The 72,089-nt window shown below is 34.3% G+C and overlaps 2 protein-coding genes across 3 annotated transcripts; both read left to right on the top strand.

The window, feature by feature from the left end:
- The first annotated feature begins 23,997 nt into the window (after nt 1-23,997).
- Nucleotides 23,998-24,539, top strand: LOC113859500. The gene is made up of 2 exons (XM_027492258.1): nt 23,998-24,046; nt 24,199-24,539. Exons 1-2 carry the CDS (start codon nt 23,998-24,000, stop codon nt 24,537-24,539), a joined length of 390 nt encoding a protein of 129 aa, XP_027348059.1.
- Nucleotides 24,540-55,728: 31,189 nt separating this feature from the next.
- Nucleotides 55,729-59,483, top strand: LOC113858015. 2 transcript variants are annotated; one of them, XM_027490411.1, is made up of 5 exons: nt 55,742-57,161; nt 57,639-58,364; nt 58,688-59,076; nt 59,171-59,256; nt 59,334-59,471. In XM_027490411.1, exons 2-5 carry the CDS (start codon nt 57,702-57,704, stop codon nt 59,444-59,446), a joined length of 1,251 nt encoding a protein of 416 aa, XP_027346212.1. In that variant the 5' UTR covers nt 55,742-57,161; nt 57,639-57,701; the 3' UTR covers nt 59,447-59,471. The 2 variants fall into 2 exon arrangements, with proteins under 2 accessions (XP_027346214.1, XP_027346212.1); XM_027490413.1 differs by having other exon boundaries at nt 55,729-57,161; nt 59,171-59,483.
- The last annotated feature ends 12,606 nt before the right edge of the window (nt 59,484-72,089 follow it).

Genomic DNA, 72,089 nt, shown 5'->3' with positions numbered 1-72,089 from the left:
AGTTACGATCAAAACAGTGAGTGCAGGTCTAAAAATAGAATTTAGACATTAATTGAAATTTAGTTCCTATCATCCAATTAACTAGGAAATGCCATAATTTGTGAAATAAGGGAACATGAAAGGTAGTTTACACACTCTAAAGGATTGAAAATGTGCACAAATAATGCATGCTATCAAGTAGTCACTCCAGAGCATGCAGAATTGCAGACTGGGCGTGATCACTATTGTCAGTGAAAGTGATCACTTCAGAGCTCAAAGAAGAAGTGAAGCCTGGGCATTACCACTTTTATCAGTAAAAGTGATAGTTTTAGAGAGGCAAAATATCAGGAAAGCTCTGCGTAACCACTATTGTCATCAAAAGTGATCGTTCCAGAGAGTCTTCAACTTGGCGAGCTGCGCGTAGTCACTTTTATCAGAAAAAGTGATAACGCGCAACTACCTTGGCTCTGCGTTGTCACTTTTATCATCAAGAGTGATAGTTCCAGAGAGCTCTCAATATCAGGAAAATGCGCGTGGCCACTATTTCTGGGAAAAGTGTTAACGCGCAACCAAAAACTCTCTGCGTAACTAATATTTCTCATAAAAGTGATGATGTGAAAATCTAGGAAATTTTATAAATATCAGAAACGATCCGAAAAAAAGGGATTCTGTTCATTTTCAGTTTTTTTAGTTTGTTTCTGGTTAGAGGAAGTGAGAGAGAGGAGTGGGGATTCAGATCTTGGAGCTTCACGAAGAAGAATTGGAGTGGAGCAAGCTTCCATGGCGTTTCTGAGTTTCTTCTTCTCTTCTTCTCTTTCTTTTTCTTCTTCTACTGCCATGGTTGTGTAATTCGTTCATAGTTAGGGATTGTAGATCTGAAATGAACATGTTGAATTGATTTGGATCTGGATTTCAAGCTTTGGAATAGATTGAGTGATTGATTCTGAACTTCACGTGTGAATTGAATGGAAATTTGATTAACTAAATTCAGAGGAACCTTTGTCAACGGAAATTGAATTTGTTCTTCAGATCTGAACCAATCACCGAGATTTTAGTTTTCTTAGGGATAAGGAACTTTGATCTTGCAATCTTTTGGTCTCTTACACTTAAAGCAACATTGAATTGAATTAGATCTAAGGAATTAGAATGGTTTAATTGAATGTTAGGTTCACTGAGTTAAGGAATTAACCTCTGAATAGTATAATGTGAAACTGATTGTCATTCTTTCCAATTGCTTGTTAATTCAGAACTTTATTGATTAAACATTGGAGTTTTGGTGAAGCAATTCCCTAGCTATGGTTTCTCCTTCTGTTATCACATAATTGTGTGTTCATTGTTTTGTTTTCTGCAAGTTCATTTTACTTTTAATTGTTCCAATTTGCTGTTATTAGATGTTACCACTCTCCTTACAATTTCGAAAAAGCTTAAATGGTTATAATTCTATGAAGTGATACTTGAATCTAAATTCCCTGTGGAGACGATATTTGGATCTTAAATTTGCTCATCACTTGCTGCAATCCTAGTGCACTTGCTAGTGTAGATTGCTAACAACAAGTTTTTGGCGCCGTTGCCGGGGAATTTTGCATTTCAATATCATTAGTAGTAGAAAAGTAACTAGATTGAGCATTTATTCTGTTGCTTTGCTTTCAAATTGTTTTCTACATAATTTTACTGCACCTTGTGTAATATTCTGCATAATATTTCTGTCTGATGCATAGAATTTTTACATCTTTGTTATCTGCATAATTTCAGTTTTCATTGTTCTTCATAGTTGTAATTGTCATTCTGCATATTTGTACATGATTTTACAATTCTGCAACTGCTAGATTTAAGTTTCTATATGCTTTTACTGATAGATTTTGCATAAATTCTGTTATTAGATGTGCAGAAAGGTGAACTTATGCTTAGAGTTCAAGATGAGAAGGTAGTGTTTAATGTGTTTGAAGCTTTAAAATATACAATTGAAGATAGCACATGTATGAAGGTAGATATACTGGATGCTTTCATTACACAACACCATATTAATGAAATTGATGAACTTGCTGTGTTAGAAGAAATAATATCTGCAGGAAGCAACAAATCTGAACTTCTGCATGAAGAATACATTAAGGAAGTGCAGCAGCAACTAGAAGCTCTACCAATTCGAAAATCTGCAGAAAATTCAGTGAAGGAGAAGCTAGAAAAGGATGATAAAGAAGAGGAAAAGCAAAGGCTAGAACTGAAACAACTCCCTTCACACCTGCGGTATGCATTTTTGGATGAGAAACATGAAAATCCAGTCATCATCAATAATGAACTTAAGGAAGAACAAGAGGAAAAATTGCTCAGAATTTTGAGAGAACACAAATATGCAATTGGCTGGAGTATTGCAGATCTGAAAGGTATAAATCCCTCATTTTGTAAGCACAGAATTTTATTTGAAGAGAATTTTAAGCCTGTTGTGCAGCCACAAAGGAGGTTAAACCCAGCCATGAAAGAGGTAGTTAAAAAAGAGGTCATAAAGTTGTTAGATGCAGGAATAATATACCTAATTTTTGACAGCAATTGGGTAAGTCCAGGCCAAGTTGTTCCAAAGAAAGGTGGTATGACAGTTGTACCTAATGAAAAGAATGAACTTGTCCCTACTAGGACTGTGACTGGATGGAGAATGTGCATAGACTATAGGAAATTAAATGATGCAACCAGAAAAGATCATTTCCCACTACCATTTGCAAATCAAATGCTAGAAAGACTTGCTGGACATTCATTTTATTGTTTTCTTGATGGGTATTCAGGATATAATCAAATAGCTGTAGATCCTTTAGATTAAGAGAAAACTGCATTTACATGTCCATTTGGAGTCTTTGCATATAGGAGAATGTCATTTGGTTTGTGTAATGCCCCTGCCACTTTCCAAAGATGCATGCTTTCTATTTTTTCTGATTTGGTAGAAAACATCATAGAAGTGTTCATGGATGATTTCTCTGTTTTTGGTAATTCTTTTGATGATTGTTTAGCTAATCTATCCACTGTTTTGCAGAGATGTCAAGACACTAATCTTGTGTTAAATTGGGAAAAGTGCCATTTCATGGTACAAGAAGGCATTGTCCTTGGTCACAAAATTTCAGAGAAAGGAATGGAGGTGGACCAAGCTAAAATAGAAGTCATTAGTAAATTGCCTCCACCTATCAATGTTAAGGGAGTTAGAAGTTTTTTAGGACATGCTGGTTTTTATAGAAGATTCATAAAAGACTTTTCCAAGATTGCTAAACCCTTGAGTAATTTACTTATAAAGGATGCAGATTTCATATTTGATGATAATTGTTTGCATGCATTTTCTGTTTTAAAAGAGAAACTGATTTCTGCACGTATTCTTGCAAAACCAGATTGGAAACTACCTTTTGAACTTATGTGTGATGCAAGTGATAGTGCAGTGGGTGCTGTTTTAGGACAGGAGAAAGATAGGAAATTACATGCTATCTATTATTCAAGCAAAGTGTTAAATCCTGCACAAGTGAATTACACAACAACAGAAAAAGAACTTTTAGCTGTTGTATATGCTTTTGATAAGTTCAGATCATATTTAATGGGTTCAAAAGTGATTGTATACACTGATCATGCTGCTCTTAAATATCTCTTGACAAAACAGGATGCAAAGCCCAGATTATTAAGATGGATTCTACTCCTCCAAGAATTTGAGCTAGAGATCAAAGACAAGAAGGGGAAAGAGAACAGTGTTGCTGACCACCTATCCAGATCACCTTTGGAGAGTTCAACCACTGAATCATTGGAAATAAATGAAGAATTTCCAGATGAAAAGCTATTCGCAGTAGATAACATGCCTTGGTTTGCTGACATTGCAAATTTTAAAGCCACTCAAGTCATTCCAAAGAGGTTTACTTGGCAGCAAAAGAAGAAGTTCTTACATGACAGCAAATTCTATATGTGGGAAGACCCATACCTGTTCAAAATTGGAGTAGATGAGTTACTTAGAAGATGCATTCCACAAAGTGAGCAAGCTGAGATATTATGGCATTGTCATAATTCAGAATATGGAGGCCACCATGCAAGTTCAAGAACTGCTGCAAAAGTTTTGCAAGCAGGTTTCTTTTGGCCTACACTCTTCAAAGATGCCAAGAGGTATGTAGAAAACTATGACAAATGTCAAAGAACTGGAAATATATCAAGAAGACATGAGCTGCCATTAACCAACATCTTAGAAGTGGAATTATTTGATGTATGGGGGATTGATTTCATGGGACCATTTCCCCCATCATTTTCACATGAATATATTCTAGTGGCGGTGGATTATGTGTCTAAATGGGTAGAAGCAATTCCCACCAGATCAAATGATGCAAAGGTAGTGATTTCTTTTATAAGAAAGAACATTTTTTCAAGATTTGGTGTGCCTAGAGTGCTGATAAGTGATGGAGGTACTCACTTCTGCAACAAGTATCTTGAAGCTGTATTAATGAAATATGGTGTGAAGCATAAGGTTGCTACTCCATACCATCCACAAACAAGTGGACAAGTGGAGGTCTCAAATAGAGAAATCAAGCAAATTCTAGAGAAAGTAGTGAACAGCTCAAGGAAGGATTGGTCAAAGAGGCTGGATGATTCACTGTGGGCATACAGAACTGCTTTTAAAACTCCAATTGGTATGTCTCCATATCAGTTAGTATTTGGAAAGGCCTGTCACCTACCCCTAGAGCTGGAACATAGAGCATATTGGACTACAAAATGGCTTAATTTCGATCTGTCAAGTGCTGGAAGGAATAGAGTTCTGCAGCTGCATGAATTGGAGGAATTCAGACAGCAAGCATATGAGGATGCAAAATTGTACAAAGAAAGAACCAAGAGAATCCATGACAAGTTCATTTTGCAAAAAGATTTCAGACCTGGCCAGCAAGTGCTGTTATTCAATTCAAGGTTAAAATTGTTCCCAGAGAAATTGAAATCTAGATGGTCTGGACCTTTTTTAATAAAGGAAACCTCTCCTTTTGGAGCAATTCTTATAGAAGATCAGAAAACAGGAAGGGAATTCAAGGTCAATGGCCAAAGATTGAAGATCTATCATGGAGAAGAGTTTGCAAGAAACATATCATGCTTGAAATTGGTTCCTCTTGAGTGAGGAACAACTAATGTCAAGCTAGTGACATTAAAGAAGCGCTTTGTGAGAGGCAACTCACATTTCTAACCCAGTTTAAGCTTTCTATAGTGTTTTTAGAATTTTGCATACTATTGTTCTGTAAATTTATGATATTTTGCAAAAATTCCACACAAATATTGCTGAATCTGAGTTTTTGAGGTGCATTTGTTGCTTAATCTGAGAATTGATGAGGTAAATGTGTAGTTAAGAGTTTAGTATTCTGCATAGTCTGATGTTACCAACTTCTGGAAGTTTATGCATAATGTATGTGAATAGTCCACTGAATCTGATTTTCTGAGGCATAATTGAGATACTTGAACTGAGATTCAATGTGAAGAGTGTGTATTTGATGGATTCAAGAGTGAAAATTGAATTAATTGAGGTTTTAGAGGTATTTAATTAATGAGAGGAGTCACTTTATTGCAGAAAAGAAGCTACGCAGGGAATGCATTTTGAGGTTTTCTGCTGGAACAATCACTTCTATTGATAAAAGTGATCACGCAGAGACAGATGGGAAAATGAGTTCTCTGGAACGCTTCCTTTTTCTGTCAAGGGTGACTACGCACAGGTAAGTAAACTTCTAATATCTCTGTGTTAGTACTTTTATTGAAAAAAGTTATCACTTTGCTGCGCGTTATAACTTTGCTCAGCAATAGTGATAACGCGCGCCTCACTCTGAAAAATTCACTCTCTAGAACATTCACTCTTTTGAATAATAGTGATTATGCTGGGAACAATTAATTTTACAACGTTCATTTCTTTTAAAAAAATTGTCACGTGCCCAGCGTAACCATATATAATCCCTAACCTGAGCACGCACACACACTTTTCATGCTTGAAACTTCATCTTTGTCTAAGTTTTCTCTTCAAATCTCACTCTCTGTGTGCGTCGACCTAGAATCAACCAGCATTTCTCATTCAATACTACATCTTCCTGCAAGGTACACTTACTTTCATCCCTCTGTAACTGTAGCTAGGGTTTTCTGTGTTTACAAACTTGGAAAAATGTAGAATAGGGTACTGAGGCACTGTAGGAGCAATACACTGAAGAAGTCTTTCCTGTCATTTATGGAGCATTCGAATCTCCATTGTACATAATTGAATAAAAGTTCTGCAAAAATTGGGATGACCTAAAAAGAATTCAGTGAAAAGTTGTTTGAGCTAAGACTGTTGAATGAGATTAATTGCAACCATGCACTGCATGTAATGCAATCGAATGTTAGGAAAATACCAGGACAAGTAATTCTGCACTACTTTGATGGAATAACTTTTTGCTGAGAATGATTGGGTTGCAAATTATGGTTGAAAATTGGTTCAAACTAGAAAATATTGCTCTGCGCTACCCTAATTTTTAATGATAGTGAACACATCTTGAATTTTCAGCTTAGAAATATCTAAATTTCTCTGAATGTGATGAATTAATGTTGAGCATTTATTCTGTGTATATGTATAATACATGTTCTGATAGCAAATTTAATTTCTAATTCTGAGGCTATTTGGTTCAAAATAGAATGGATAATACTTCAGATAGCTGTTCTCTGTCATGTATGTTAGTTTGATGGGATAGTTGAAATTACATTGCATATTATATGAACCACATTTCTGCAGAATCTGAACTGATAGCAACAGAACTTTCTGAAACTGTAGAATTGAAAATTAGAATACATAGCTGTGCTGAAATTGAGTTAGACATTAAATTGGGACTATCTGAAATGCATACTTGATTGCAAAATGAATTCAACTTGGGAATTTTGGCTGTCAGCGCAAAATCATTTTGAAATTTTGGTTAAGACATGTAATTATCTTTCTGCGTTACCCTGATAATTGATAAGAGTGTGCACTCTGAAATTCTACTGTTAGATTTTGCATGTTTTGAATAAGTTGTGCAATTGGGTGTTGGTACTATTAGCAGATTGCATGATGAGAAGTATTAGAAAATTTTAATTTCTGCAAACTGCTTGATTGAATTTTCTGCAGTATAGGATTATTCTTTGATTCTAAAATTTTAAACTGACAATTACTCCTTCCATGCAGAAAATTCCAAAATGGTTAGGACTTCATTCAACACACCTGTAGGTCCTCCTAAGAAGAAGCAAGCTGCATCTTCTACCACTCCTAAGAAGAAACGAGTTGCATATTCCACAACCCCAACAAGAAGATCCAGCCAAAATCTCCAAGCTGCTGCATCAAAGAGGGCCAGAACTGATGGTGTCTCAAGCTCTTCACCTATTTAGATCTCTGAACCCTCACCTTCTCCCTCACCTCAGACAAGATCATCTGCACCTACATCTGAACTTTCACCTTCTCCACCACCTTTAACAAGATCTCCTGCACCTGCACCCTCACCTACACCATCACCCCCACTAAGAACAGCTGTACCCTCAGGATCCTCACCACCAGCCACACATGATTCGAGATTCAGAAGTTTGGCTCATGAAAACTTTTTCAGAGCCAATATTCTAAGAAGAAAAATTGTTCCTGACAGAGCATTCCAAATAGCTGGGAACAACTACCCTGAATTTAAGAAGGAAATCCAGAAAAGAGGCTGGGAATTCTTCTGTGCAACAGCTGGCCTGGGTTGGAGGGAAATAACTCAGGAATTCTATGCCAATGCCATGAGGTTTAAAGGGAAAGGAACCCCTAAGTTCAGCTCCATGGTCAAGGGCATGAGAATTGACTTCTCACCAGCAAATATCAACAGGGTCCTGGAAATTAATTCTGCATAACATGCTGCACAACTGGACTTCAAAACATTTAAGGAAAGTCCAGATATTGATTTTGTGCAAATTCTGGAAAGGATTGGGAAACCAGGCACCACATGGGAGTTCAACCAATCTAAGAAGCCAAAGCATATTGTCACCAAGAATCTTCTGCCCTTTGCCAAAGTATGGAGCATGTTTATTTTAAATTCTTTCATGCCTGTCAAACATAGCTCCACACTAGCTGTGAAGAGGGCTGCTCTGCTTTTTGCCATAGTCTTTGACATCTACATAGATGTGGGAGAGGTAATAAGTGAATGTATCTTGGGAATACTGAAGACAAAAAGGGATTCATTAGCCTTTCCTTCAGTAATTACACTACTTTGTGAAGACACAGGAGTAGAGTTTGGTGATTATCAAGAGAAAATCAGAGCTACACCATCCATTTCTGCAGCTCTGATCAAAGATATTTATGCAACTGTTTCCTGCACCTCTACAGCCCCAATTCCTTCACAATTCAAGAAAGAGAAACCAATGATGAAGAAGGACACTCTGAAGCAGCTAGCTGAAAGGCAGAATCAACTTGCTGAAAGGCAGACTGAGCTGCATAATAGGCTCAAAGCTGGAGTCATGTTAATGGAATGTATTATGCTGAATATTGGTCAGAAATTGGGAATGACCAAAGAAGAAATGTATCATACTCCAGACTTAGCAGAGAATGCCCAGTGCCTTCGTTCTTCTGTTTTCAAGAATATGCCAATATACAGAACCCACTTTCCTCAGCCACCATTTGAAGAGGTAGTGGAAGAAGAAGAAGAAAAAGAAGAAGAAGGTTTTGAAGAGGAAAGCTCAGAGGAAGAAGATGCAGCAGAAGATTAGTCTAGGAATTTAATTTCTGTTATTAGATTTCTGTAAAATTCTGGTAGTTTAAAATTTTTGGGTTGTAATCACTAATTGGTACAATTTAGTTTAATTTTCACTTACCTATTTTGCAATTATATTAGCTTCTTAACTAATCACCTTTCTCTTGCTGCGAGTTAATGGAATTCTGGTGTTTTTGTGCAGAGAATATCACACACACAACACTCACACACATTGGATGGTGACTCTTGCACAAGCTGCCATGAAAGGGGGGGTTTCATTCTCTACCTCTTATTCATGTGTAGCCTCACATTACACTGAATTGTTGTTGAAAAATACCAAAATACTAGAATAGATAATAAACTGCTGGCTGTGAATTCTGTGTGAATTTCTTTTTAAGTTGTTTTTCTCATTCTCAAAATGAGATCACACTTGTATTTTCAAAAATGAGGCAGTTGCCACTAGGTGCATATATTTCTGAAAAGTGCATTGTGTTTTCATTAATCCACATGATCACTTATAAATGCCTAGTGAGACTTGAGCTACCTACTTCTTTCCTTGTGTGATTAATCAGATTTTACTGCATTCTCTAGAGCTTGCCCTTGTTCTTAATTGAATATGCATGTTACAGTTCTCACACACATGATAGAGGCCATGTTTGATATACTTAGTTAGCCTAAAATGCCTTCCCTTATGATTAATTGCCCTAGTTTACCCCTTTTGAGCTTAATATTCCCTTTTCTTGAGAGAACTTCATTACACGCCTTGCTGAAAAACCAATTTTACCATTCAAATTGATCAAAGGCATTGTGAGTTTAATCAAGAATGAGTTTTAAAACTAAGTTTGGGGTAGCATCCAATTAAGTTGCTTGAGGACAAGCAAAATTTTAAGTTTGGGGTAGGGGAGTAGCAAGCTATCTAAGTTTGAGTTCAAAAAGTCAGAACGAAAGAACAAAAGTGCTGCAGAAAATTAAAAATTATGCAGCAAAACTATGGAAGAGTTAAACATGAGTTCAAAAATAGAATCTGAGTTGAAAAGAGCAAAATGGAGATCAAAAAGAAGAAATTAGCAGTAAATTGTTGCAGAGAAAAAGAAAAAGAAATTCAACGAAAAGAAAAGAGTAAATGGAAGTAAGAGAAGAAAAAGGAAAATAAAAATTCTGCTGCACAAAAACGATTAGTCTACTGCATAACTGAGGAATTTAATGTGAATTGATGCTAAACCAGACTAGTTTTAAAGTCATTCACTCAAAATGCTTTTGATCTTTTGAAATTGCAACTTGTTTCTTATTTTGTTCAATATCTACCTTAACCTAAGCCCTGTTATAAACTGTAAAAAGTCCTCTTGATGTGTGATTGGCTGTACTAAGCAGAGGAGATAGAGAAATTGGACAAGCATATGGTAGAATGTAGCTGAATTGATGATTAAAGAGAGAAAACAGTACTTAAACACTGCTGAGAATTGAGGGAAACACTGTCCAGTGAGAAGTGATCATGATTTTAATGTTTCTCACATGAACTTGGCTGATATAGTCACTTAGATAGCAATTCTTGCTTAAAATTTGATGAATGCATTGTGATTGCAATGATGAGTAATTGGATGAATATCTTGATTGAAAATTTTGCAGAAAACACAGAATTACAAATTGGAAAATTCTGATATAGCAATTGTGAAATGGTTTCTGAAAAGTGGAAGAATTACCCTTGGTTTAATTTGATTTGCTTGAGGACAAGCAAAAATTCAAGTTTGGGGTAGTGATGAATCCATATTTTGACTGATATTTTAGCATAATTCTAACACAAATGATAAGAAAAATATATAAAGAAAGCAGAAAAACTTAGAAAAAGAGAAGGAATTGAATTTTGTTTACATATGTAGTTATTTTAGCAATTGTGAAATTTTTGCTTAGGAATTAAGTTTTTAATCTTGTTTTTGTAGGAATAAATTGAGCAAGGATCATATTCATAGAAGTTTGATGACAAGGAAGAGGAAAGAAGCAAGTCTGGACTCCAAAAACTCAAGAATAAGAAATTGCAGACTGGGCGTGATCACTATTGTCAATGAAAGTGATCACTTCAGAGCTCAAAGAAGAAGTGAAGCCTGGGCGTTACCACTTTTATCATTAAAAGTGATAGTTCCAGAGAGGCAAAATATCAGGAAAGCTCTGCGTAACCACTATTGTCATCAAAAGTGATCGTTCCAGAGAGTCTTCAACTTGGCGAACTGCGCGTAGTCACTTTTATTAGCAAAAGTGACAACGCGCAACTACCTTGGCTCTGCGTTGTCACTTTTATCATCAAGAGTGATAGTTCTAGAGAGCTCTCAATATCAGGAAAATGCGTGTGGCCACTATTTCTGGGAAAAGTGTTAACGTGCAACCAAAAACTCTCTGCGTAACTACTATTTCTCATAAAAGTGATGACGTGAAAATCTGGGAAATTTTATAAATACCAGAAACGATTCGGAAAAAAAGGATTATGTTCATTTTCAGTTTTTTTTAGTTAGTTTCTGGTTAGAGGAAGTGATAGAGAGGAGTGGGGATTCAGATCTTGGAGCTTCACGAAGAGGAATTGGAGTGGAGCAAGCTTTCATGGCGTTTCTGAGTTTCTTCTTCTCTTCTTCTCTTTCTTTTTCTTCTTCTGCTGCCATGGCTGTGTAATTCGTTCATAGTTAGGAATTGTAGATCTAAAATGAACATGTTGAATTGATTTGGATCTGAATTTCAAGCTTTGCAATAGATTGAGTGATTGATTCTGAACTTCACGTGGAAATTGAATGGAAATTTGATTAACTAAATTCAGAGGAACCTTTGTCAATGGAAATTGAATTTGTTCTTCAGATCTGAACCAATCACCGAGATTTTAGTTTTCTTAGGGATAAGAAACTTTAATCTTGCAATCTTTTGGTTTCTTACACTTAAAGCAACATTGAATTGAATCAGATCTAAGGAATTAGAATGGTTTAATTGAATGTTAGGTTCATTGAGTTAAGGAATTAACCTCTGAATAGTATAATGTGAAACTGATTGTCATTCTTTCCAATTGCTTGTTAATTCATAACTTTATTGATTAAATATTGGAGTTTTGGTGAAGCAATTCCCTAGCTATGGTTTCTTCCTCTGTTATCACATAATTGTGTGTTCATTATTCTGTTTTCTACAAGTTCATTTTACTTCTAATTGTTCTAGTTTTCTGTTACTACATGTTACCACTCTCCTTACAAATTTGAAAAAGCTTAAATGGTTATAATTCTATGAAGTGATACTTGAATCTAAATTCCCTGTGGAGACGATATTTGGATCTTAAATTTACTCATCACTTGCTGCAATCCTAGTGCACTTGCTAGTGTTAGATTGCGAACAACAGTATTGGAGCTCACCCTTTCTGTTCGTGTTCCATTGTTGTGTGTTTGTGTGTATTGCATGACTGTATGACATATGGACCCTCAGCGAGCAATGATATGGGGAGAGGATTCCGACAAGAAAGCAGTATGGAGATACGACCAGGCAACGCGTCATCTCGTATACCAGGGGATGGTCTCCTTGACCATGGGGCCTCTCACTGAAGGCGACTGGAAGCCTAGCTGGAGTGACACCTTTTTTGCAGACGTCTCCGTACCCCTACCTTCAGAACGGAGTATTATCATCCATTCACCCCTTCATTCTCCATCACAAGAACCCCCAGCCAAACGTCTTAAAATTTTTATTGACAAAGGTAAGACTGTTATCGATCTTGACCCTGAACCTACCCCTCCTCCCAGTCCTACCCCTACTCCCGAGTTAAAGGATGTCGAAGTTATCGAATCTTCCATTAGGCCAGTACCTCGCCACATCCCATAGATTCGAGCACCTCCTCCTGACGAAGCTGGACCCTCTGTCCGACGCCCTTCACCACCACCACCTGCTTCTCGATCGCCCCCACCCACTATCGGCTGGATTGATAGTGACCCGGACGACCTGCCACCCTCTCCTTGCCCTCAGCCAGTAGATGACTCTCGTGACTCTAACGGAATAGAGTCTGAACCCAGCGAGGATTCCTTTCCGCCAGAGTTTTATTTGTAGTTGTTTTATTTGGTCATAGATTAATACTGCTCATAGGACTTGGGTTGTTTTTTTTTTATTATTATTTTGAAATACTGAACTTTGGGGTTATTTGGTTTTGATTTTCGTTTTACTTTGAACACTTTGGTTGGATGGTTTATATATATGCTCTTCTTTTACCAACATACTCTTTATTATATTTCCATAATTTTTATCTTCAACAGTGCCGTCATTTTAGAGTCATCCTGTGAACAATCGAAGTACTTAACATAAGTGACTTGTATGTGGTTGTGATGCGAGATTAATTAAATTATACAATTTATGATGAGTGAATTCAATGCAAATACATTGTTAAATCGTTATTTTTATTTTTATTCGAGGTATTCTGATAAATCAAAGATTTGAGTTGAAATGTGAATACTCTTTAATCGAGTTCTCTTACGCATCTAATTTAGGTGTGCCATATGGTAGAGTCTTAAGTCATATTATGAGTATATAGAGTTATGGTAGAATTTAGGTGTTACACAATGACTCCTCATTTCTCATTCTCTCCTTTTGTAATTTAATTGATTAATAACAGAGGAACTTTTACCAATGGAAATTGGAATTGATTCTCAGATCTGAATTAACTACTGTTACTCTTACAACTGCTGTTGTACTGAAAGTAAACTGACTAGCAAGTGTACTAGTGTTGTTGTAGCAAGTTATAAAAAAATCTTGGAATCAAATTGAGTTCCAAGTATCGTCCTTAGGAAATAAAGTTCTCAATTACCACTTCACAAGATCACAATTAGTTGAGCTTTACAAATTTCAGATCGATTTGGTATGAATGTATCAAAAATGAAATTAGAAAGTAAAACAGAACAGTTAGTACAAAAGTATACAGTAAATAGATGTAGAAAAAGTAGTTAGGAAATTGTTTCACCAAAACTTCAACATTGAATCAATAAAGTTCTGAACTTTCAAGCATTTAGATGGAATGACAATCAGTTTCACGTTATAGTAATCAAAGGACAATCCCTTGCCTCAATGAATCTAACATCTAATCAAATCACTCTAATCCCTTAGATCTAATCCAATCAAATGCTGCATTAAGTTTGAGAAACCGAAAGATTGCAAGATTAAGATATCTTATCCCCAAGAAACCAATAACCTTGGCAATTAATTCAGATCTGAGAAACAAATTCAATTCCTATTGATAAGAGTTTCTCTATGATTAGTTGATCAAATTTCCATTCAATCACTACTTTAACAGCAGAATCAATCACTCAATCCAATCCAAAACTTAAAGTTCAGATCCAAAATCAATTCAACATTTCCATTTCAGATTCACAGTTCCTAACCACAAAGAGCTTAAGCAAACATTACAAAAAGAGAAGAGAAGAGAAGAGGAGAAGAGAATGAACAAAGAAGAAACATCTTCAAGCAAATCTCCAATCTGATCCCTCAAGAAATGAAGCTTGGTGTTCGTCCTTAATCTCCCTCTCTAACTCTCTCAACAACAAAAACAAATGGAAAATAAAAAATGAACAAAAACTCTCTAAATTCCTGAGCTAACTGCCTTTTATAGAATTTCCGCTCTGCTAGCGTGACCACTTTTTCCAGCAATAGTAATCACGCAGAGGCTAATTCTTCATTTCCACTTGCGCGTGTTCACTTTTACTAGTGATAGTAGCCACGCGCACTTCAAAGTGTTCACTTTTGTTGAAAATATTAGCCATGCAGAAGCTTCCCTTAATAATGTCATGCGCATGTTCACTTCTGCTAGAAATAGTGAACACGCAGAGGCTACCTTCTTGCGCGTGTTCACTTTTGTGGATAATAGTGAACACGCGCAACAACTCTTCTTTGAGGACTCTCTGGAACGCTCACTTTTTTCAAAAAAAGTGATTAAGCAGAAGCTCTTCTCATTGCAACCTCTCTGGAATGATCACTTTTGCCAGCAAAAGTGATTACGCAGAAGCTCTTCTTCATTTTATGGTTCTGGAGTGATCACTTTCACCAGCGAAAGTGATCACTTAGAGGCTATTCTTCAATTATCAACTTCTTTCCTCCAAATTTTGCTACTTTTCTTCTATTTTTCCTTTGATCATCCAATCCTCATGAACTTAGCTCAGAATTCCCCACAAAAGCATACTTGAATTGTCACTTTTTACATAGAAAATCAATGAATTTTAAAATAACTATGTTTAAAAGTGACATGCAACATTTTATTATTTTTTTTAAGGGTTTTCTACTATTTCTAGCATGTTTTCTTTATTAATTGCACTAAAAACTATTGTAAAATACTAGTAAAATATGGATTCATCAACTACCAGAATTGGGGATTTCTTAGGGATAAGCAAACTTAATTTTGCAGTCCTATGGTTCTAATTCTTAATGCAACTTGAAATTGAACTTCACCTAAGGGATTAGGGTGGTTTACTTAATTGTTAGGGTCAATGAGTTAAGGGATTAACCTTTGACTATTAATATGTGAAACTGATTGTCAATTAACCTAGTGCTTGAATATTCAAAGGCATAGTTGAATTGGTGTTGATATTCTGGTGAAATAAATTCCTAACTATCATTCATTCATTTCAATCTCAACATCAAATTCGTACTCTGTTTTCACTGCAAGTTTCTTACTTTTTAATTGTTCTTGTTTCTTACTTTCTGTATGTTACAACTCTTCCAACTTCATATGGCTCAACTAGTTATTGTTTTGTGAAGTGATAATTGAATTGCTAATTCCTTGTGGAGACGATATTTTGATCTTAAAATTACTCATTACTTGCTGTAATTCCTAGTGCACTTGCTAGTGTTTAGAAATTGTAACAACACATACTTTGATTAATGGACTCATTTTTCTTGCACACATTACTTACACTTTGGGATCCATTGAAAAATTTTGCTTTTCGTTGATTCCTTCTCTTTTCTTTTGCTTAGGAGTGCAAAAGCTTAAGTATGGGGGTATTTGATGACTCATTTTTTGTTTCCACATTTATAGTCTTATTGCATACTTTAGATGTCTTTTCATTCCCTTATTTCTTCTATTAGTGTGTTTTTGTATTTCTCACATTAATTAGGAACTTTTGTAAATACTCATTGTTTTTCATGTTTTCTATTCTGACCTTTGTTCACTAATTTGGCCATAACTTTTTCTTTAGATATCCTTTTTGGATGATTCTTTTTTTATTCAATTCCTTACTTCTGGGGCTTCAATTTGGATATGGATCATGTTTGAAGTTTGAAGCTATTTGCTATTAATTTTATAAGTTTATACTTTTAGCTTGACTTTTGTATTGATTTTGTATTGCTTTTGTTTTTGCGATTTTGTTGTATTGATTTTCGGCCCAGCCCTATCCCATTCATTTTTATTCATTTATGACTACTATTTAAAGAGGTCAGGGGATGATTTGGAAGCACACTTAGTTCATTTCTTTGTTTTTCAGTTTTGTAGAACTTTCCTGCTTCCAAGAAACCTCTTATTTTTTTTTACCCATTCTCATTCTCTTGCACCTTTTAGAATTCCATTGCATCTTGCTCTGCATTTATGGTTGAAAGACATTTAGAATTCTACTATTTTGAGTTGTTTTCTTCCATATTTCACTCTTAATTGTGTTATCAAGTTTTGGATTGCACTTGCTCGAACAAGAATTGGAAGATCGATTGATTGCTCCGAGTTTGTTTTCTGACCTTACATTTTAAGATTGCATAGGAAGTATAATTCGATTGAGTTATGCTTTCTTTTCTTGATTGTATAACAAACAATTGATTAGTTAATTTGTTGTGCATAAGAGATTTAAGCAAATTCGGTATAATCAATTCACGTTTGTGTTTGTGTTCTGGATCTTGGATTATGTGTTTGTGTTTTTCGGTTTTCATTCTCAATTTCTCATTCTTGATTTTTAATCTCATTTTCAGTTTGATTGTGTAACGCCCCGATTTTCGTAGCCTAATTGTTATCTGATAGAGTCGTGAATTTCTCGCAGTTCTGACCTGCCACTGTCGCAGTTCTGACCTGCCATTGTGTAACGCCCCGATTTTTAGATATTAGACTCGAATCGATCGTCTCAATTCGTAGAGAGCCCTGCATTTTAGAATGACTGCATGCATGATACTCGGTCCCGACATCGTCCAAAAATCCCTAATCTTGTTCCGTTGTGAATTTCAAGAAAGTGCTTCGAAAACTGTGCCAAAAAGTATCTTTACTTTTTACTTTTCTGAAAAGTCACTTTTTGCCTAAAAAGACGTGAGATTCATTAATCATTTCCTAGATTTAGTAATGATTGCTTAGCCGCCGCAATTATTACACATTTTACTTTAATCATTACTTAGCCGTCGCAATTAATGCATTAGACCTCCTCGGATTTAGTGCCGACCAATCAAAATTCATACACCCAATTTTGTTCCCTAAAGCGAGAACATCGTGATTACCCGAATCTTCCAAAATCTAGTTCCGGCCAATTACATTTCATGCAAGTATCCTCGTTTCCCAATTCGAGGACGCCTTGAATTTTGAACCTCCTTTGGTGTTTTTCGAGAAGCCACCATCATAAATTTTATCTTTTCTGAAAATTGTGCCAAGTCTCGTCGCATTTATTACGGTCAATCATATTTCATGCAAACTTACTTCCTATCAAAATTCGTGCATGATTTTTACTATGTTGTACACAAAATCAACACATTTCTCCTTGCTTTTGAATGCTAAGAACCGTGTGAGTAGTTTCAAGGATTTTAAGACCCTAAGTTACTATTTCACTTGAGTTTTTGTGTCACTTTTGGAACAAATCCCTTTCTTTTTCATGCTATTGGAACCGTGCACACCTTTCACCATTTTGTACACAAAATTACTATATTTTTCCTTGCTTTTGGGGTGATAGGAACCGTGTGGATGTTTTCAAAAATTACAAAATCCTAGGTTACTATTTCATTTAAAATTTTGTGCCAACCAACTCTTTTGAATCACTCTCCCTTCACATCACTCATTGTCTTATGGAAAACATACAAAATTTGATAAACACCAAACCAAAATCAGCAAGGTAACTACCTCGGTTGGCCACCCACACACCAAGACACTTACTCACAAAAATCTCCTCTAATTCACTCTCCTTTCTCCCTAACCGAGAAGCACCTCTCCCATCTCACTCTCTTCACTCAACCATTCCATCATCACACACAATCTCATTCTCTCATTCTCTTGTATGCAACCGTGAAGCCTTACCTTTCCAACACTATCTTTTTCTCTCAAATTGCCCAAACAAGACCAAGAGCCCTCAAGTCCCAAAACTCCACCACTTTTCACTCAAATACTCTCATTTTCCCCTTATTTCTTCAAGAAAACTGAGAGCTTGTGAGCTCTCAAGCTCCACTCAAAATCCTCCCACCCTTCCTTTGTTCATTTCAAGCAAACCAAGAGGATCAGCACTTCCGATTTCATCCATTTTTCACTCATTGTCTCAAGGTAGCCGAGAAACTCATAGCCCTTTCTCTCTTTCTTTTTTCGTTCAAACCTTTCGGAGTTTTGTCCAAGTATTCTCCTTCTTATTCCCTTGAGTTTGATGGTTTCAAAGGATATTTTAGTGGAAGATTTTGAAGCTCTTGGAGCAACTCCTTCTCGGATCCAACCTTGCGTTTGGAGAGTTCAAGCTCAAGCTACCTTCCTCTCTTTATTTTCGTGCTACACTTAAGGCAAGGGGGAGTTCTCACTCTTTTCTTGTCTATTTGCTTACCCTTGTCTGTTTTCGTGATTTCTCTATGAAAAATAAATGTTTTGCTCCTTGAAAATCTCTTTGTATTGTGAATGAGTTCCATGCATGTTGATTTCGAGACCTTTCTTGCTTGAAACCTTAAATTCTATTCTTGCATGTGTGTTACTGATAGCATGCATTATTTGTGCACATTTTCAATCCTTTAGAGTGTGTAAATTACCTTTCATGTTCCCTTATTTCAAAAATTATGGCATTTCCTAGTTAATTGGATGATAGGAACTAAATTTCAATTAATGTCTAAATTCTATTTTCAGACCTGCACTCACTGTTTTGATCGTAACTTTTTCCACCGATGTCCGTTCGATCTGATTCTAGTTGCATTGGATTCCTCATTTTCTGGGCTATAAAATTCATGTGCAGATCGTCCAAATTGAAGCTTTTTTCTATTTTCTATGAATTTTTGAAGTTAGGAAAATTGTGCAGGAAATTTTGTATTCGAATTTTGTTCTTGTAATTTCATTTCATTTGTATTAACATTTCATTAGCTTGTAATTTGGGCTGTTTAATCACACTTGTGGGCCCTTCCTTTTAGTGTTGGATCTGATCATAAGTGGTGCCTATTAATATGTTAGAGGCTCCACTTTGTTGTGGTTGTTTTTCTTTTTGGGTTTTTGTTTTAACACACTTTTAAAAATTCGGTTTTGGCTCCTAAAATTCTCTCTCGAATTCTCTCTCTTCTCTTGGTGTGACTTTTCGTTTTCTTCTCTCTTCTTGACTTGGCTGAGCATTGGATTCAATGGAAGGCTAGGCTTCTCGGATTGATACACAAGGAATAGGGAATTGCAAGGAAGATTCAGAGTGGCTCCAAGTTTGAATTCTCTTTTCTCCTCTTCTCTTTCGTTTTTCAAGATATTGATAACGTTTGGAGATAGGAATTGAATTGAATTGCGATTGTAGTTTGATTCATGAAATTGAATTAGATTGATAGATCTATTAGTCAAATTCATAATCTAGTTTGTTAGCAAATTCGATTGAATTAGTTAATGGATTAGATGTTCAAATTAGGGAAACAATGAAGGATGTTGTTTGCATGAACCTATGACTTGTGGATCAATTAATTCTCATTAGATTTCTCTTTTATTCCAGAATTTTATGCATTTGATCAGATTATTCTTAAACTCTCAAAATTCCCCAATCTTTTGTTTCATTTTAACAATTCGGCAAAGAAGAATTAGATACAAACGTGTCCTTTAGAATTCGACCTTGGTTGACATTATTCTACAAATAATTGCGAAAACCTTATGCATTTGATAAGTTTTCGATAAAGCTATATCAGTTACTCCTTCAAAGTTCTCATTTTTAAGCATTACATGTTTATTTTGCCTTATCACTTGCCTTGGTTTTCAATTGTCCCTTGCTGGACTTCTATTTAAATTGTTCCTCTTGTGTTAAAGTGATGGACCGTGAGTGTGTGCACCAAGATTTATCCCTTGCATGTTGTTTATGGTTTTAAAATTTCAATCTTTAACTTTGTATACGTCAACCATCTTAAAAGTTTCCATTTTTAAGCTTGCATGTCAATTTTAACTTGTATGCTGCCTCGGTTTTGTTCAACCCTTTGCTGAAAAATGTATTTAAATTCCTTTTTGCTTGAAATGTTGAGCCGTGAGTGTGTGTACAAAAAAATCCACTCTTGCATGTTGATTTGTTAATCTAAAAGCTTTGATCTTTGGCCTTGCATGCATCGACCTCCTTGAAAGTTCTTATTTTGACCATTGCATGTGAAATTTCCTTGTGTTTGGCCTTAGTTTTTGCTAGTTAAAAGTCCAAAATCTTGTACAAAGGTATTTCTACCTTAACGTGTTGAATGTTTGTGGTTTCTCTAAGAATTTCAACTTGTGTGACCCTTGACACTTGGACGATGTTAGGAAGCGATTGCATGTACATTTTAAGAGGGCGTAAGGGTAGAAAATTAAAGGAAATTGGATGAGTTTAGGGGCTGGACAGTTTGGGACTTTGACATAAAAAGAGTGTTTCCTATGTGAAATTTGATGTGGTGACATTGGGGAAATATTATGTGAGTTTAAGGGAAAGTGTTGCTTGTTGTTTTCAAAAGTACATGTGTTGAGAACTTTGGAAATCATTGAGATAAGGCGCTGGACAGAATTGGAAAAGTGTTCAAGAACAAAGTTTCATAAAAAGAAATGGTAGGAAAAATCGTTTTAAACAAAGAGTATAAGTGTGGTGAAATTCCTTGCTGAAAATTATTTGGACAGCCTTAGTTTTACCTTTAAAAACTTGTTAAAGTAACCCCTAAGGTTTGGTAAAATTGCCTTGATACGCCTTAGTTCAAATTAAGACTTTTTGTTAAAAAGAAAAGGTTTCAATTTATTTTTACCTTAAGAAAAATGGCGCTGGAATGTGTGAATGAATATGTGGAAGTGCTTATAACTCTAAGGGTAGCCCCATGTGAATGTTGGTTATATGCTCATGAGTTTGGCCATGAATAGGTGTGTGTGAAAATGTTGAATTGCCTATGATCTAGGTGCTGAAAAATGTGTGAATGGTGTGTAATGTGTGTCACTACTTGTGTGTGTGATTTTGAATGGACAAACGTGAAGCATGAACACATGAAAGACCCAAAACATGAAAATATATGTGGCTGGAAATTGATCAATGATATGCCCTTGTGATGGATTGGTGATGTGTTTATCAATTTGGAGTGTTCATGCATCATGGTATTCTAATAAGACAAGAATTTGATGAAATAAATATGGTGCAACCTCCGACCCTAGATTTATGATGTTGATAAGTTAAGTTACTCTTGGGATTTTGTAATCCAAAATGAACTTGTGGCTTGGTAAATGGATGGCTTGTGGCAAGTAAGGAACCGAGAGTGTAAGGAGGTAAATGGTGTGAATAACTTGTAAGAAAAGAAAGAAAACCAAGGGAGAATACTAAGAGTGCGTGGTAAGAAGGTTTAGAACGTGTGAAGGATTAGAAGTAACTAAGTTAAGTCCAAACTTCAAAATTAAGATGGGAAGCCGAGAGAATAGGTAGTTTGTATTCATGTGAGGAAACATACTTAAAACAAAAGATTAGGTGGAACCTATCCACAAAGATGTTTGAAACCATGGAATCTATCCATGTCTCTAAGTCGTTTGACTGGAAATTTGCATCGTTATATTCTTTCCATACGATGCTGGGTTGTTGTGCTTAGTTCTTTTGAAATGAGAAAACTATTGAATAAAATTGAGGATATCACTTCATGCATCATGTCATTGTGTGAAATGACTTGAAGGCAATTACAAACGCACAACTTGAAGGTGTGGTAGGTTCGGTCCCATGGTTGACCTACTGGGGGTGGCGAAAAGGGATCTGGAGACTCAAGTGGTAACAGGTAAGAAGCGTGCCTGCAGCCGAGTCATGATCCACCTGCAGACCTTAGCCAAACCCGACAAGGACCGTGCATTCTATGGTCGTCGAGGTCCATTCCTGAAGAGACCCACTGAGGGGCCAAACACCATTGGTGTTCTTTGATGCTGAGCGCATCCGATATATGTATAAATTTTATACTGTTGTGCAGAACGATGTAGGGAATGGAGTCCTCCGATCGCCTTTTCAACTCGAATTGTCTAACTCTATGGTACAACTGGGAGAGTCACCAGTCATAGAGGATGGGATCCCCATGCATTCCATATGCATATGATTGAAACATGAGAGGCAACCTCTGTGAGGCTGAAACTTGCATCATGCATCATTTGCATTACCTTTAGAAAATGAATTGATTGTGCATGATCGTGATTGAGACTCTTCGAAATAAATCTATGTTGTTTCATGCACATCGTATGTGGTCATGTCTTGAATATCCTAGAAATAGTACTTGCTGTGGTGACTGAAATTGATTATGTCTGAGATGCCGCCTTCCTTGGGGTATGGCAACTATATGTTAAATTGTGTTTAGAGAACTCACCCCTTGGCTATATTGTCTCTGTTTTACTTTCCATGCATTATAGATGGCCAGGGACGGGACGAGAGTGCTGGTCCTTCCTTCTGAGGAAGACATGTGGGTGCAGAGCATTTTCCGTGGTCGTGCCTACACCCTTCAGGGACGATATAGTGGAGGTTCATGGATTACTGAGTACATGACTGAAGGTCCTATTGAGATTGTTTTCTCTATTCCTCCTGAAGACACACAGCTACCTTATCCCGCTCTATCCGCCTCACCCTCACCCACTTGTGTTGACCCCCGTAGCCCCGGTGTTAGATCTCCGGCCGCACCTATACCTTTCCCCCCACTGCATTCTGACTCCCCACCTGCACCTGCTGAGGAGGATGTCCATGTGATGGAATCCTCAGTGAAGTGTGGAGCTAGACCATCTTACATGTCACCCACCTACCGATCGCCCTATTCCCCTTTTGTTTCCTCTCACTCGCCTCCTAGCACTGCCGGTTGGATTGAGGACAGTGATGGAGAACCTGCTGCTGCTGTGTCTGCTTCACCTACCTCATCCGAGGAGTCTGATCCTATAGAGGATTATTCCCCTCTCGACTGATTTGGGATAGTTTATCTATTATTGTTAGGGAACTGCTCTTAGGGAGTCGACTATGTTATGTTTTGAAATTTCAAATTCTGCTATTTACTTCCTGCTATGCTTTAAGTTCTATGACTGACTTTGTTGAATCATTTCACTTCTATTTACTGGGGAAGTAGCTTAATGCTAGAGATATGTTGGCATGATTTCTCTTTAACTCAATTACTGTGATCTAAAGTAGCGAACCTCTAATGAGGAAAGAATCTGTTGGTTGAAATGACGTTGTGCACGTTAACTCTCTCACCTTGCAAAAGAACTTTTACTATAAAAAAAAAAAAAATGGTCTCAGATTTTGGTGTTTTCTGTATGTGCGATATCAGAGATATGTTTCTACAATGTGTGGATTTGGGTCGTTACAGATTGTAATTGATTTTACTTGCATCGCAATTTACTTTTTATTGTTAATTCGATTTGCATTTATTGTTCACGATTTAATTCTCTGAAATTTTTGTTTGAATTAATCACAAAACTCCCCTAATCATACAATTTTTTCTGTATAATTGATATTGAAACAATGTGCGTTTACATTCTTGTGAGAAATGACCTAGGTTACTCCCTAAACCGCATATTTGTTTTGAAGAATCTAGCTTAGTTTTGATACCATTACGATGTAGATGTCACCCATCTGCCTAAAACAGTTAAAAATCACGATGCCGTGTAGGTCATAGTTGACAGGTTGACTAAAAGTGCGCATTTCTTGCCAATCAACATGACCTATAGTTTGGAGAAATTGTCAGGTTGCATGGAATACCTTCTAGTATTATCTCTGAAAGAGATCCTTGATTCACTTCTCAGTTTTGGCAGAGTTTTCAGGAAGCTATGGGCACACAGTTGAGGTTGAGTTTTGCATATCATCCGCAGACAGATGGTTAATCTGAGCGTACTATTCAAACCTTAGAAGACTTGTTACGGACTTGTATTATAAAGCAAAGGGGTAATTTGGAGGATTTGTTTCCTTTGGTAGAATTCACTTATAATAATAGTTACCATTCGAGTATAAACATGGCACTATTTGAGGCTCTATATGAAAAAAGGTGTAGAATCCCTATCTGTTAGTTCCAAGAAGGAGTACATTTGATGGTTGCGCTTGAAATGTTGCAGGAAACTAAGGAGAAAGTTGAACTTATCAGAGAAAAACTGAGAGCTACTTAGAGTCGACAAAAGTCTTATGCTAACTGACGTAGAAGACCCTTAGAATTTGAGGTTATGATCATGTATTCCTGAGAGTGTCACACACTATACGTGTGGGGCGAGCATTAAGGGCCAAGAAGTTAACGCCTAAGTTCATAGGATCGTATCAAATATTACATCATAGAGGACCTGTAGATTATGAATTAGCATTATCACCTCAGTTATCAGGACTGCATAATATTTTTCATGTGTCGCAGCTGAGGAAGTATGTTCCTGATCCGTCTCATGTAATCAAGCCTGATGCTGTGGAGATACGAGATGATTTGTTAGTGGAGGTCCCAGCTACTTGTCTTGAGGACACTAAAGTTAAGGAGCTTAGAGGCAAGTTTATTCAATTAGTAAAGGTTGTTTAGGACCCAGTCACTAGTGATGCACATAGGAGTTAGAGGATGAGAGAGTTGTACTCTTATCTTTTCTCTGAGGGATGAAATTTTCGAGGACAAAAATTTATTTTCAGGCGTAGAATTGTCAAGCCTGTAATTTATTATTATGTAATCTTTAATATTTTGTACTTGTTAAATAATTGAAGGATTATTTGGTATTGAAATAGATTTCGATGGAGTTTGAAATTATATTTTTTAGAAAAAGTGAACAGTGTCGGTGAACAGTGTAAAACGCGTGAATAGTACGATGTGAACAGTAATTCTAACATGAATAGTAAGTCGGTGTGAACAGTAACTCCGTCGTGAACAGTACCAAATTTTTTTTCTATAAATAGGGGTCCTTGCAAGAAATTTTCATTTCTTCACACTTCTTAAAGGTTCCAAGGCTATATATCATCATTTTCTCTCATACTAAACCTTCCTAAATTTAGATTTCTCTCCAAAACTGTGATTTTGCGTCTATTCTAAGGGATTTGAAGTAAGTTTCTCTAAGTTTGAAGTTAGATTCACCGTTCATTTCTCTTCTCCTTCTCTTTCTCATAGAAGTTTTTGGTGTTCTTAGGAGAGTCTTCATTCTAAAGCCAAATCTTTAGTGAATCTTGCGTTAAAATAATAATATTCGGTAGATCTGGTGTAAGTCACCGTTTTAAGGCAAGGGGAGCTTACTTTAGCCTATGAACTATGTTTTGATAGTTTGATATGCTATTAAAGAAAGGTTTGAGTTGGTTTTGTTAGATCTTTTGATAAAATTTGAGATATAAAGGATTTAATACTTGAAAGTTATTTTTCTATGATGTAATTGTTGATAACTAATTTAATAACACTGAGATTTGGCTGATTTATTATATAAACTTGACATAACTGAGCAGTTGAAATAAATTTTAGCCATGTTGTATCATGCTGAGATATATGTCTTGCATCATTATAGAGCCGAGTTATACGTTTAGGTGAGTAGACGTATAACAATAGAGCATGCTGAGCTGTGCTGTGCTATGCTGTCTGGATCTAAATACCGGAATAGTTCGCTCCTGGACTGGCTCAGTTCCTTCTGATTACTTAGGCTGTGAAACCAGTTGGAAACCGTTTTCATGTTGTGCATTAGATGGGCTAGGAATGCATGAAGTTGTTGCTGTGAGTAAATATTTTGCTCTATATATATGATTTTATTTTATTTTTGTAATCTCACCCTTGCATTCCTGTCTATGTTATTGTGTACGTGTGTACTGCGATGATTGTACGATGCTACATGAGCAGATGTAGCAAGTGTTACATCTACTTCACAAGCTGAGGGGCCAATGGAGAAATGTTAGAAGCTGGAGTCGAGTAATTTTGCATTAAAGTCCTTTTTCCTTATATTATATTGTTATATTGGATATTTGTTGTAATGAACTTTGTTTTATTTTGAATGAGAAGTTAATTTTATACTTATATTCCTCGTTATTTATCTATATTAAATAAGTAAGTAGTGTAGAAATAATGTTCTTGGTTCCTTACAAAAAGGGGTCGTGATATTTTCTCAACAGTTGCACTAAAAGTGAAATTAACTTGCAAGTGTACTAGTATAGTTGTAGCAAGTTATAAAATCTTGGAATCAAATTTGAGTCCCAAGTATTGTCCTCAGGGAATAGTTTTCTCAAGTATCACTTCACAATTCAACAACTAATTGAGTCTAACACAATTAAATTGGAGTTTGTAACATTCGGAAACAATTTAACAAGTGCAGAATTCAGAAAATATAACAGAACCAGAACTACGAATTTTTGGATTAAAGTAATGTATGAAGTAAAGTTAGGGGTTTACTTCACCAGAACTTCAGTGTTAATTCAATCATGTTCTGAACATTCAAGCATTTGATTAGATTGACAATCAATTTCACAGAGTATTAGTTAAAGGTTAATTCTTTAACCCAATGACCCTAACATTCAACTCAATCACCCTAATTCCTTACGTGAGATTCAATAAGTGTTGCATTAAGAATTAAAAACCACAAGATTGCAAGGTTAAGATGACTTATCCCTAAGAAATCAATAATCTTGGTAATTAAATCATATTTGAGAAACAATTTCAATTTCCATTAATAAAAGCTTCTCATAGTTTAGCAAATTGAATTTTCATCCAATAACTACTTTATTAACAGAATTAACTACTCAATCCAATCCAATATTCAAAGTTAAGATTCAAAATCAAATCAACACTTCCATTTCATATCCATAAATCCCTAACTACAAAGAGCTTAGACAGCCATTTGTTAAGAGATTTAGGCAAGTATACCAAGTTTCGATGTAATATAAAAGATTATTGGTGATGGTCTATTTCGAGGTGTTTAAAAGATTTGTCGTAAATCCTCATCAAAATTTAAACAAATTAATGTAGTACTAGGGTAACCCTAGATTGTCTTCCATGAACATTGGTTATTAATCTTCATTAAACATGTTGAAGGCATTAATTGAACAAGCAATTAAAATAGGGGGTTTTGTGGTTTCAAATCAAAATAAAGAGCAATGAGCAAATGAGTTTAATTAATTCAAACAATAGAAAACAACAATCCTTAGTTCATCCACATAGATTCTATCCTCATTCCACTCAAGATTTAACATTCATCCTTTCTTCCATGAATTAGGTTAATTTAACAAGCGAAAATCAACCTTATGGTCCCAACGAAATTACGCAATTTGTTAGGCTCTAATCTCTCATCCCAAAATTACGCAACCTTAGAATTAAACCTAGGATTAAGCAACCCTTAGTTTAGAATCTCCTTAAAACGAAATTAGGGTTAATTGAGCAATACCCCCCTCATTCACCATTAATTCAATTCAAGAGACAAGGAAGAAGTAATTCATGAAAGAAAGGAATTATATTATCATTAAATTCAAGGAACTCAAGAACCCATGTGAATTCACTAAGGATTACACAAACTTAGCCCTCCATGGAAATGGGGGTCAAAAACGCAATTGGGAAATGCAGAAAACTCATTAACATTAATGTAAAAGCAAGAGAAATGAGAAACCAAACCCTAGGTTGGACCCTTGGCTGTCACCCAAGGTTGCCCTAAGCTCTGGAAAATATTCTAAATTGAGTAAAGAAGAGAAAAAGTTCAAAAAGTGTAAGAAGTCCCTGCCCTAATTTGGTAAAAATCTATTTACACTAAAGCTGGCGCCGCCCAAAGTAATTACTCTCTTTCTTTCATAGTAACCACGCGCAGCATCAGTTGGGTTTTTCCTCTCTGGAGTGATTACTATGAATATTCATAGTAGTTACGCGCAGGTTTGGTTGATTCTGGGCTGCTGTAGTTGTCACTTTAAGCTTTGAAAGTGATCACTTTGGTCCCTTTGCTGGAAGTGGCTTGCTATAGTTGTCACTATCAATATTGAAAGTAGTTACTTTCACCTCAAATTCCTCAAAATCCAATAATTCTTCAAAATAAGCTTGGGGATTCCTGCCATATTATTCAAATGATCAAAATATGTAAAATAAACTATCTAAATTCATGTAAATTAACAAAAAAACTAAGAAAGCTATATTATTTAGCCTAATTGGAATATTCATCTTATTTACACTATCTAAGTCTATTCTTTTCTGTAAAAAGTAATAAATGATTTATAAAAATGTAGTAAAATGTGGACTCATCATAACCCCAAACTTAAACTTTTGCTTGTCCTCAAGCAAACCAAAATTCAAGGACTAAAGTAAAAAAGGTTGGACTTATCCAAAAAAAATTTTCTCAAAATTTTTCTGATCCAATCTTTCAACTCTAATATGCATTTCCTCCATTTCAAAATCATGGAGTCATTCAACAAAGAAAGCATACTCATATCAATCAATTTTATGCAAAGTCCCATACAAGTGAAACAAAAATTCAACAAGGTTCATCATACTTCATACAATGCCAAGAAATTATATGGCTCACAAGGTGGTGTTTCACTCTTCACTCCTCAGTGTTTCAAGATAGGTATTTTTCCTCAATACATGCAAATTTCTCTACCCTACCATATGCTTGCCCATATTCTCAATCTCCTTTGCCTTAATACAATGATTTACCTATCAAAAGGACTTGGTTGGTCACAAATAGGGATAGGTAAGGTTCAATTTGATCAAAGAGGGTCAAAAGCTCAGGTGGGTTTTCAAGATAAGGGAATTCTCTTGAGTGAGTGAATACAACAATTAGAATGAAATGCATCAAATGAGGTAGCCTAAGAGGTTCAAGCATTTTTCACCTTGTTTTTCATCATTTTTTTTATTTTTTATTTTATTATGTGAAGATCTCTTCAATCTCATGGACCTTGCTTCATTTTATTTTCTTTCCTTTTTCATTCTTTCTTTTATGATTTATTGGACTTTGGCAACCACTTTTTTTTTTTTTTTGACATGTATTTTAACATGTATATGTTCACCACCCCAAACTTGAGAGGTTGCTTGTCCTCAAGCAACTACCATCAAATTCAACACCCTAAACTTGGTATTTGCATTCACTCTTGATGTTACTCAAAAGAAATATGTTCTTGATGGAAGAGAAAAAAAAATGTTTTAGCAAACTAAGTTTTGGCAAAAGAAGAGGATGTAATGCAATAAGGTGCAAAGGTGGGCAATGATGAGTGGTTGTGTGTGTGTGTAAAGGAGGCCTCAATCATCTAGATAAAAAATTGCATAATGCATATTAAATTAAGAAGCAGGGCAAGTTCTAGAGAATAGATGCAAAATTACATGAAGCATACACACAGAAAGATAATTAGGGGCTTAATTCTCTACCATGGTAAAAATGGTGATAATTACTTAACATCATGTGAGGATAAATCACCTTGCAAGAAAAGATATTCATCATGGCATAGAGAGAAAATTATTTACAAAAGTAGAGTGTGTTCATGAATTGAATGAAAAATGCAATAAGAGTCTAAGATTGGGATTACAAAATTTGGTTCAATTAAAAGAAAAAGAATAAAAATATATTTTTGTATTTTAATGTATAATTATGCAGGAAAAATGAGGTTAAGAGTATATGAAATAGAGGTAAAGAACTTCACCCCCCTTTCATGAATGATAGTGCCTCAACTTATGGGCAAAAAAATGATGCTCCTCTTGATGGAACTGAGGGCATTCTCTACACAAAGAGATAATAAATTCAGCACCAGCAGAACAAAATAACTCAAACTCAGATAATATATATAAATAGCATGAAAGAGTTAAGTTGTTGTTCAGAGTAGAAGCAGTAAAGGGAAGTTGAAGGCAGGGAAAATAAAAAAGAAAAGTGTACTAATTACAGGGAAATTGGCAGAAAAAATATGTACAATGAAAGATAAGGTTAAATAAATAACAGAAATAAAAGTTTAAGACTATATTGCATCCTCATCAGTGCTGGAAGAGAGGTCATCATCATCAGCTGCATCCGTATCAGTGTCCTCATTATCTTGCCCCTCTGCTGCTGCAACTGGGTCTGGTACTGGCTCACCCTCAGAGCTGTTATCTTCCTCTTCCTCTTCCTCTTCTGCTGTAGGTGTGAAAGGTGGGAGATCATTCTGAACTGCTGCTTGAAGATAAGGGGCTGGGAAGGTGGGGGCATAGTAGATCTGGTCAGCAGTCATTCCCATCTTCTTCCCCATGTTGAGTAACATGGTCTCTACAAGGGTCAGAGCAGCCTTCTGACCAACATGTATAGCATCTTGTCGCAGAGCTATTTCCTTCAGCTGGTCTTTCATTTTAGAAGGAAGGCCTTTCTTCCCTGCAGCTTGGGGAGGTATCTCTGGGGCTGAGCTCTTCTTAGCTTTAAACAGCTCCTTCACCATAGCTGTGGTGATGCAGGGAGCTGCTCTGATTTTCTGCTGATACTCCCCAAAGTCAACTCCAGCATCCTGGCAGAGCATAGTAATGATGGAGAGAAAATCCATGGAGTCCTTCTTCCTAGCTAGGATCTCCATGATGGCATTGCTGATAACATCGCCAACATGGATAGGCATCCCTGTCATGATGGCATAAACTAGCTCTGCCCTCTTCACTGCCAAGGTAGATGAGTGCATGACTGGCATGAAGGAGCTAAGGATGAAGATGCTCCAAACTTTGGCAGGTGGAAGGAGGTGCTTTGTAGTTAGGTTCTTGGGCTGGAGCTTCATGTCAAACTCCCAGTTCTCTCCAGCCTTGCATATTGCTTGAAGGATTGGCTTGTAGTCCTTCTCCTCCAAGTAGCTGAAAATAGTGTAGTCCAGCTGTCCAGGCCTCTTTTCAGGAAGAGGGATGTTGAGGATCCTCTGGATGTTGGCAGGGTTGAAGTCTATCACCTTGCCTCTGACCATGGAATGCCTGTAGGGGAAATCATCTCCCTTAACCCTGAAGGCATTTGCATAGAACTCTTGGGTGATGTCCTTCCACCCATGCCCAGCACATGTGGTGAACAAATTCCACCCCCTTTTCTGGATTTCCTGCTCAAATTGGGGGTAGGTTCCTTTTTGCAGTTCAAAATTCCTGTCCTGCACAATGTGTCGCCTGAGAATATTGGCTTTGAAGAAATTCTCATGGGCCAGGGACCGAAATCTGGGATCATGTGTAGGCTGAGGCCTAGATGAAGAGGCAGCAGCTGTCTTGGCTCTCTTGGCTCTGGGTGCGTTCTTTCTGGGAGTGTTTGACATTAATCTGCACATAGAAAAAGGAATAAATGAGTGATAGTGCATAATTAACCCTGTAGCAAGAATTTCACACCATTTGGAAATGAATGAGAGAAAATGCAGGCAATTTACAGCATTGCTGCAGCAGAAAGTGGCTAATATGATGAATGAAAGTAGTTACTTTGGCAGTGAAGCATGACAGATTAATTTAATTTCACAGCAAATGTGCAGAAATCAGAGAAAATTAAGACAAATCAGAGGGGTTCTGCATGCAAAAGTAACTACTATGCTAGTTGGTAGTAACTACTTTGACAGTGAAACATCAGACAGTTAAACATATGCAGAGTGATCACTATGTGTGAATTATGTCAGTTTTTACAATATTGAAATGATAAAAGTGACCACTATGTGTTACAGGTAGCTACTATGACAGCAATAACAGTTCCAAAATAAAATTCATAATCCATGTGTTTAAAATACAGAACAGCAAATGTCATGTAATGAATTATGGTAATCAAAAGAGGTTCATTTGATGGTCTGGAAAATTTAAACACTGTGCATTTGGATCCAATCAAATGAGTTCTCAACTTCTGAATCAGGCTGTGAAAATGCAGAGAGCATATATAAAATGCAGATGATGAATTCCACTAGATCAGCTAAGGTAAAAAGCATGTGCAGCAAGATGGGTCTAATTTCAAATCAAATTTCCAGAATTCAGAGCAAGTAGTAAGGGAAATTGCAGTTACATGGTAGTGCAACTGAATCAGATCAAGAATGAGTGTATGAAATGATCAGACACAATATATTCACAGAGAGTAGTTACTATGAATATTGATAGTGACTACTCCAGAGCAAAAACACTTCAACTTCAGAAAAGGAAAATGCAATTTGATTTCTAACCATGAGAAGTTGAATTTTAATGCAAAGAAATCATATTCCAGACTAAAACGAACCTAGGGGAAGCAGAATTTCAGCATTACCCACATAGTAATCACTACGAATTATGAAAGTGGCTACCCTAGGGTTCAAACATGGCAATTTGTGCATACTGGATCAAATTAATCACCCTACTAGCTTGAAATCATATAATTATCTTTGCAGAAACTGATTCTAACCAGTAATTTCAACTCAAATTGGTTCTAATTAAAAATCCCCAATTGAAAAATGAAGAACCCTAACTCAGAGAGTGAGGGAGAGGAAATTACCTGGATTGGAGTTCAAATGCAGTGCAAAAGTGTAAGGAGTTGACGTTCAGATGCAAGGAATTTAATTTGAAGGAGTGGGTGCTCAGGAAATTAGGAGAGGAGTGAAAAATTTCTCAGAAATGAAGAGTGAGAGTGAACGTGAAACAGGTCCTATTTATATAAAAATGTTGGGCGTAGTTACTCTCAATAATCATAGTAGCCACACGCAAGGGTTTCAGCAAAAATCGGGTGCGCGTGATTACTATGAATTTTCAAAGTAATCACTCCAGAGGCGCCTTTCTCAGTTATTTTAAAAGAGGTTGCGTGTGGTTACTATGAATATTCATAGTAACTACGCGCATCAAATGTTCAAAAATTAGTTTCTGTAGTGGTTACTATGAATATTCAAAGTAATCACTACAGAGGCGCCCTTCATGTGTATTTTCCCAGGGTGCTGCGCGTGGCTACTATGAATTTTCATAGTAGTTACGTGTAGACCAATGAATTCAAAAACCCTCAAAGTGGTCACTATGAAAATTGAAAGTGAGAACTACAGAGAGCAAAGTCACATACCTTGGTGGAAAGTGACCACTATGGCTTGGGAAAGTGATTACCTTCATGGCTAACTTCAAAATTCTTTCTAGAGTGAATGCTTGGTGCCATGGAAATGATTATTCCTCCCTCTCTACTTGGACTTCCATGAATATATGTACAAATTGAGTCCAACTACAGCAATTTTTCCTCTACAAAAATTATGAACAAATCATCAATCAAATAATGAGTCAAGTGTTAAACAAAATGTTTGTGCAAAATGAACTAAGCAATATGACTAGTAACACAGCTCAAATGAAAGAATGCTTATTGAAATCAAAAGAGAATTAGAAAGTGCTATAAAACTGTGAGTTGCCTCTCACAAAGCGCTTCTTTAACGTCACTAGCTTGACGTTAAATGGAGCTTTCACTCCAAAATAGTTAAAGAATCAAGATCAGCTGGAGGTTGATCTAGGAAAACTTCCTCTACATTGGTCTCAATTGTAGGACTCCCATGGAAAGGCTTTAGGCGATGTCCATTCACTTTAAAAACCTTGTTTGTAGATTCACTTTTTACCTCCACCGCTCCATAGGGAGAAATGGAAGTCACAATGAAAGGTCCGATCCACCTAGATCTGAGTTTTCCAGGCATGAGCTTCAAACGGGAATTGAACAACAAAACTTTTTGACCTAAGAAAAACTCATTTCTTGCTATTTTTCCATCATGAAGGGCCTTCGTCTTCTCCTTATAAATTCTGGAGTTTTCATATGATTCAAGGCGAAGTTCTTCTAATTCTTGCAAGTGCAATTTCCTTTGTTCTCCAGCTTTGTCTATGTCCATGTTACAGGCTCGCACTGCCCAATAAGCACAATGTTCTACTTCTACTGGAAAGTGGCAGGCTTTTCCATAGACAATTCTGTATGGTGACATTCCCAAAGGAGCCTTGTATACTGTTCTATGAGCCAAAAGAGCGTCATCAAGACGCTTGCTCCAGTCTTTCCTATTTGGCTGAACAATCCTTTCTAAAATCTTCTTAATTTCTCTATTGGAGAGCTCAGCCTGCCCATTGGTTTGGGGGTGATAAGGTGTAGATACTTTGTGCAATACTCCATACTTTTTCAGTAGAGTCTCAATGGTTCTATTGTAGAAGTGGGTACCCTGCTCACTAATCAAAGCTTGAGGTACTCCAAACCTACAAAACAAATGAGTACGCACAAAATCTGCAACCACTCTTGAATCATTAGTTCTTGTAGGCTTAGCCTCTACCCAGTTAGAGACATAGTCTACAGCAAGCAAAATATATAAGAAACCAAAGGAAGGAGGAAAAGGACCCATGAAGTCTAAACCCCAAACATCGAATACATCACAGTATAAAATGGATTGTTGAGGCATTTCATGCTTCAAGGTGATTACCCCTCCAGTTCTTTGGCATTTCTCACATGTAGAACACACTTGCCACGAGTCCTTGAAGATTGTAGGCCAATAAAAACCTGCATCCAGTACTTTCCTTGCAGTCTTTTGGGGCCCAAGATGGCCTCCTACAGTGGATGCATGACAGAAATGCAAAATTGATGTAGTTTCTTCCTCAGGAATGCATCTCCTAATCACTTGATCACTACAGAACTTCCACAAATAAGGATCATCCCAAAGGTAATGCTTGGCATCATTCTTGATCTTTTCCCTTTTACTCCTTGGTGCATCTGCTGGAAAAACTCCTGCAACTAAAAAATTTACAACATCAGCAAACCAAGGCAACTTTGAAGTATACAACTCTAATAATTGCTCATCAGGGAAATCATCTTTTAGAGGAGTGAGTTCAGGGACTCCCTCTATCCTGCTTAAATGATCCGCCACCAAATTTTGTGCTCCACTTCTATCCTTTATTTCTACATCAAATTCTTGAAGTAGAAGCATCCACCTTATTAGCCTTGGCTTTGAATCTGTCTTTTTCAAAAGGAACTTAAGAGCAGAATGATCAGTAAACACCACAACTTTTGACCCTAGCAAGTATGATCTAAATTTATCCAAAGCAAATACTATGGCCAATAGTTCCTTTTTAGTTGTGGTATAGTTACACTGTGCAGGATCCAAAGTCCTAGATGCATAATAAATGACATGTGGATCCTTACCAAACCTGTAACATCCTATATTTTGATTTAAATAAAATGAGGTTTGTTAAAGTATAATTGGAATAGATTTGGATAGAATTTATTATTAAAAAAAAAAAAGTGAACAGTAAAACCGCCTATCAACAGTGTCGATGAACAGTAAACCGTGTATGAACAGTGAAACCGCCTTGTACAGTGACGATGATGTCATCAATGACATCAGCATGACGTCATGGCTGACGTACAGTACGCGTACAATCCGTGTACAGTACGTGTGCACAGTGTTTCCTGCGTGAACAGTTACCGCGAATAGTGTTTCCGGCATGAACAGTAAGGCGGTGAACAGTGTTTCCGGCAATGAACAGTAAATTCCGGCGGTGAACAGTAACTTCGAAAATTTTCATTTCTTCACTCCTATCCAAGGTTCTCAAAGGTTCTAAAGTCATATCTCGCCATTTTCTCCCATACTAAACCTCCTAAACTTAGATTTTTCTTCAGATCTGTGATTCTACGTTCGATCTAAAGGATTACAAGTAAGTTTTTCTAAGTTTAAAGTTAGATTTACCGTTCATTTCTCTTCTTCTTCTTCTTCTTCTTATAGATGTTCATGATGTTCTTAGGAAAACCTCCGTTCTAGAGTTAAACCTTCGGTTAAATCCTTGTAAAAGCTCTATTTTGAGGTAAAGGGGGCTTTACTTTATCATTTTGTTATGTTTATTACTTGTATTCTCATAGATCTTGTCATGTATGTGATTATATGTGGAATAATCCTTGCTTTATGAAAAATAATAGGTGAATAGTGAGAATAATTGGCTGTTTATGTGATTTATGATGAATACATGGTGAAAATGTGATATTATGTCCAAATAAGGCATGATAAGGTATATTGAAGATGGTTGATATGATTATATGATTTTGTGATATGAAATATACAAAGAGATGGAAGTTTTATGTTTGAATATATTGTGTTTCATGTAAAAATGATGTGTATTGTTAATATGCCATGGTTTGATGTATATGATGAAAAGTATGTGGAAATATGATGAAAAATATGTGTGAACATGAGAAATGGCATATGTGAACATATGAATATACTCGAAAGAGTATGAGATGGAAAAAGATATGATGTAAATAGTTACAGAGATACACTGGGGAGTGGAAGATGGAGACGATATGGGATATCTTGGGGAAATGCAGGGTAGTGAGTGACATTCGGGATTGTGCACGGAATATTGTGTTCGAATGCACCACATGGCCACACACTCATTTCTCGACTTGACTCCTGACCATTACCTTTGCTAAGGGGCTGTCTATTGCATGCGTTGTATCCGTATTGCATTGGGCCATCCGGCGACTATTTACATGGATGTGTAAGACCTCGGGATAAAGGCATCGGATAACTGTGGCCACAGGGCGCGGTAAGCGCGGATAAAAGTAAAAGAAATTGTGAATCTGTGTAAAGTAATGCGTGTTGAGATGAGAATATTCTTTATATAACCTTGTGATATGTAATGCCATGATGTTTTCTTTAATCGTGATAAGATGTGTTTTGTGAAGAATGTATATGTTATGTATGAGTGGTAGGGTAGAGACTCACCCTTACACAACATTTTTCAGGAAACCAGGTTGAATAGTACCAGGCTCACAGTGCATGGATGGATGAGAACTGCTATAGGACTTAGTTATTTTGAGTTATGTAATGAATATTTTCAGTTCTATAGCGTTCTTTTGAAACAGTTGTAAAACTACTGTTTCTTTTTATTGCTAATGAAAATTCTAGAATCTTTGTTTTTCTAAAAGTACTTATGAATTAATGAAATTTTACTCTATGAACCTTATGTCATTTCCATGTCTGTTTCTATTTAGAGAGTTTTTGAAAGAAAAATTTACTCTACTATTTAACTTTTTATGAAAATTTATTATATATTGAGAAAAGAAATATAAGGCGTTACAAAACCGCTGTGCTAAGACAGCACCCACAGCAAAGTTGGATGCGTCACACATGAGCTCAAATGGAAGTGTCCAGTTTGGTGGCTGAATGATGGGAGTTGTGGTCAAGGCTGTCTTTAGGCAATCAAACGCCTCTTTGCACTTGGCTCCAAACTCGAAATCAATATCTTTCTGCAGTAACTTGGAGAGAGGAAGGGCTATCTTGGAAAAATCCTTGATAAAGCGCCTGTAGAAACCTGCATGGCCAAGAAATGCACGCACCTCTCGCACACAAGAGGGGTAAGAAAGCTGTGAAATGACATTAAGCTTAGCAGGATCTACCTCAATTCCCTTCTCAGATATTATATGACCTAAGACTACCCCCTGCCTAACCATAAAATGACATTTCTCAAAGTTCAGAACAAGGTTAGTCTCTATACATCTTTGTAAAACTCTATCCAAGTTTCCTAAATATGCAGAAAATGATGACCCATATACAATGAAGTCATCCATGAATACTTCAATACAATGCTCAACAAAATCAGAAAATATGCTCAACATGCATCTTTGAAATGTACCGGGAGCATTGCAAAGCCCGAATGGCATTCTCCTATATGCAAATGTACCAAATGGGCATGTAAAAGTGGTCTTCTCCTGATCCTCAGGAGCTATGCATATTTGAAAATAACCTGAGAATCCATCTAGGAAACAGTAGTGAGATTTACCTGCCAGGCGCTCCAGCATCTGATCTATGAAAGGTAGAGGAAAGTGGTCTTTCCTGGTCGCCTGGTTGAGCCTCCGATAATCAATGCAGACTCTCCAGCTGTTCTGCACTCTAGTGGACAGGAGCTCATCCTTCTCAGTCTTCACAACTGTAATCCCTGACTTTTTGGGCACCACCTGCACTGGGCTCACCCATGTGCTATCTGATATCGGGTAGATGATGCCTGCCTGGAGTAGTTTGGTGATCTCCTTCTTCACCACCTCCAATATGATCGGATTTACCCCCCTCTGGGGCTGTCTTACTGGCTTGGATCCTTCTTCCAGCAAAATCCGGTGCATGCACAGGGAAGGGCTGATTCCAGGGATGTCAGCCAAGGTCCAACCAATAGCCTTTCTATGCTTCCGAATCACATCAAGCAACTGCTCCTCTTGGTCCTCATCAAGCTCAGTGGAAATGATCACAGGGAGTTTCTCACCTGTTTCCAAATAAGCATATTTTAAATGCTCAGGCAAGGGTTTAAGCTCCAAGGTGGGAGGCTGCTCAACTAAAGGCAATGATTTAGCACTTTCATTTGAAATGATTTCTGCAACATTTAAACCACAAGGGTTAGATTCAATTAGACTTGTTGTACTCAATGAACCACATTCTAACCCTTTTGATTTTTCAATGTCATTAATGTCAGAAGTTGCAGAATCTAAATCCAGAAAATCAGCAATACAAATATCACACAAAGATGACTTAGTACAATATTCACAAATTTTAGTATCTATGGTATCTATACAATCAGAAAAATCAACGAAAGAGTCTCCTAAAAATTCAGCAAAATTATCATCTATCAAGCTATCAAGAACATCAATGTGAAAAACTGAATGCTCCTCAGGTGAGTGCTTCATAGCATCTAATATGTTGAAGCGAACCACTCTCTCTCCAAACTCCATAGTGAGAGTTCCAGCATGCACATCAATTTTGGTCCTGGCCGTCTTCAAGAATGGCCTCCCCAAGATGATTGGTGCAGCTCCTTTTATTGGCTCTTCTTCTTGCATGTCCAAGATGTAGAAGTCAGCAGGAAAGATCAAGTCATTCACTCTCACCAGAACATCCTCCACAAGGCCGGCTGGATTAGTAGTGCTCATATTTGCTAATTGGATGATGACACCCATGGGCTGCAATGGTCCAAGAGACAAAGATGTGAAGATAGATAAATGCATAACATTAATAGATGCACCTAAATCAAGCATGGCATTATCTATCCTATTGTTTCCTATAATGCAGGGAATAGTAAACGTCCCTGGATCTTTGCATTTCTCAGGCATGGAAGTTTTCTGCCTCTCAAAAAGAGCTGATACATTTCTCCCCATCCTCTTTCATTACCCTTTAGACGCCTTCTATGAGTGCACAAGTCCTTAAGGAATTTGGCGTACTTTGGGATTTGCTTGATAGCATCTAACAAGGGAATATTGACTTCAACTTTTCTGAAAGTATCCAGAATTTCTTTATCAACCTCTTCTTGCTTCTTGTTGGGCTGAACCATTCTTTGAGGGAAGGGAATAGGAATAGACCTCTCCTCCTTGTCTACCACTTTTGGTTGACATGGTGTGGGCATAGGTGCAGGCTGCTCTTGGCTTTCAACTTCTCCTTCTTCACCTTCTGCAGCTAAAATGCAACTGGGATCCTTTTCAGTAGGCATTTCTGGCTCTTGCATCACCTTACCAGATCTCAAGGTAATGGCACTCACATTCTTTGGGTTTGTGACAGTTTATGCAGGGAGATTGCCTGAGCCTTGAGATTGAAGTTGATTAAGGGATGAAGCAAGTTGACCCATTTGATTCTCCAAGGTCTTGATACTTGCTTGAGTCTGTTGCTGGAAGGCTTGACTCTGTTGTTGGAAATTGAGATTACTCATGGTGAGTTGCTTCACAAGGTCTTCCAAAGATGATTCATTCTTTTGAGGTGCAGCGGCTACTGAAGAAGATGCTTGATGGTGCTGTTGAGATGAAGATGATGGATGGTGATGTTGCTGGGCTGAATATGGCTTGCTTTGTCCAGCTTGATGTGGTTGGAAATGGTTGTTAGTTGGTTGGCTAGAGCCTTGATGCTGTGCATTTCCTCCCCACCTTAAGTTAGGATGGTTCCTCTAACCGGGATTATATCTATTGGAAGATAAATCCCAGCTTTGTTGTTGCTACGGCTGCTGAAAAGGAAACTTATTAGCATAAATATTAGCAGCATAAGCTTGAGGATTACCTTCCGAAGATTCAGTTTCCTACAATGTGGGGCAACTATCAGTGAAGTGATCCGTAGATGAACAAATCCCACAAAGCATTGTTGGAATGGATGAAGGTGGAGGTGTATATGCAGTAGAATTCTTTTGAATGGATGCCAACTGTTTTACCATAGTAGCCAACTCATCTAGTTTATGCTCCAGCTTGTGTGAATCTGAAGTTTGAATTTCATTGACACTTCTGGACATAATGGAATTTTGCCTTGTAGCAAACTGTTGAGAGTTAGCTGCCATATTCTCAATGAGGTTTCTAGCGGCTGCGGGAGTCTTGTCAACTAGGGCTCCCCCACTAGCTGCATTGATCATGCTCCTATCCATTGGGTGTAAGCCTTCATAGAAGTATTGGATTAGGAGTTGGTCACTTATCTGATGATGGGGGCAGCTAGCACAAAGTCTCTTGAAACGCTCCCAATATTCATACAAACTTTCCCTCTATACCACATATTTCCTTTCTTATTGAGGCAGCCCTTGAAGCAGGGAAAAATTTTTCCAGGAACAATCTCTTGAGGGTGTCCCAACTTGTAATAGAGCCAGGTGGAAGATAATACAACCAGTCTTTAGCCAAATCCATAAGAAAGAATGGAAATGCCTTCAATTTGACATGCTCCTCAGGCACACCTTGTGGTCTCATTGTAGAGCAAACAATATGAAATTCTTTGAGGTGTTTATGCGGATCTTCACCTGCAAGACCATGAAATTTAGGCAAAAGATGGATTAGGCCAGTTTTAAGAACAAAAGGGGCATCCACATCCGGGTATTGGATACATAAAGTCTGGTAGGTCACGTCCGGTGCGGCAAGCTCCTTAAGTGTCAAGTCATTTTCTGCCATTTCTAAAGGTTCAGAATTTAAAGAATGCAGAGAAGAATATATAGAAGATGGAGAAAATGGTGAAGATGGTTCCTCAATATGTGCAGAATTTTGTCTACTAAGGTTCCTAAGATTTCTATGGAATGTCCTGTCAATTTCAATATCTAGAGGATATAAATCTCTCAAATTTTCTCTGGTCATTCATTAGGAATTGTCTACGGAAATTTGAAAAGAAGTAAACTAATGAAGCAGTAAAAATGCAGGAAAAATTCAGATGACAATTATGCAGAAAAACTAACATCTAAGTGCAGTAAAATAAAGTATTAACACCAAATAGCAAAAACAGAAAGAAATTGCAAACTAGGGAATGAAAATAGGCAACACACAAACACAAATTCTGCAGAATTATGCAGCAGAAACAGGGTAATTGCAGCAAACGAAAATACAGTGTGGTAACTAAAATGCAGAAATCAGAATTCAAACAATATGCAGAAAACAGCAATTGATTCTACCTAAATGCAAGATATCTCTACTTACCTATGAAACTACAACTATATTAAAGTATTCACAATGTAGAAAACGAAAATGAAAACAAAGCAAATAACATGTTTATGAAAAATCAACACCAATGTCCCCGGCAACGGCGCCAATTTGGTGATGGTCTATTTCGAGGTGTTTAAAAGATTTGTCGTAAATCCTCATCAAAATTTAAACAAATTAATGTAGTACTAGGGTAACCCTAGATTGTCTCCCATGAACATTGGTTATTAATCTTCATTAAACATGTTGAAGGCATTAATTGAACAAGCAATTAAAATGGGGGGTTTTGTGGTTTCAAATCAAAATAAAGAACAATGAGCAAATGAGTTTCATTAATTCAAACAACAGAAAACAGCAATCCTTAGTTCATCCACATAGATTCTATCCTCATTCCACTCAAGATTTAACATTCATCCTCTCTTCCATGAATTAGGGTAATTTAACAAGCGAAAATCAACCTTATGGTCCCAACGAAATTATGCAATTTGTTAGGCTCTAATCTCTCATCCCAAAATTATGCAACCTTAGAATTAAACCTAGGATTAAGCAACCCTTAGTTTAGAATCTCCTTAAAACGAAATTAGGGTTAATTGAGCAATACCCCCCTCATTCACCATTAATTCAATTCAAGAGATAAGGAAGAAGTAATTCATGAAAGAAAGGAATTATACTATCATTAAATTCAAGGAACTCAAGAACCCATGTGAATTCACTAAGGATTACACAAACTTAGCCCTCCATGGAAATGAGGGTCAAAAACGCAATTGGGAAATGCAGAAAACTCATTAACATTAATGTAAAAGCAAGAGAAATGAGAAACCAAACCCTAGGTTGGACCCTTGGCTGTCACCCAAGGTTGCCCTAAGCTCTGGAAAATATTCTAAATTGAGTAAAGAAGAGAAAAAGTTCAAAAAGTATAAGAAGTCCCTGCCCTAATTTGGTAAAAATCTATTTATACTAAAGCTGGCGCTGCCCAAAGTAATTACTCTCATTCTTTCATAGTAACCACGCGCAGCATCAGTTGGGTTTTTCCTCTCTAGAGTGATTACTATGAATATTCATAGTAGTTACGCGCAGGTTTGGTTGATTCTGGGTTGCTGTAGTTGTCACTTTAAGCTTTGAAAGTGATCACTTTGGTCCCTTTGCTGGAAGTGGCTTGCTGTAGTTGTCACTATCAATATTGAAAGTAGTTACTTTCACCTCAAATTCCTCAAAATCCAATAATTCTTCAAAATAAGCTTGGGGATTCCTGCCATATTATTCAAATGATCAAAATATGTAAAATAAACTATCTAAATTCATGTAAATTAACAAAAAACTAAGAAAGCTATATTATTTAGCCTAATTGGAATATTCATCTTATTTACACTATCTAAGTCTATTCTTTTCTATAAAAAGTAATAAATGATGTATAAAAATGTAGTAAAATGTGGACTCATCAATTATCGTATCCACGGGGAGTGGTGATACATAAGTAATTTCGGTTATCCCAATTAAAAGTAATAATCCTAAGTATTCACAAATTTACAACTACTATTCATGTGCTTTTGATTAATTGAGTTCATGAAAATTTAGCAAGATAAAAAAATATAAATTTACTACGATAATGAAAAGCAAGGATTAGATTTCATCTATCACTAACTTCGTATTTTAGTAATAATATAATTGTATAATTACCACGGTCTTACAATGCACTCCCCATTATATTCACCCATTGGATTCCTCTCATCTAAGATTCTAAGATATATTTATTAAATGATAATCCCTTATCCAAACAATAAATAATCCAGCATTACTAACAAGAGTTATATAGCATACAACAAATTAAAACCTATTCCTAGAGTTCCAACCTATCATGTGTGTTTACCCTAACTAAGTTCCAAAGTAGTTTCCCAACTCACCCTAGATTCTCGAATCATGAATCATTTCTCGTAGGGTAGAAGCAAGCATTAATATCCAAATAAACACACCCAACACATGGTAAATGAACAACTATATTAATAAACTAAAATACTTAGAAGTTAAGATTACATCCAATTCCCTATGAAGTTCTAGCCACTCATAATGTACCAAACAACAAGAAAATACATGAAAAGAGAATAAAAATTAGTTCTCCAATGGTGTAGTTACTCTTCCACGCTTCTCTTCTTGCCATAGGTTCTCCATAATTCTTCCAAATCATGAATAATCCTTTTTCTTGTGCTTGGGCTCTTTTAATTTGGGGTATTTAATCAATTCTCGCTTGAACAAGGATTTTCTCGCTCAAGCGAGAACTATACTGAAGCGCCCTCCAGTTCTAGTTAACGTCGCCCAGGCGAGATCTTTTGTCGCTCAAGCAAGACTCTCACTCAAGCGATGGTTATCTCGCTTGAGCGAGTGATAAGGACCTTACTAGCTTGGAGAGCTTGAGCCAAGTGGAGGATGATTTGGAGGGACTTTAAGGCCCTATGACTAGGTCAAGTGTTAAAAAGACCAAAGAAGCTTTAGGCAAGCTTACGGCCTAGTAAGTCACCTTGGGCCCAAGCTCATAGAAGGCCATACTTTGAAGACCTATTCCTATTTCTCTTGTATCATTCATGATTTTTAGGTCTCTTAGTGTATTTTGTGACTTTGGACTTTTGCCTTCTTATGTAGTTGGGCCTAGCCCAATGATAGCCATGTCGCAGTGGTATCAAAAACTACTAAATTCCTCACAAAAACATGCAGTTCAGGGAGCAACCTAGGTCATATCTCACAAGGATGCAATTGCACATTGCTCTAATCTCAATTATGCATGAAAGGTTGTATGTTTGGGGGTTTAAATGCAGAAACTGAATTACAAAATTAAAATGCAGAAAATGAAATTATAGAGAATGAAATCGCAAAGAATGAAATCGCAGAGAATTAAATTGCAGAAAACGAAATTGCACAGAATTGGAACCGAAAGTTAAAATCAAAATCCAAAGCACAAAAATCCAAAACTAAGATTGAATGAAAATCGAATTTGTTTAAATCTCTTCTGCACAACAAACAATTAATCAATTGATTGTTATACGATTAAGAACAATGCACAATTCAATCGAACGATGCTTCTATACAATCATAAAAATGTGAGATCGGAAAACAAACTCGGAGCATCAAAAACGTCTTGAACAAATGCGATCTGGACTTTGGCAATGAAATTGAAGGGAGAACATAGCAAAAATCATCTTGATTTTGTAGAATCTTAAACGTCTTTCAGTTGTAATTACAAAGGCATACGAATTCAGAATGGGAAAATGCAAGAAAAGAAGAAGAATGGTAAAAAAAAATGAGAGATTCTATTAGAAGCGGGAAAGGTATTGCAAATAGAAAAATGAAAAAATGAATCAAAAGTCCTTCCCAATCAGCCCCTGATCTCTATAAATACTAATCCTAAAAGAGCAAAAATCGAGTGGGCCAAAGTTGGGCCAAAATTAAATGCAAACGAACTGCAAAACAAAAGCAAAATAAAAACTATACAATAGTCAACTAAAAGTCTAAACTTCTAAAATTCGTAGAAAATAGCTCCGGACTCCAAACAGTACGATCCAGATATCCAAATTAAAGCTCCAGAAGTAAGGAATCCAATGCAAAAAGAATCCGCCAAAAAGAATAACTACAGAAAAAGTTATGGTCAAATTAGTAACCAAAGGTCAGAATAGAAAATATGAACAGAAGTATAGTATTTACGAAAATTCCTAATTATCAAGATAAATGCAAAAACATATTAAATGGAAGAAATAAGGGAATGAAAAGTCATGCAAAGGATGCAATAACACTAAAAATGTGGGAACAAAATATGAGCTATCACCTAATAGCTCGTGTAGCTTGTTGCATATATAAGAGACTTCTCCTTTGTATTATGGTAACTTTGGTTCATTTTTCAGATTTGAAGAAATCTAGTGAGTTTTGAGAAACTCCTTTTTCTCTTAAGTGATCTTGGTAGAGACCTTGAGTTTTGAGAATATAGGCAAGCATATGGTAGGGTGAGGCAAAATGCATGAATTGAGGAAAAACACTTAGCCTGAAACATTGATGAGTGAATAGTGAAACACCATCTTGTGAGCTAGATGATTTCTTTGCACTGTGTAGATTGCATGAAACCTTGCTGAATTTTTGCTTCAGTTTAGACGGACTTTTCTTGAAAATAATTGATTTGGGCATGATTTCTTTGTTGAATGAATCCATGATTTTGGAAACATTGGAAATGTCAATTAGAGTCTGATCTTGGAATGAAAATTTTGAAAGAAAATTTTTGGATAAATCCAACCGTTTTACATGTAACTTTCTTGAGTTTTGATTTGCTTGAGGACAAGCAAAAGTTTAAGTTTAGGGTTGTGATAAATCCATATTTTATTGGATTTTTACTTATCTTTTTAGTGTTCTTTAATAGAAAAAATAGACTTAGGAAGTGTAAATAACATAGAAACACCATTTTGGTCAAATATCATAGTTTCTTAATTTTTGATTAATTTACATTAATTTACATAGATATAATTTACAATTTTGATCATTTGAATAATTGTGCAGGAATTTCTAAACTTATTCCATGGATTTTTAGCATTTGAGAAAGTTTGAGTTGAAAGTGACCACTTTGGATTCCATAATGGACACTACAGCAAGCTAGATCCAGAAGGGCAAACCAAAGTGATCACTCTGATTCCATAGTAGACACTACAAAGATCCCAATTTGAAGAGGTGATGCGTGTAGCTACTTTGGTTCCATAGTAGACACTTCAGGGCAGACCAAAGTAATCACTCTGATTCCAAAGTAAACACTTCAGAGAAGGCCAAAGTCACCCAGTTTTGTGCGTAGCTACTATGAACCCATAATAGACACTCCAGAGAGGGTCAACAACATGGTGACCTACACTTAACCACTATGAAACCATAGTAGCTACTATGGGCAAAAATCTCTGCACTATAAATAGAACTTTAGAAATTAGGGTACGAAGCTTTTACACACTTTGAGCTTCTTTTGCCATTTTAAGGACCACTTGTAGAGCTTAAGTCATCCCCAATCCTAGGGTTTGATTCACAATTACTCTTCACTTTCCTTTAATTTTTACATTGATGTCATTGATTTTCCTTTGTTTTCATCTTAAATTTGTAAGACCTATCCTCATGGAGGGCTAAACTTTCTCGTAATCTTTAGTGAGTTCATGAATTATTGAATTCCTGGGTATGAATGTTAATATAATTCTCTTTCCTTCATAAATTTATATTTCCTAACTCTTTGAATTGAATTAATGGTTGAGTGAGGGGGACATTGCTTAATAAACCCTAATTCGTTTTAATGAAATTCTTAACTTGGTTTGCTTAATCCTAAGTTAATTTCTAAGGTTGCGTAATCTTGGGAAAAGAGTTGGAGTCCATTGAATTTGCTTAAATTCGTATAGAGCTTTAAGGTTAATTCTCGCTTGTTGAGTTAATCTAATTTAGAGGAAGAGGGAAGGTATTGAATCTTGAGAGGAGTAGGGATAGAATCACATGAATGAACTAAGGATTGCTACATTTCATTGATTGAACTCATTAATTTCATCACTTGCCTTTACATTAAAATTGGAATCACACAAAATCCCCCTTTTTAATTGCTTTCATAGTAAAGGTTTATAACATGTTCAATGTATGTTACCAACCAAAGTCATTGGAGACAACCTAGGCTTAAATCCTAGACTACATAAAAATTCTGCATATTTTGATGAGCATTCGCGACAAGTCTTTATGCAAACAAAAATTGTATCATCGGTGACTTAAAGCTACACTTCTTGGAAAGCTTTTGTATTGAATAGCAAAGCCTTATAATACATTAGCTTGGGAATTTTCATTTTGTGCATTTCAAATCTCCTTGTATTTGGAGACTTTTTCTTTTATTTTTGGGGATGGAATTTTCAATTTTTGTAGAACCTTGTAATAGGTTTTGAATTCTTTGTAATTGGACATTGGACATTAGACTTTTGGCTTTATTTGCCTTAGCTATTTAGGGTAATCGCGCATAGGTTGTTAGTTTAAATGTTTGCACATGACTAGTATATGCTAGTTTAGACTTGTGTGATTGATTTAAAGCTTTGCGATTAGGATCGTTGCATAATTCAAGTGTTGGACTCAAATTCCAATCCTTTCGTCCCTCCATTCTTTGCACGTCATGTTAGGATTTCGGGATATGAAGTAAGAGTTCACACATTTCCTTTCCCATTCTAAATTTTCTCTAGTTTTCTTGAGTTTAGTAACGACTAGTTTTGATAGTCTTTCTTTTATTGCCTTCTTACTTTGTTTATTGCTTATAGTTTAGTGTTCCAATCTAGGTTAAAAAAAAATTAGTGGTCCATTTTTAGTGTGTAGCTTGTGCTAAAATCAACCTCTATTAAAATCAAAAAGATTCATGGATATGTATAGTGAGGATAGTCCACTACCAGCCTCTAAAACCGCAAGGTTTATGGTTGAAATTGCTAAAATGAGGGATGAAATGAGAAGAGAAAGGGAAGAAATGAGAGCTAGATTAGAGAGGCAAAACTTAGGAGACACCTCATCAAGTGTTCATAATAGATATGAAAGGCATAGAGAAGAGGGAAATAGAAGACAAGAGACGGATAGGTGGGAAAAGAGGAGTGAGAGAAGTGAAAGACATAGGAGAAGAAACCATAGAGAGGAAAGAAGACCTATAAGAGATAGAGAAGATGAATCTAGGCTTAAGGAAATTAAAATGGAAGTGCCACCTTTCCATGGCAAAAATGATGTAGAAGCCTATCTTGAATGGGAGATGAGGCTTGAACAAGTGTTTAATAACCATAGGATTACTAGGGAAATGAAGGTTAGGATAGCTACCTTATCATTTCAAAACTATGCCTAGTGTGGCAGACCAATTTTTGTAAAGATAGAGATAGGTTAGGCTTATCTCCCATTGATGATTAGGATGAGTTCAAGGCCTTACTTAGGAATAGATATGTCCCTACATATTATAGGAGTGAGTTACTTGCTAAACTCCAAAGACTAAACCAAGGGTTGAAAAGTGTAAAGGACTACCATAAAGATTTAGAAATTTCTCTAATTAAGGCTAATGTACAAGAGGATAATGAAACAACAATGATGAGATTCATGAATGCCCTAAATAGAGACATAAAAAGAAAGGTTGAGTTACTTCCCTATGTAGATTTAGATGAGTTAATGCATTTAGCCATTAGGGTTGAGGCACAACTCCAAGAAAGAGGAAGTAGGAAATATTCCTCTAAAGGGGAATCCTCCACCCAAAGGTGGAAGGACAAAAATAAGAGGGAGGGTATGTCTTACAAGGCTAAGAAAGACCCTACATAAAATCCTCAAGATAAAGAAAAAGAAACAAAAATTTTTGACAAAAACAATTCCCAAACCACTAGAAACACTCCAAAACAAGAAAAGAAAAAGAACAGTTCAATCAAATGCTTTAAGTGTTTGGGACGGGGTCACATTTCATCCCAATTCCCTACAAAGAAAATCATGGTACTCAAGGGAAGGAATTGCTATACTAGTACTAGTGAGGATCCTTCATCCTCTTCCTCCTCCTCAAGTGAAAGTGAACACTCTAGTTCTAGTGAAGACCTTAGGGGTAGTGAGGGTGACTTGCTAGTAGCTAAGAGGCCATTAGGAAGCCCATAGCTGTGAGTTAGATGACTCACAAAGAGAAAATATTTTCCATAGTAGATGCTATGTCTTAGGAAATTTGTGTTTCCTAATAGTTGATGGGGATTCTTGCACCAATTGTGCCTCCCAAAGGTTAGTAAGTAAGCTTAGCCTTGCCACTATTCCTTACCCTAAACCATATAAGCTTCAATGGCTAAACCAAGAGGGTGAACTCTTATTTGATAAGCAAGTTAAGGTAAATTTCTCCATTGGAAAATATAAAGATGAGGTTTTGTGTGATGTAGTCCCATAGAGGTGGGTTATATTCTTTTAGGTAGGCCATGACAATTTGATAGGAAGGTCCATCATGATGGCTTTACCAACATTCTCTCTTTTACTCATAATAGTAAGAACTATCTTCTACATTCATTAACACCTAGGCAAATAATGGAGGATCAATTGAAAATGAAAATAAAGAGAGATAAAGAAAAAGAGACTGAGGGCTTGTCCAAGCACAAAAAGCCCAAGAAAAAAAAAGTTTCAAGAGATGAGGGCAACTATGAGCTTGCCTTAAGTCTCAAGGAGGGATTCCTTGCCAAGATGCAAGATGTGAAAAAAGTCATTTATAGTGGCCAACCATTGTATCTAGAATGCTATATGAGTCCTTTGAATCTTGCCACTAGTCCTTCTTCTCTTTTAGGGAATTTTAAGTTTGTGTTCCCTAAGGAACTACCACCTAATTAGGGGATAACATAAGTAGATTGGACACTAAGTGTCTTTTGCCCCCTTAAAATTTCGGGTATCTCATTCTTTTTACATATAGGACTTGGTAGAATTAGGATTTTCTTATATTCTTTTTACATATAGGTCCTGCAACTCAACGTCCTTGCTCAGGCACCCCATACCTTGCTCAGGTGGCCCAGAGTTTGCCCAAGCGAGATTTGCTAGATATGAGGACTTTGCTTCTCCCTCTTTCCATCTTCATTTCACAAAGCCTTGCCCTTGATTATTTAGCACAATAATAAAGGATCAAATATCTTCATATAATCATAAATTTAAGACAAATAGTTATTAAATTTAAGTGGCTAAACTTCAATTGGCATGGGATATGAATATATTGAATTAAAAGGGAATTCAAGCATAAACAAATTACAAAGGAATCGAATAAGTGCCAAATTATATACCAAAAATTACTACTAATTGGCACTTATCACCATTATAAAGTGAAAAGAGAAAGAAATAGAAGAAATAGATGAGTAAAGAATCATCTTCAATCTAATTCCTCAAGATGTGAAGCTTGGTGTTCGTCCCCAATCTCTCTCTCAAACTCTCTCAAGAGAAGAAAATGAAATGAAAATGAAAAATGAATAAAAGATACAAAAATTATGAGCCAATTCATATTTATAGAATTTACCGCCTTTCTAGCGTGGTTACTTTTATAAAATAAAGTAACTATGCAAAAGCCTTTCTGGTAACCTTCATGATTGAAATAATCAGTTTTGTTTATAATAGTAGCAACACAGAGATATATTGCCTCAAGTAACATGCGCATGTTCACTTTTATACAAAATAGGAGTCACGCGCAGTCTGTTTTGTTGGAAAGCTCTTTGGAATGATCACTATTATTTAAAATAGTGATAATGCACAACTTGTTTTGCCTTTGGATCATGCGCGTGATCACTTTACTGAGAAATAGTGATCACGCGTAGCTTATTGCCTCTATTTATACTTGCACGTGTTTACTTTACTCAAAAATAGTGATTACGCACAACTTGTTTCTCTCATCCTAGCTCTGGAACAATTACTATTATCAGAAATGTGGTAACGCAGAATTTCTCTTCGTGAGCGTGGTTACTATTGTTGGAAAAAATGTTAACGCACAGGTCAATTTCTAAACTTAGGCTTTGGAATGATCACTTTCCTTTAAAATAGTGATCATACCTAATAACTGGCTTTATTTTTCCTTGCTCTTTGTCTCTAAAATTGCTACTTTTCTTCTACCTTTCTCTTGATCTTTCAGCCTTATGATCTCAGCCTTATGATCTCAGCTCAGAGTTTCCTACAAAATATGTTCTAATTAGTAATTTTTACACAAAAAATTCACAAAATCTAAACAACTAAACTATTTAGAAAGGAATTGAACATTCTATTATTTTTATGAGTTTTTTAGCTTTCTCCATTATATTTTCTATATCAAATGTATTAAAAATTCAAATAAAATACTAGTAAAATATGGATTTATCATGTTAATGAGCTATTTGTCGAGGTATCATTATCTAATCTAACTTAATTTCTTCCCCGTTATCTATTTCCTTAACATAAAATATTGAATTTTTTATGCACATAGACTTCAACGTTATTCAGGGTTAGACGATCATTCGGGATTTAGAATCATAGATTTCAGGTAGATACATATTTAAATCTTTAAAAATTTATGATTAAATTAATATTTTTTTTTCAATGGTGTAAAATTATTTTTATAAGTTTATATTATTAAATTGATCCATATTATCTTGTTACATACCCTTTCCGTTTATTTTTATCAATCACTTAAAAGAGTTGAAAAATAAATTAAAGACTAGATTCACTATTTATATTTTTATACAAATTATCATCTAAAATTTGTTATAATTTTTTATCATTTTATTGATTTAAATAATTAATAAATAGTATTTTTATTAAAATTATATTATAAAAAATTACACGAATGGATGCATTTTATGTTTTTATAATATTTTTTATTTTTTCATTAGTGTGTACTTATAAAAAGTATAAACACAATTTAAAATATATTATTTGTTAAATTCTTTTTATATTCTTATTTTTTTATAAAATGTGTTACTAAGAAAATCACTCACTTTTAATACAAGTAGATATATTCAATTATTTAATACTATTTATTTTTATTTATTTCTCAATAAGGGGAAAAAGTTAATTTGTTTCTATGGTGGTATAAAAGTTTAACACTATTCATTATGATTGTTCTACTAATATCCTTCTTTCATTATAAAGTATTTTAAAAAATTATAACCTTAATCTTAAAAGGCATTTGATAGAGGAAATCTTTAAAAGAAATTAGGAATAGTAAGTTGAGAATGTTAATTTTTATGTTTGGTATACATATTTTAAAAATATTTTCAATCAACTAATATTTTGTTAGGAAACATTCTCTTGGAAGTATAAAAATTTAAGATTGTCGGCAAAAACCAAAAAAAAAACCTAGTTTATGTTATCTCTCTTTGTTATCAATTTTTTCAATTTTTTATTATTATTAACTTGCTATTAGAATAAAAAATTATATAAAATTATTAATTGAAATTTTGTAATCACATCATTCATATTAATCAACTTAAATGACAATGTTATCTCATCTGGTAATATATATATATATATATATATATATATATATATAATTTTTAAATTAAAAATATAAATTTATTTTATATTGTAAAAATATTAATTATCATAGAGAGTAGACAAATATTTTGAAAGAAACTTTAATATTTCTATGAAATAATATTTAAATTAAACTTGATATTAAAACAATTTTAAGAATTATTGTTACAAAATTTCTAAAAATATTTAAGACATATCAAACATATTTTTAATATGTTTAGAAGACATAATTCTTAGAAAACATAATTAGCAAGAACGAAAAAAACATTTGTACACTAAACACCCTTTAAGAGCTTATTTTAAGCAATAAAAAGTAGTAAGTTTTTATTTGGTAAGAAATATATTTATTACATTAATAATATAAATATTTAATAAATAATTTTTAATAAAAATTTATTGTTTTTATAATCTTAAAATTTTTCCTTTGAGTTTAACAAAACTAAAGTATTAAGTGGTTCAAAAGTAAAACAAAAAACAAAAAAAAAGGTCACTAATAAAAAATATTTAATAAATAAATAATTAATTTCAATAACATAATTGATTTTTTTATTCTCTTTCCTTTCTTTTTCTTTTGACAGATAAATAAGAATAAAAATAGCACAAACGAATAATTTAATTATTTTAATACTATTACTTATTCCAATATAAAATATGAATTTATAATATATAATTGTTTTTATTAGTCTTAATAAATTAATTGTTTATTTTTTTTATAAGAAAGAGACGGAAGAAGTAATCTATTGCTATTGCATTTAATATTAAACATATAATTGATAAAACATAATTAATGTAATTTTAAAATTAAAAATTAAAAAATATTAAAAAAATGATTTCCCAGAAATGTGATAAATAAAAAGAAGAAAACAGAAAGAGTACACTACAGGTCAAGCTATTTATATGCACTTAAAGTTATTTGTAATTTGTGGGAGGGTCTAAGCTGACATCCAGACAGCTCTGTACAAAACAGTAAAATATTAAAATTAGGGAGAACAGCACAACCATGAATAGAATCATACGGAGGAAACTAAGTTAAAGCTTTCCCCAAAAAAGAAATGTATAAAACGTTGCGTTTAAGGCTTACTTTGTTGGCGAAATCTGTGTATAATTTATAATTATTAATTCTTAAAAGAAAATATTTTTAAAAGTGTTTCTTTAATGAGGGTATTTTTAAAAAATATTCTCAAACAGAAATATTGTTAAGAATTATTTTTTATCATGTTAAATAAAGGTTTGTATAATATTTATTTTTAATTTAATATTAATTTAACTTTTTTATATTTTTAATCATATTTAATATAATAAAATATTTATTATTAATAATTATAATAATTATTTTAAATTTATTAAATTTGTAAATAGTCATATGATATATTTAATTATATATTTAAAAAATATAATTTAATGATATAAAAAATTACTAGTTATTTTAAGCAATATGTCCGAGTAAGAAGTGATCCAAATTGCTTCTTACTTATCAAACCTACCAAACTTAAATTAAAACTCGTTAGTTTTAAAATTAGAATCTTCAAAATTTTAAATTAGAATATTAAAATTTTCAAAAGCCAAAGTTGCGTATGCACAAAAAGAAAATAAAAAAAAGGTAAAGTTGGATATTTCTGAATGAAGGCTGCTTTCGTTTTGCCGGTCCATCATTGTTTCAAAATTCGAAAAAAATAAAAAAGTGATTGAACTAAAAGTTAACATTCAAATAGAGAAAATAAATATGCCTATAAAAAAATAGAGAAAATAAAAATGCATATTCTAATAATGTTATAAAAAAGTTGTTTACTTTGATAAGATGTTACTATGAATAAATATTTCATTTGACATTTTTTAGTCCTTTAAAAACTATATTTAACATTAATTGAATATTCTAAGTATTTATGACATTAAGTTATTCAAACATTAAAATGCGCAAAATTTAGTTTTTACTTTAATTAATAAATTAATATAATGACTTATTTAACATCATGATTTTTATTTCTAAATTAATTTTAAATGTTTTTAAAATATTAAAATGATATTTTTATTTTTCAAACTAATTAATAATAAAAGTTTTATAAAATATAGTTCAAAATAAATAAATATTTAATATTATATTTTAAATAATTAATAATATGAAAATAAAATATTGCCCATTTTATATACACTTTATGGAATTTAGTATAATTTAATTACCGTTAAAATTAACCAGAAAAAAAAACCAGAATAATATAATAAAATGTATTATATTTGTTTTTAAATGACTGACATTTAAGGCTACATTATAATTACAGATACATTAAATCAAATTAATTAAAAATAAAAAGTATATTAATAATTTTCCAAAACAATAGTCAGGAAGATGGAGCTTATTTTTCTTATTCAAAGATATATTAGAAAATAATAAAAGATATTAAATGCATTCATGACCAAAGAACATTGTATGAACTACTGAAAATATATTAACATTTAAAGGAAAACAACTGAAAATATATTTAATTTTCAAGCATACCACTCCACAGCAGGACTACTCAAAAAGATTAAATTGAACATAAACAAGCCAAATGACCCACAAGATTTTCAGAAAACCAAAAGCTACGGAATAAAACGAAAATGGTGGGTCTTCTAAAACGACGGAACAGAAACAGAACGCAACGGGAGCACACAGGACCAAACAAATGAGAGAGCGAGGCACCACAGTTTTGGTATCAAATTTAATTTTTCTTGTCAGGAGGACCATAGATCACTAAGGTAATAATTTAATGCTCATTTTTTTTTATTCATAATAATTTAATGTTCTAACACTCCTTATTAATTATTTAACTTTATTATTTGAATATTTGTAACTTAATATTAAATACAAGACGACTCACAAAATGTCATTATTAAAATGATTTTTTAAACTTGAGTTCGTAGATAAACACACAATATAAATTTATGCACGGTAAACTCTTTTTTAATTATAATATTTTATATTACTAATAACTTAAATTTTATAATATCTTATAATCTATAATAAAAATATAACGTTATTAAAATATACACAAAACAATTTTAATAATTAGTATTAGTCTTGTAGGGGAGAAACCCTTTGTTGGTTTGTGTTAGCTCATATTAATTGCTGAGCAAAGGAGAGAGGAAGCAAGGTCGTAGCAGTTGACCATCGTTAACAGGTAATTACAAAGTTATCAATGCCACTTGTCTCTCTGTGATCTGTAGCCTCTAACTATTAATTAATTAATTAATGATGTTGGTGGTGGTGTTATCATTATTTCTTTCTCAATATCATGTTATTTGTTTAACTTTTTATTTTATTTTTTGAATTAGTTGTCGCTTTAAAAATTTTAGTATTTTTATTTATTAATACTTCACTTAAATATTTCAATGTTTCATAAATATATTTAAATTCTTTTAATGAAAATAATTTGTATAATTAATAATTGCTTTTAAAAAATATATATTACCTTGCATAAATGTATTTTATTATTCGCCTTCTCTCTTGAACACTGACATGCATTACCAACTATACACATTGAGGCAATCTCTTCTCTTTCCTAGCTTTTGTGTTGGTAATTCCATTCTTAACAGTTTCTGCTTTAATTTTGACCATGGAATGTTTCTGTGTTCGTTTCTTTTGTCGCTTAAGGTTGTCTCTCCCTCTATCTCCCTGAATGGTTCACCCGTATGCTATGTGAACTGTGAAATGATGATCCACTTTTAAAGTCTTAACAGCATCTCTGTTCTAATAGCTGGCAATTTTTATTGAGTGCAGTTAAGATTAGTGAGACAAATTGTTTATATATACAAACACTTGGGAAGAAAAATAATTGCTATGTTTTTCTTGTTCATTAGTATTGGATGTGGCTCGTGATATTTCTCTTTCATTTGAGGGTGTTGATTGTGTATATTTAATATCTTGCACCCTTTCTTTTATGGGGGCTAAGGAAGTTTTTCGACCTGCCATAGATTATTATCCGTTTTGCTGGTTCTGTGATTTCCATCATGCGATTGTTGAGGTATATGCTGTGACTGACCTGAGATTTTCTCTGTACTTTTCTGGATATCTAAAGTTGTATGTTATTTGTTTTGAGGGGTAAGATCTAATCAGAGCCAAGGGACAAAATATTGGTAGGGAATTTGACGGGGTCATATCGTGTAGTCCTTTTTGTGAGATGAAAAATCTGAGTTTGAAATTTTGTAGCCGAAAACTTTTTCTTTTGTCCTTTTATACGTCGAGTACTGCCCTTGGATTCTATTATGTTAGTCCAAAATCCAAATCTTTTACTTATAAAAAGAAAAAGGCAACTGGTACTTGCTTTTGCAAATTTAAATATTACCATAAGCTCATAGCGGCAAATCATATTCTTTAATGAAGAAAAGTGATTGGTATAAGCTATGTGGATATCAGGAGCTTAAGTCATAATATGGTCCCCAATTTAATTAAATTTGAGTGTTTAATATAATTGGACCTTTATATTCTTAAAGCTTTGTGGTAAACACTGCATTTTTTAATGCTCTCCAAGTACCTAGTACATCAAGGCGTGAGTCGAATTGGGTTGTGATCAATAATAGAATTGCTGGAAAAGTTCCTATTGTATGTTGGGGGAAAAAGAGTCTTAGTACAAAGATACATTTTCTTTACTACTGAATTCCAAACCAATGTCTGAAATTCTCTTATGAATAGTGAAATGACGCTTTCCTTTTGTCTTCTTTATTTTAATTTGGTTATCTTTTGTGTCACATAATGACTTTACCATTTGTTATTTCATCCATGCTATCCTAGTAGTTTCTGTTTGCAGATTTTCGCAGGGTCCTACAAAATATTGAGTGATCAGGATAGTATCTTTAATGGCAAATACTACTGGAAGTAAAAGAGAAAAATATTTCCATTTATTCGAACCCAACATGAACCTTAAAACTAGGTAACTTAACTGTTTAATTGTTATTTCTCCTTTTGTTACTTTTATTTTCCCCAGCAACTATACATGTATCTTCTCTTTGCTATAATATGGGTCAGGTAAGCCTGCTTAAATGTATTTTATTAAATTAGTTGTTCTTTGATTCATAATTCTTCAATTTTCTGAAGTGTGGTTTGCTTATTGAACCATATTTTGAGCAATGTGGCCCTTCCAAATCCATTATATAGCTATTCTTAATATGGATTCTTATTTTATTTACTGAAAAAAATATGTTGTTAATGGTATTTGTTTTTTAATCTAGTGATTATTATTTTGATATTCGAATCATGCTAATTCATTTTCTACTAGTTGAAGATGTATAATGTTGAACTGGCTTCTTTACATTCAAATATTGGTCTTGGGCGCGAGTCTCAATCTTTTGGGTTCAATAACAGTGATTTTGACTCTACTGGATACAAATCACACAACCACAAAATGCAGGAATATGAAAAACAAGACCACAAAGTGAAGTATAACGGAGATTCAGATGGGTCAACATATGACATGGACTCAGCAGCTCACACAACTACAATGAAAATTGATTTGAAAAATGATTATGAAGCACAGATCAGGGACTTTTTTGATTCAGTATCCCATTCATCCGAGGAAATAGAGTCGTTTAGGATGCTTCAAAATGACTTGCAATCAATTATAAGGGCCTCCAATTCATCAATCTCTGATCCCCCAGAAGAAACAGATTCATTTGAGGATCCAGCAGATATCTATATGGACAAAAGTGTTAGAGAATGTGAACCAGAACTTGCAGTTTGTCACAAAGAGACTAGTTACAACATTATTAAGGATATCATCTGTGTGGATGAAGGATGCACTGCCAAGGATAAATTTTTGTTCGGGAGAAAAGTACAAGAAAATATCTGCAATTTGTTTTCTTCTTGGAGTTGTGAAAATAAAGAAACAGTGAAAGATAACATTGGGATCAATGTGCTAAATCCACTGGCAACAGAGGAAACTGATAAGGTTATTTCTGAATATTATCAGTCCAAGGATTTGACACGGCAAGATGAAGATGCAACTCGAAAACTTGTTGAAAATATCTATAAGGAGATTGTTGTGCCTGGAGATAAGGTTTTGTTCCCAGAGTTAAGAACAGAAATATCCAGGCCATCAGGTGCTGCGGGTGATGAAATTGAACACAACCACGCGGAGGTATTCAATATTTCCCCCCCTTTTCAACTTACATTCTATTCAGTGAACTCTCAATGCAATCAATTTAGGTGCAGTTCCTTAGATACTTTTGGTGCTATTTTATCATCAAAATTAGTGTTTTACCTTGGTAAAAGATCCACATTTAAGGTTATTGATGATTACCAAAGGAAAACTATAATTTTAATTAAAAAATAACACGAACATCACCTAAGAAAATACATCCAAGTTTTGTCCTTATTCAATATAAAATTGTTATTCGCCTTATGTTGATGATGATTTCTTTAGGATGCGTGTTATTGAGTAACGTTCTTTATTTATTTCAGGTAACTGTTAGTGAGTTACACTCCCAGCGTGACAAGTTAAAAAATACGATTGAGGATGCAGCAACTTTAGAGTTAACAGTTGCTGAATCTAACATTGATATCCTTGACAGTGGTAGTAAGTTGCAGCAAGAGAATGGAAGCATCACGAATCAGTTTGATGATTCAGTTTGTGGAACCTGTGAGAAACAGGCACTTTGCAAAGTCGATGGTTGTAATTGTTGTCAAACTCAGAACGCACCTATGAAGTCTAATGGTCAAAATCAAGCTCATCGCAGTTTCTCTTCTATTTCAAGTCGCATAACAAATTCAGGGGCTGTACCTTATTCTGGTAACATCTCATTCCGATCAGATAGCAGCACAGCTAGCACGCGATCCTTTGCCTTTCCCATGTAAAATGCTCCAAACTCGTTGGTTCTAATGTTTCTTCGTTAGTTTCTATGTTGGCAATGCGTTAATAACGAATACACTATCTGGTGCTTGCAGATTGCAATCTGAATGGAATAGCAGTCCAGTGAGAATGGTGAAACCTGAAAAGAGGCACCAGGGTTGGAAGCTGCACCTTTTTTGCTGTAAATTCTGAAAGATTCTTTGTTTTTGTTTCCCATGGGTTTAAATTCAAATATATCATTAATATTTTTTTTAGTAGTTTGCAGTTGGTTTAGAATGCAGAGCCAGTGCCTCCTTCTGTATGCAAGCAGAAGCCTTAGGTTTTCCCCTTGCATTTGTTTGTTCCCTTGTTTCTTTCTTTTTTCCCTTTAGAATCAAAATTTTATTTCTAATGGACATAATTCATGGTGTATTTTATTTTTGTCATGTTATGGCATACATTAATATAACATACATTACGATCTAAAATTAATTTGAAAATATAAAAATTCTTAGGTTGGTTTGACATTAGGATAAAAAGATACCTCCAATCATATTTTATTTTTTATGTTTGTTGAACCAAGCAATATGATAGCTTAATGTAATGAATTATTTTATTATATCCTTATAACTTAAATTTTCATCTAGCAAGAGTTGACACGTTGAGAAACCTCAGGATAAAATAATTTTTTTATAGTATTTGTAACACTCCAAAATTTTTTCATTTCATAAATAATTTTGTAGTATGTTAACCTCATTTAATTAAAAATAAATAGTACAAAAAGACTTGAGAACTAGAATTTTTCCTTAGTAAAATTTATCGAAATAAGTTCGATCGGTAAATAATCGAGTAATATAAAAAGGAAATAAAAAATTTTATTTAACATTTTAGAATATCTAAAATATTTTTATGAATTATAAGAAGTTTAGGAAGATCCAAAAATGGAAAATAAATAAAATTCTAAAATTTAACTAAAATGACCAAAATACCCCTAGAAGTACCTAGAATGGAGGCCCATTTTGAACAAGCAAATGAAGGAGAATAATTATGGAATTTTTATGATAGATGGCCCATGTGTAGAGGTTATGGACGTGCAAGTTTGGAGCCGAAAGAACAAGTATAGAAATTACCCAAAAATCACCCAAAAAGAGGCCTAAAAACCAAGTGTATATGAAAGAAAGTGGGCTAGGAATGGTAGTAAGGAGCCATGTGACCCTTTAGAGCCATGTGAGACTAATCATGATTAAGGGATAAGGTCATTTATAGTTTAATCCTAGCTGGATGAGCATATTCCATAAGAACCAATGAAATTAATCCAAAAAACAAGATAAGTATTCTAGAAGATAAGGCTAATGATGAATAATTTGTGGACTAATCCTCATCCAATGGATCTAATTGAACCATGACCATGTCCATTGGATTTGAACTAAATAGGTTTCAAAAAGTAATTGGAATGGTTGAAATGGAACTAGGAAAGTTAAAATCTAACTAGAATTACAAAAACTATCATGAAAGGGGCAATTTTGGACATTTACAAATGTGCACAGGAGTAGGCTTGTAGAAAAAGCCAAAAAGGAACCAAAATTGAAAATCAAGACTTGTGTGAAAGAGGGTGGAACCGTGAGATGCATGAGAGTGGGCCAACATGAAGAGATTTTCTATATAAAGCCATGCATGAAGGAGAAAAAGACCCTTCATACTAATTCTCATGCAACCAGGAGCTATTTACTTCTTCTTTATCTCAATTCTCTCTATACACATCCAAGTTCAACTCAAACACTTTACTTGCACCCTACAAGTTATATCACCCAATACCCCACCATAAGGATCTTGAATCAAGCCTTTAACCCCACCAAAAACACCAAGATACTCCACAACATCAACCAAGCCCCCAACTTTCTTTTTGTATACTATTTGGCACTTGAGGAGGTAGGAAGCCAAGGAAGGAGATACTCACTTCCAAGAGGTGAAATAAAGAAAAAGGGAAGAGGAGAAGGATCACCCAAAGATCAAGGCAAGATCAACCCAAAAACACCAAGTAAGGGGGGAGGGTACTTTTCATAATCAAGGGGAATACCTTGTTTAAATGGTTTTGAGTCAAGGGGAGCCTTAACCCTTTTGGTTGTGATTGAATTTGTATGTGTTGATGAATCCATGATTAAAATTTTGATTAAGAAAATCACTAAGAACCACAAAGTGTTTAATGATGACTTTGCTTGTTATGTGATTGGTTGTATGAAAATCTTGCATGTTTCATTTTGTGACTTATTTTTATGATGGTATCTAAGTTGTATTCATGATCTTCTTTTGGATTGAAATTGTTTTGGAGTCAAAATAAATTTCTAAAGTATTTTTGAAAAAATTATGAAAGAAACTTCTAAAAGGAAATGGATTAAAAATGGAAAGTGACCATGATGAAGACCCTTGGACTTTTGGACATATTTGGACCTATGGACTACATGAACAAATGATGAGAACAAGCTTTAAAATAATAAATTTGAAAGATTGAACCTAAAAAATAGGAAGATACCATGGACCTGGACCAAAAATACCTTAGATATGCAAGATCCTTGTCCACATGTGTGGTAGGACCAAGAGAATGATTTGAACCATATTTGGACATGAATTAATGACCTTGAACACATGGAAGACATAATGGACAATTTGATGCTTACCAAATTGGAGACAAGGACCTTTTCTCAATTAATATAAAATATAAGGATTAAAGTGTAAATAATGTAAAATATGAGAAAATATTTAAAAGTGTTTTTTTTAGTATTTTATTCATGAAGATAGTAAAATTTATATTATTTTCCTGCTGGGTTTATTTTATTTGGGTTTATATTTAATTAGTTATGATTTTTATAAATTTCTGTTGCATGAAAATGGTATTCTGAAGCAGTATATCTTGACTTATTTTCGTCTCACTGTGTGTTAGGAGTGTTATTTTATTGACATTTTTCTACAAAAAAGGACTTCTCAATGGAAATATAATCACTGGTTTCACTTGATTTGGAATTGAAATAAAATAGTTATGAATTATTGAATATTCGTTTATGTGTAAATGTTTTTTGAGAACTGCGTACTTTAAATCATTTTCTTCTTATAATTCAAGTGTAATTGTATTTTATTTATATTTTTATCTTAAACTATAATTTATGAGGAAAATATGCTCATTGAGTTTGATCAATTTGGAATTAAAATGAATTACTTATGATTTTCTCAAGGTGTTGTTGTATGAGGGTAACATTTTGTGCATGCTATTGAGAAATCTCCTTTCGTTTTAAAATGTATAGGTGGCGTTATTTTATTTTTATTTTTGTGTAAAAATAGAGACTATAATAGAAATATTCTCACTAGTTTGATGAATTTTGGACTTAAAATAAAATAGTTATGACTTTTCTAATTAGCTGATTCTGATAAGTGTGTTAGTGTGAGTAATAGAGAATGTTTAGGGCTTAATTTGGAATCTGGAAGTTATAAATTTTTAATGATATTTTTCCGTGAAACTAGATAACCAAATTAAAAGGATGCCACTAATTTCATGAGTTTTGGTGATGAATTGAATGATTTATGATTTTTCCAATATGCTATTATTGAATTGTGCCATTCTGTGACATGAACTGAGAAACTGAAGCACGAACTAATGTTTGTGAATATTTTGATTTTGAAAGTATTTTTAAATGAAAATATATATGTTAAGGAGAATAAACTCACTTGTTTCATGTATTTTGGATGAAAAAAATTATTACAAATTTTCTAATGTGCTGGTTGTTTAGTAAATTAATCTGAGAATAGCAGAGATGAATTGAGGTTTAATGAATTTTTTAGAAGTGTTTGAATTTTGAATGTAATATTATATTATAGTAGACATTTTAAAGGAAGAAAACATTGGTGATTTCATGATGTTTAAACTTGTATTGAATTACTTATGAATTTTACGAGTTAGTGCATGAAATCTGGAAAATTTTGATTGTTAAACATGTCCATATAATTGATTATTCTCTTGAAATAGAGATGTTATAATGTACCTATTGGACAATTATTGGCTATGATATGCTTTGTGTTTATGATTGTGAAAGAGGTTGAATACGCCACCATACAGGCGAGGAGCAAATAGTGTTGGTCTGACCATAGGGGATAGGAAAGTGCCCAAGACTTACAGGGAACCAAGTCTAGCTAACTTGTGTCGTAGGCAGTGGAAACTTTGCTAGCCTATCCTGACAGACACTAGAGCATACCAAGATTGGTTTGAGTGTGGGATGCTGGTAGTGATCATAAAGTGAAAATTGTGCACTTATGTTCTGTCTTCGGTGAAGGGAGAAGATATACCTATGACACTAACTGGATTGCAGACACAGAACTCCCAATCTCAACCTGAAATTAAAATGTTGGATAATTAATTAATTACTCCATGGAGGACTCGAAAATAAAAGATACTAAATGATTATTGTTTAATGCTTGAATGTTATTTTGTTCATTTAAGCAAACATATTGTTTAATGCTTGGTATTGTTGATGTCTAATTGATGTTTTGTTCGTTTAAACATGAGTATTGTCTATTAGATTATTTATGAATATTTGTACTCACCCCTATCTTTTTCTATGATGTGTCCAAAATGTATATGGATGCAGAATGAATGAAGGTGCACCAATTAATCTTGCGCGTACCATGACCTTTAGTATAAGGACTAGAGAGTGGAGTTTCAATGACTCCAACCAGACCATCATATTTCAAGGTTTTATTATCTTAACTATATCTACTGTTAATAATCCCTATGTTAGTCCTACTATTATACAGGGAGAAGTTAGAGTGGAGGTCCCTTTTCCTCTCTGCTATGCAGCTGCATACCTTGGCATTGATCTTGACCCTCCTCCAGGGGGATTGGATGAATAAGAAAGGAGTCAAGAGGAGAGGAGGAGTTTAGTTTATCTATGTATTATGTGTAGTATACTATCCTAGACTGTTATCCTTCCTTGTAATGTTCCATAGTTAAATAATTTTGAGAATAATCTAGACGGTATGTAATATTATATTTTGTACTCTAAATATTGTGTTTGAGGACATAAATATAATATGCATGTTGATGTGTATACATTTGAAATTGAGTAGTTATTAAACGCTTTAATTTATTTCTTATTCACCACAAGAAATGTGATGACATTGAGAAATACTTATTGAAAATAGGGACGTCTCAGTATTCATGTTAATATTTTACACCTTTTATAAACATAATTTTAATACTTTTATAAAACAATGTTATACGGATATTTTTTAATTAAAAATATTTAAAAGAAAGTATATCTTTTAAACATTATTTTTATAAAAAGTTGAAGAAAATTATTTTAATTTAATATTATAAGTTCACAAAAATGCTTTTAAATTTTTAATAAATATTTTTATTAAAAGACAGATAATTTTTTAAGAAAATATATTAATTTTAATAAAAAAAAGTAATTATATTGTTTAAATATATTTTACATTTTATATTTGTTTAAAATATTATACAGAATAGCATAATATTATTTATTTTACTGTTTTAATGTAAAAAAAGCATAAAATAGTTTATTCTTCTTATATCATATTTTATCTTTATCTATGTGCTCTAAGGTGTTGGAACACCAATAATAAACTAAGTGAATTCATTGGAAATTCAGATTCCCTCCATTTGTGGTGGAACTAGACATCTAATTTCATTTTTGTTTAAGCGAAAATAAACTCACATAAGTGAAAATGTAGAAAATGATAAAAAAAAATTACGCAAAATTAGCTTAAGTAAAATTTTTGCATTTGAGGAGATGAAAGTTGGATGTGGGGGAAAGAGAGGACGGAGGATGGATGGAGATAAGGAGAGTGAGTCGTAAAGGGGTGGTGGTGGAAGGAGAGATAGGTATGAGGTGGATGAGAGTGGGAAGAGGAAGAGAGATGTTACGCATGGGATGGAGGGAAGTGGGAGTTGAGAGAGGAAGAGAGAAGTTAAGTATGAGAGAAAAACAAATGTTAAATATGGAGGTTAAAGATGGTTCAATATGAAGGTTAAAGAGAGTTGAATATGGAGGTTGAAGAGAAAGTATTAGGTATAGGAAAAAGAGAAGAGAATATTGAAAGAGAAGACACAAAATTTACTTAAACCAATATAATTCGCTTAAGCAAATCTGCAAAATTTGCTTAAACTAATTTTGTGTATAAAAATTTTATCATTTTTGCATGAAACTAGATGTCTAGTTCCCACTACAACTAGAGAGGATTCAGATCCATTCATTGGACATGACACTAGTGTGTAACAAGAAATATCAGTAAAACTTGTACTTATTGTTTTCCTCTAAGGTGATAACAACAAAGTAAGAAACCAGTCATAAAAGAAAAAAACTATAATAATAATAATTAGTACCATTGCGTGATTTAAAAATAAATAAATTTCATAAATTTTAAAAAATTTATTATTAATAATAATAAATATTTTATCTTATTAAATATGACTAAATTAAAAAAATTATATTTTAAAAATTAAAAAAATAAATTATTATTATTATTATTATTATTTCTCAAGAAACATTTTTGTTTCTACATAATTATTTTTTTATTTAGTCTCCACATTTTTATAAATTATTATTTTTGGTATTTAATCCCTATTAAATGATAAGATATCTCATTTAGATATATTTATGTGTCAATTTTATATTTAGTGATATTTTTTATAAACTCACATATGTAAGATAACCACAACTAACATTTTAAAAATGTAAGAACTAAAAAAAAAAAATCATTTTATAGAGATCAAAATCAGAATATAATATATTTTAAGAAAATTAAAATGTATTTCGGTCAAAGTAATAATTATTTAAGCATTCACAAGATTTTTATTTTATAATATTTATTTTAAAAAATTTAATAAATATATGTATTTATTTTTATAATTAGAGTTTTCGTGAGTGAATGATAAATTTTTAAAACATTAAAAGTATTTTAAAATTTTAAAATAATGACACACTAGTCTTTACAATTATGTGAAAAGTATGATGATGCTATTATTTCATAAAAAACTTTTAATATTCTTTACAATATTTTTTATTTAGTTTCTAAAATATTATAAAAATGTAGTTAAGTTAGTGGAGCTATTAAAGTCTTTTTCATATATATTTATTATTGTACACCAACAATTAATTGAATTTTTTTAATGATGATAAATTTGAATTGTTTCAAATTTTCATGTAATTATTTATTATTATTATTGAAACTATATCAAAATTCAGTAAAATATTTTAACAATTTAGAATCATATTATTCTAGAATATATTTTTTCTTTTTTTTTTCTTGTTCGCAAACTTTTTTATTATTAAAAGATCAATTTATTTTTGTTAATGGCTAGTACTGATTTTTTATCTATATTGACTAAACTCTTACTTATGGCAGTAGTAAATTCATTGGTAGAGAATGCAGACATAGATGGTGACTGATAATGATGAATTTTAATAATGGTAGTATGAAGGAAGAAGAATGAATGATGAAAAACCTTAAAAACTAGAGGCTAAATGCTTAATGTGTGACAATCTCAAGAGTATAAATAATTGAAAAAATCTACTACATCATGTACTAGTAAAATCAAGACTAATGTAACATTTTTTAAATTTTAAAAATTAAAATATTTGACAGTTACTAAGTAAAAGAGTCTATCATCAATTCTCTCTTTAATTTTTGAATCGCCAACGCATTCGTTAAATCTTAAGCAATTTCACTAGGATTTGTTGCCACTACTTTTGCCATCTATGCGGTACTTAAAAACTGAACCAAAGAGTGAAACAATGAAGGTAACCAAATCACAGTTTAGGAGTTCTCCTGTAACACCCTCAATTTTTTATACCCTTGTGTGAAAAAAATAGGAACTTTAGTGCAAGGTTTCTTGCCTAAGCGAGATAAGTCTCGCTCAAGCGAGATAAGGCTTTTTAAAAAAGGGTGTTCTAGAACTGTCTTGCTTAAGCGAGAAAGGGTAAGGTTGACCTAACTGTCATCTCACCCAGCCGAGAAAGAATCTCGCTCAAGTGAGATGGAGCTCGCCAAGACAACGAGTTATAAGAAAACAGGGAGGTCTCTAGACTCAATCTCGCTTAGGCAAAATTGAGCTTGCTCAAGCGAGATTGTATCTTGCTCAAGCGAGAATAGCAAAAAAAAAGGAGTAGTTTCACTATCTAGTTGTCTCGTTCAGGTGAGGAAGGCTCGTCCAAGTGGGGTAGAGCTCACCCAAGCAAGAATTTGCTCGCTCAAGCAAAAATACGCAGGCTGAGAGGGGTATCTAAGGAACCCCAACCCTAAAAATATTCACTTTCTCACTAGACAACCTTCTCTCTGCATTTTTTCTCTGTTCTCTCTCTATCCTCTCTTAATAGAAGCTCTACCAAACTCCAAATCTCTTACAGATCCAAGCTTAGACATCTATTCCATTCGAAACCAAGTAAGTAAGTTTCTCAAAACTCAGATCTCTAGCTTTATATCTTTTCTTCGATTTTCTCTTTCTCAATAGGTGTTCACCTTGTAATATTTAGGAATATCTCTACATTTTGGAAAAAAACTTTTCATTTTGGACGTGTTGTTCCTTCCCTCTGGACCGCTAGAAGGATTTGATAGTAGAGACTCATTTCTAGGTAAGGAGAGTAGATCCCGAACTCTAACTATTATACTATGTCTTGGCTTAGAAACTTTAATACTTTCGTGCTAAATAGTAAAGCCTTCATTAATCAAGATCATTGGAACATAAAAGCATGATGATTTATTTTTGAACACACCTGGCTAGGATTTTGTAACAGAAATTATAAGTAAAACAAGTTTTTAAGAAAGTTTATAACCTTAAGGTTAACATGTACCTACAATTATTGGTGGGTCATAACTTTGAATAATAGATGATAAAAAGTGTTGAACCCCAAGATAGACGATTTTATAAAAGCCCAAGAGAATGTAATATCTGTAATGCCTCGAGTTTTGTAAATTATTTATTATTAATAAGTGAGTTATTATTTGGATGTGTATATATATATATATATATATATATATGTATGTATGTATATGTATGTATATGTAGTGTTTGGATGCAAGGTTTGAATATATGTGATGACGTGGAAGTGTATGACTATGTGTATGAGAGTATGAATATAAATATTAATTTGAATGGAGATTGGACATGTTTGAATTGTGATTGGGCTGGACTATTTGAAAAATATAGGTTGGAGTGTGCTGTAGGGGCATTCTCGTTGTAGCGAGAGGTCCCTTACTACAGCGAGAAAGTGGCAATGAGGGGTGCATTTCTGTCAGGCTTGTGATTTATTATTGAGTAATCTATAATATTTTATACCTGTTAAATGTCAATTGAAGGATTATTTGGTATTAGAATAGATTTAGATGGAGTTTGAAATTATTTTAAAAAAAAAAGTGAACAATACCGTATAAATAATGTTAATGAATAGTAAAACTGCCTATCAATAGTAAAACAGCGTATAAACAGTAAAAACTGCGTATGTACAGTGACTGCTAACGTCATCAGTGACATCATCCTGACGTCATGGCTGACGTCACATACGCGTACAATGCGTGTACAGTGCGCGTACAGTACGTGTGCACAGTATTTTTGGCGTGAATAGTGTCCTGAATAGTGTTTTAGGCATGAACAGTAAGGCGGTGAACAGTGTTTCCGGCGGTCAACAGTAATTCTGTGTGTGAACAGTAAATTTCAAAAAATTTCTATAAAAAGGGGGCTTCACACGAATTTTTCATTTCTTTACTCCTATACAAGGTTCTCAAAAGTTTCAAGGCCATATACCACCATTTTCTCTCATATTAAACCCTCCTAAACTTAGAATTCTCACTAGATCTGAGATTCTACGTCTATTCTGAGGGATTTGAAGAGAAACTTCTAAAGCCAAATCTTCAATTAATCTTGCTATAAAACAAGTAATATTCGGTAGATCTAGTGTGAATCATTGTTCTGAGATAAGGAGAGCTTACTTTAACCTATGAACTATGTTTTGAACGGTTTAATATGCTTTTTCAAGATGTTTTGATATGATTTTGTTAGATCTATTGAATAAAAGCTATTTTCTAAGCTGTAACTGCTGTTAATTAATTTAAAATGCTGAGATTTTGGTTGATTTATCATAAACTTGCCTTAGTTAAGCTGTTAAAATAATTTTGGCAGTGTGCATTATGCTGAGTTATATGTTTTGCATCATTATAGAGCCGAGTTACATGTTTAGGTGGGTAGACGTGTAACGGTAAGTTCATGCTGAGCTGCTGTGTTGTGCTGTCTGGATCCAGATACCGGAATGGGTCGCTCTTGGATTGGCTCGGCTCCTTCTGGATTACTTAGGCTGTGAAACCAGTTAGAAACTGTTTTCATGTTGTGCATTAGATGGGCTGGTAACGCATGGGGCTATTGCTGTAAGTAATGTTTTGTTATATATATATATATATATATATATATATATATATGTATGTATGATTTTAGTTTATTTTTGTAAGCTCACCCTTGCATTTCTTTCTATGTCGTTGTGTGCGTGTGTACTGCGTTGATCGTACGGTGGTACGTGAACAGATGTAGCAGGTGTTGCATCTACTTCACAGGCTGAGGGGCCAGTGGAGAAATGTTAGAAGCTGGAGTTGAGTAATATTACATCAAAGTCCTTTTTTCTTTATATTTTGAGACCTCATGTAGAGGGAGATATGTAGTATAATTTTGGATATTTTAAATATTATGAACTAAATGTAATATTATATTATTCTATTAGATATTTGTTGTAAGAAACTTTATTTTATTTTGAATGAGAAGTGAATTTTATACTTATATTCTCTATTATTTATTTATCTTAAATAAGTATGTGATGTAGAAACAATGTTCTCGGTTCCTTATAAAAGAGGTCGTGACAATTTCTGGGTACAGTCTCGCTGTAGTGAGATTTTGCAGAAACTAGGGTGCAGTTTTCTCTGAGATTTTCACTGAAGCAACAAGGGGTGTCGCTGCAGCAAGACATCTCTCGCTGCAGCGAGAGTGTCGTGACTAGAGGGGTATTTGAAGAGGTTCGGGTTTGGGAAATTCATTTCCCATTTCTATCTTCAAAATCTCTTCGATTCTCTTGACCCAAAACCTTATTTCACTAATTAAATTGACTCCAAAGCCGTTCGGGAGCTAGATTGAAGGTTGAAATCATGTTGAAAATGCTTGGAGGTAAGTTTTAATGGTTAGCGTTTTGGTTTCTCATCCTATTCTCTAGTTTCTCAGTTTCCCTTAGTTCTCATGGGATTCTTCCATGTATTGAAGACGAAATTTGTATGGGGAGCACTTCCTTGGTTGATTTTGTGTGTGGGTCTTCAATCCAAGGTAAGGGGGGACTATACCCTTTTTCATTATGTTTGAATGCCATGTAATTTGCTATGCAATATCATGTGGATGGTTTGGAATGTGTGTGTTTGGTAGAATTGATTAATTGTACTGAAATTGTGGTGGAAAGATCGTGTGAAACTTAGTATTATCAATATTGAGAAACATTGGGTATGATGAAATGAATGGTTGTAACGATATTATGATAAAAATTGTACAATTGAACTGTGTGTTATGAATGAATGTGGCCCTGTGTGCCGTGTGCTGTGAAAGAATGTGAGCCTATGTGCGAATATGAATACTATATGTGGCTGAAGTGTGTGTGAAAGGGACATGTTAAATGTAATTGTGAATATGCTATGAATAGTTCAGCGATACACTGGAGGTGTGGAAGATGGAGATGGTAGAAATACCTTGGGGAAGAGAGAGTGGTAGTGACGCCAACAGTGAGCGTGAGTGCACCACAAGCCACACACTTTCCTCCTGACTAGATGTATGACTAACACCTTTGCCACGTGACTCATGACCGCACACGTGGTATCCTTGAGGCAGGGTTAACCGGCGACCATCCATGGTGTGAAATTGTGATCGTGGTTATGTGCAGTGAGCGCACGTATGTGTAAAATATTTTTGGTGCCGTGAGCGCATCGGTTGTGAATTGAAATGGAATGTGTGGAAAGTGTTGTTTGTGATTGATTATACTTATGCAGAATGTGTTAAAAATTACGTGAAGTGTTACTTTTACAACTGTTGTTGCACTGAAAGTAAACTGACTAGCAAATGTACTAGTATTATTGTAGCAAGTTAAAAAAAATCTTAGAATCAAATTGAGTTCCAAGTATCGTCCTCAGGGAATAAAGTTCTCAATTACCACTTCACAAGATCACAATTAGTTGAGCTTTACAGATTTCAGATGGATTTGGTATGGATGTATCAAAAATGAAATTAGAAAGTAAAACATAACAGTTAGCACAAAAGTATATAGTAAACAGATGTAGAAAGAGTAATTAGGAAATTGTTTCACCAAAACTTCAACATTGAATCAATAAAGTTCTGAACTTTTAAGCATTTAGATGGAATGACAATCAGTTTCACGTTATATTAATCAAAGGACAATCCCTTGCCTCAATGAATCTAGCATCTAATCAAATCATTCTAATCCCTTAGATCTAATCCAATTAAATGCTGCATTAAGTTTGTGAAACCAAAAAATTGCAAGATTAAAATATCTTATCCCTAAGAAACCAATAACCTTGGCAATTAATTCAGATCTGAGAAACAAATTCAATTCCCATTGATAAGAGTTCCTCCATGATTAGTTGATCAAATTTCCATTCAATCACTACTTTAACAGCAGAATCAATCACTCAATCCAATCCAAAATTCAAAGTTCAGATCCAAAATCAATTCAACATTTCTATTTCAGATTCAAAATTCCTAACCACAGAGAGTTTAAGCAAACATTACAAAAAGAGAAGAGAAGAGAAGAAGAGAATGAACAAAGAAGAAACATCTTCAAGCCAATCTTCAATCTGATCCCTCAAGAAATGAAGCTTGGTGTTCATCCTCAATCTCCCTCTCTGACTCTCTCAACAACAAAAACAAATAAAAAATGAAAAATGAACAAAAATCTCTTAAGATTCCTGAGCTAACTGTCTTTTATAGAATTCCCG

This window comes from Abrus precatorius, unplaced genomic scaffold, assembly GCF_003935025.1.
Source record: "Abrus precatorius isolate BTA unplaced genomic scaffold, Abrus_2018 Scaffold2, whole genome shotgun sequence".
Lineage (NCBI taxonomy): Eukaryota > Viridiplantae > Streptophyta > Magnoliopsida > Fabales > Fabaceae > Abrus > Abrus precatorius.
Note: the sequence above shows the minus strand (reverse complement) of the source record. Positions and strands in the feature narration are given on the sequence as shown.

Coding starts and splice junctions, on each gene's coding strand:
- LOC113859500 (XM_027492258.1), top strand. CDS start 23,998: ATGGCACTATTTGAGGCTCTATATGAAAAAAGGTGTAGAATCCCTATC. Junction 24,047..24,198: donor AAGGTGTAGAATCCCTATCT/GTTAGTTCCAAG, acceptor TTAGAATTTGAG/GTTATGATCATGTATTCCTG.
- LOC113858015 (XM_027490411.1), top strand. CDS start 57,702: ATGGACTCAGCAGCTCACACAACTACAATGAAAATTGATTTGAAAAAT. Junction 58,365..58,687: donor TTGAACACAACCACGCGGAG/GTATTCAATATT, acceptor TATTTATTTCAG/GTAACTGTTAGTGAGTTACA. Junction 59,257..59,333: donor GAAGCTGCACCTTTTTTGCT/GTAAATTCTGAA, acceptor TTTTTTTAGTAG/TTTGCAGTTGGTTTAGAATG.